Raw genomic sequence first — 63,936 nt, 5'->3', positions numbered from 1 at the left:
CAAAAATACATCTAAATCTCTCTTTATCTGCGCTTGTAGGCGTTGGTGTCGGCGTGGAGACGCTGTCTGGACGCGCGTTTGTGGTCCTGCTGCTGCGGCCGGATCAGCCGAAGTCGATCCGCGGCCGGTACTCCAGAACCATCGGATACGTCTGAGTGGACCGGCAGGAGAGGGGGAGAACATGTTGGAGGAATAAAAATGAAAACACATCAGAAGAAAATCACTGCTGGAGTTTGTGGTCAGGAAGTCATTTTTTTTATTTTACTAAAAAAGGAAACATTTGAAATGATTAATACTCGTATTCAGAGCTGTAGCATCATGGAGTCAAACCTTTAGTCCCTCAGTGGGGAAACTCAGATGTCAGCATAGCGTGTCAGCATTAGCTTCCGCTAAGTAGCATGTTCCGATCGTGCGTTAGCGTTAGCTTCCGCTAAGTAGCATGTTCCGATCGTGCGTTAGCATTAGCTTCTGCTAAGTAGCATGTTCCGATCGTGCGTTAGCGTTAGCTTCCGCTAAGTAGCATGTTCCGATCGTGCGTTAGCGTTAGCTTCCGCTAAGTAGCATGTTCCGATCGTGCGTTAGCATTAGCTTCTGCTAAGTAGCATGTTCGTATAGTGCGTTAGCATTAGCTTCTGCTAAGTAGCATGTTCGTATAGTGCATTAGCATTAGCTTCTGCTAAGTAGCATGTTCGTATAGTGCGTTAGCATTAGCTTCTGCTAAATGCCACGTTAGCCTAGCGCAGACGATGAGGATCTGCCTCCATGTTTCAGTGCAGAGTCTCTGCCAGCTGCAGCACCGTCCTGCGTTCTGCTGCCTCATTCCTCCCAGGAAACAGAACCGAGTCTGATCCGGGTCTGAACCGGGTCTCACCGAGCCTCCGGGTCTCTGACCCTCATTCTCCATAAACCTCAGAGTCCATAAGACTTCAGATCTGACACACAGACAGAACTGAAACTGAACGACTTCATGACAGAGAAAAACCAGAAATCAGAACCAGATCCGATGGATCAGAACCAGAGTTGATGGATCAGAACCAGATCTGATGAATCAGAACCAGAGCTGATGGATCAGAACCAGATCTGATGGATCAGAACTAGATCTGATGGATCAGAACCTGAGCTGATGGATCAGAACCAGAGCTGATGGATCAGAACCAGAGCTGATGGATATTTGATAACAGATCTTCACCGTCTCAGACCTGGAGAACTTTAATCCTGGTTTTACCAAGTCGAGAATTGGGATAAAAGAAGACTGGACCACCGTCTGGTTCTGGTTCTGGTTCTGGTTCTGGTTTTAGTGAGTGAAAAGTTAAGCAAGCAGATATTTAAACTTTTCTCATGTTTTCCCTCCATTATGTTGAAACTGGTTGTTTCTCAGCTCTCAGTGTAAAAACATTCCAGATATTAAATGTTGCTTCTTCAACAGAGGTTTGACTGCAGCTAGTGATACTTCATACTGGATGTTTATGGAAATCTGCAGCAGCATCTTCTGGTAAAACAACGATGAGCCCTGATTGGATCTGACTGAAATGGTTTTTAATAAATTTTACAGATTTTACATGAATTTTCTGCTCTAATGTTACAATCAGATTAATTTAGGCAGAAATAACCGGATCTTCTTCTCGTCTCTGTCGCTCTCCTTGCATTACCTGCAGCATCAAACCGGAGCTAAATATAATGACCTGCTGCTAATGTTGATGACTCGGCGTTCGGGACGTAAATAAGTCTGGTTCTGGTTCTGGTTCTGCATCAGGGAGCCGGGCAGACGCCACTCAGGGGACGAAGCTTCTGGCTTTTCCCTCATGGATTAAAATCATTTCATCATATTTACTCTAATCAGCCAAACTAACCCTGATCCACTGGACCGGTGAGGATTGGGCTTCTTGTTCTGGCAGAACCGGGTCAAACCCAGAACATGTTCCTTCAAATGGACAGTTATTGATTTGTGTTTATCCCGTATTGATTCCGGACCCAAAGAAAGAAACCAGAATTTATTTAGGGTTGTTCTGACTGAGAAGCTGAAACTAAACCTGTAAGAACACAGGAAGTGGATCCAGTGGATCCAGTGGATCCAGTCTGTACTGCACGAACCACTGACACCATCCAGAACCTCACTTCAGATCAGGAGAGTTAGTTTTCACAGACTTTCTGAGTTAATCGGCCGTTTATTTCCAGCTATTCACACATTTTCTGTAGAGCTCATCTGAAATATGAATCTCCTACAGCTGTTGGTGACAAAGCAGCCAATCCAGGAGCGCCATTCATTTTCCTTGGCACTGATTGGCTGAACCTCTAACAGTGGAGACCATGTGGATGGTTTCTACAGAGGACATTAATGCATATAAAGATATATTTGGTCTATAAATATCATTATTATTAGTGTTTCTGGAGCTTTTTAGAGCACATAGAAACAGTAGTTGTGGTTTTTCCTCTGTCGCCCCCTGCTGGTCCAGGAGGACTGGATGCTGCAGCGCAATAACCCAATACTCCTTTACATTAATACGAATAATTAACTGAATGTCTGTTTCAGAACCAGGATGAATGTCTGATTGGGATTTACGTGACTTTTTTCTGGTAAAGTTCTTCCAGACGGCTTTTGTTGTAAATCAGAGCTGAAAACGATTTTATATGTCCGCAGGAAGCTGTTGTCTCTGATAACTGAGATAACTGTGGTTTCTGACATGTTTTCACATGGTTACATCATCACACGCTCTCAGCATTTTAACCTTTACTGAGGTCCAGTCGGGTCGGTCAGAGTCCAAACTGGATCCAGTTGACTGATTAATCAGGTGGAGCATCTTTCTCTGGATCTGAGGAAGGGATCAGTTATGCAACATCCGTGAGGTCAAAGGTCACAGCTGTCTGCACGCCGTAGTCACCCTCAACCTGCAGGCTTCATTCATAACGCAGACCTGAGCAAAAGTTTTAAACCATCTCCTTCCAGGCAGGAAGCTTTTATCCAACTTGGACCTGATCCAGAGTTGAATCAGCTTCATTTTTAGCTTGTTTTAAGGCCCTGAAGCTGACAGATACTTTGATTTCAGAGCAATATGGATGGTCCTGTTGACACACAGTTACCTATTATTATTATTCTCAGAGGAGGGAGGAGTAAAAAATATACTCAAATTAGAGTAAAACAACTTAACAGATTTTTACTCAAGTAAAACGTAACCATCCATAATACATAACTGATCAAATTATCAATCATTTAATATTTAAAAATTACATAATCAAAATATAAAGTTAGGTGGAAATTTTGGTATTTTAAGGACCAAAATTATAATAATTCATGTAAGTAACAAAAAATCAGGACAAAAACAAACAATTTTCCAAATCAGTTTCAATATAAAACTTATGAAACTCGTATAAAACCTGCAGGTTTGTGTCTGTGTCTGGTGAAAAACATGTCTGCTTTTCATTTAGTGGGTAGAAAATCTGAATTGGACTTGAGTAAATCCATAATGACAATCATTTCTTTCAACACGGTTTCTTAAATAAATGAAACTGAGTAAGTGTAACTACCGTACAGAGTTTGGTAGCTGCTGGTTGTTCTTATGTTTTGCTCCTGTGAGAAAACTAAAACTCCTCCTTTGTGATAAATGGGTTCCAGTTTCTGTAATATCTGTAGTATGACTGAACGTACAGTCAGAATCAAACTGTAGTTCCTGCTAAAACAGAGAAATCAGTCAGTCAGTCAGTCAGTCAGCATCTGTTCGCGCTCCACTCAAACCCAAACCCACAACCATCCGGTATCCAAGCCGTCACTTAGCGCCTCGAACTCAGACCGAACGAAGTGAACTCAGATCAAACTCCTGCAGCCTCCGGCTCCTCGCTGCACAGATAAACGCCTTCCTGATAATTGATGCGTTTGCACGTGCATGCAGACGCGGGCGGCTGAACAGGAAGTGAAGGAGACTGGCTTACGTTCTCCCCATGCAGCCGCCACCGGGTCATGTAGATGAACTCCAGGGTGTGATCTCGGCCCATGATTTCGCCGTTGCAGAGCACATCCAGCTGGAAGAACAGAGATCAGTGAGAGTCTGAGTCAAAGGCCGGCTGGAGGGTTAATCACGACAAAGACGAGGAGAGGGGAAGTTTGTTGAGGTCGTGAGTGGGAGGCTGCTCTGAATATGTTAACCAGTGAGGGTGTCTGGTTTCTGATCAGTCAGCAGGAAGGAGCCGTTTTATCCTGGAAACAATGACTCACATCAGACCTACATTTAAATATTACTGGTTCTTAAATATTACTGTTAGTTTCCAGGTAGCTTATAGGAGCTCAAAGCGCTACAGGTTACCATCAGGGACTGAGCTGGACCAGGAGGTAACCTCTTACTGCTCTGGACCTTAAAGTTTTACCTGGAGGTTAATGTAACCTGTGAAACCCGGAAAGTTGCTCTGTAAGTTTCAGGAAAGGAAACCTGGAGGCTCCAGAAAGTATCCAGACACGGTTCACCAGCTTCTAACTGATGGTCCCTGAATGCACCGTGGAGCTGCTGAAAATACGCAAGAGGTTCCAGAAACCTGGCCTGAACCTGGTTATTGTTCTCAAACCGTTTGAAACAACAAACTTACAGACCTTTCTGTTACAAACACCCAAAACTTTCTGCACTACAACGTCCACATTTCAGATTCTTAATCTTTCTTTCCCTTGTGATTTAATGAGGTTTAAACAAGGTGCAGAAGAAGAAACCTGGAGCTGACCTCGTAAGAGCTCGGCAGCTTGAGTTTAAGACTGAGGAACTTCTTGATGGTTCCCACGGTAACCCTGCTGGAGCAGCGGATGAACCTCTTCATCAGGTCCTGGTTGACGGGAGCAGAGCGGTGGGTTAGAGGTCCGTCAGGTTAAAGGTCAGGCGCTCCGGCGTCAGGCTCACCGTCACGCTGCTCTCCCCGGACTGACCCGCGTTGTGCAGGCAGTCCAGGCAGATGGCGATCTGAGGGTCGCTCCTGTGGTAGTCTCCATCTTCACCGCCCTCACCATCGTCATCGGCGCCCCCACCGGCGCCGCCGTCAGGAAGACACTGCAGGCTCTCTGGACACAAAGACGGGTCAGGGGTGAGGATGAGGAGGAGCTCTGCCTCGTCGGGGAAACGGACCCGGCTTACCTTGGCCGTTCTCCTTCGGCTGGTTCTTCTTCCAGAACTCCAGTTCCTGCTGTTCCTCTTCTGGCTCACAGCAACGAAACAAACATTTACAGGACAACATCAGACTAAACGCCTCAACGGATAAAAACAGAGAAGCACCTGACAGAAATACCAAAAATAAAAACGACTTTCAGATCTTTTTATAGCTTTAGCAGTTTTAGTTTCAGTTCAACCAGCAGCAGCAGAAGAAAGTCGACATGTTGCTTTAAATTATCCTCAGTCAGAAACGGGAAGCTCAGAGGAGAAACTCCTACTGAAGCCGATGGATGAAGGACTTCAGGGACGATGTCCTCCAGACTTTGTCTCTGATCAGAACTGATAGAGTGATGGTTCATGAATCTCTCTAACTTCCTCATCTAGTCCCGTTATCCCAAACAAACTGCAGAGACAGACGGAAACATCTGGCAGACTCACTTTCTCTGAGTCCAGGCACCAGCTTGAAGATGATCTCCTCCAGGGTGTTGTCCAGCCTGAGACCAGAGGGACAAACGTTACAGAGCCAGGTCCGGCAGACAGAACAGAGAAATACCGGGCCAGAGGAGAACCCCACCTCAGCATCTCCAGGGGGTTGGTCTCATGGACCTGGATGCCACATTTAGGACAGTCGTTGCTCTCCTCAAAGTGCTGCACGATGCAGCTCTTACAGACTGCGAGACACAACGGTTCACACAGGGTCAGAAGAATCAGCAGCAGCTGAGATCAGCTGAGACACGGCGTCCAATCACACGACGCCACGTCTCCAGGACAAACCCGGAGCTGTGAGGTTTACTGACAAAAAGGCAGCTTTAACAACCCACCATCTCTAAAAGGGCCTAGTCAAAGACCAGTCATTACGCTTCCAACTTGTAAATACATCGTCAAACCTCTAATGAACAGATGATGAAGGATCACAAGCGACTCAACAGTTTCATGTGATCCAGACTTTCCTAAAGTCTCAAACTTCAGAATGTGGTTTAGATGAATCTATGTATAACTTTAAGGATCTATTCTCCTCCCTACTTCAGCTGCCAGCTGGGTTCTGACTTTATGAACCATAAACATGTGACCTGAGGGAACAGGAAGCTGAGGGAACAGGAAGCTGAGGGAACATGTGACCTGAGGGAACAGGAAGCTGAGGGAACATGTGACCTGAGGGAACAGGAAGCTGAGGGAACATGTGACCTGAGGGAACATGTGACCTGAGGGAACAGGAAGCTGAGAGAACATGTGACCTGAGGGAACAGGAAGCTGAGGGAACAGGAAGCTGAGGGAACATGTGACCTGAGGGAACAGGAAGCTGAGGGAACAGGAAGCTGAGGGAACATGTGACCTGAGGGAACAGGAAGCTGAGGGAACAGGAAGCTGAGGGAATATGTGACCTGAGGGAACAGGAAGCTGAGGGAACAGGAAGCTGAGGGAACAGGAAGCTGAGGGAACAGAAAGCTGAGGGAACAGGAAGCTGAGGCAACAGGAAGCTGAGGGAACAGGAAGCTGAGGGAACATGTGACCTGAGGGAACAGGAAGCTGAGGGAACAGGAAGCTGAGGGAATATGTGACCTGAGGGAACAGGAAGCTGAGGGAACAGGAAGCTGAGGGAACAGGAAGCTGAGGGAACAGAAAGCTGAGGGAACAGGAAGCTGAGGGAACAGGAAGCTGAGGGAACAGGAAGCTGAGGGAACATGTGACCTGAGGGAACAGGAAGCTGAGGGAACAGGAAGCTGAGGGAACAGGAAGCTGAGGGAACATGTGACCTGAGGGAACAGGAAGCTGAGGGAACATGTGACCTGAGGGAACATGTGACCTGAGGGAACAGGAAGCTGAGGGAACAGGAAGCTGAGAGAACATGTGACCTGAGGGAACAGGAAGCTGAGGGAACAGGAAGCTGAGGGAACATGTGACCTGAGGGAACAGGAAGCTGAGGGAACAGGAAGCTGAGGGAATATGTGACCTGAGGGAACAGGAAGCTGAGGGAACAGGAAGCTGAGGGAACAGGAAGCTGAGGGAACAGAAGCTGAGGGAACAGGAAGCTGAGGGAACAGGAAGCTGAGGGAACAGAAAGCTGAGGGAACAGGAAGCTGAGGGAACAGGAAGCTGAGGGAACAGGAAGCTGAGGGAACAGGAAGCTGAGGGAACATGTGACCTGAGGGAACAGGAAGCTGAGGGAACAGGAAGCTGAGGGAACAGGAAGCTGAGGGAACATGTGACCTGAGGGAACAGGAAGCTGAGGGAACAGGAAGCTGAGGGAGCAGGAAGCTGAGGGAGCAGGAAGCTGAGGGAACAGGAAGCTGAGGGAACAGGAAGCTGAGGGAACAGGATGTTTACTCACAGGTGTGCAGGCACTCAGTGACTGTGGTCGGTTTGATCAGGTAACCTCGGCAGAGGTAACAGGTGATGAAATGGTTGAAGTCTTTTACCAAGTGCTTCCGTCCCGTGGCGGCCATGTTTGTAGTTTTCTGTGTGTCTGGAGTCTCCCCCGAGCGTTAGGAGACTCGCAGGTCCATTCACAGCAGCAGAGTCAGAAATGAAAGCGTAACGAGCGGCAGAGCGGGTCGAAGGTCCTACTGTATGAAGTCCTGCTCCATAATGAGCCTGAAGTTCAGCAAACGGCACAATCCACTCAGACGTTATTCCATCGTCACCAAACCACCGAGAAAATTCCTCTGGCGTCTCTGTCCGTCACTCAAACTCATTCCACAGATCCTCAGCGGGGAAAACGACGACTCGGCGAGCTTCACCTCCCAGCCAGGAGGCCATTTTTAATCCGTCAGGGGTCAGAGGTGAGCTAATGAGGGGCTGATGCTGCTGACCTTTAACCTCTCACTGATCTCACCTGAGGAGACGAAAACAAGCGTTTAGAAAACAGGAAATAAAGTCGGGAATGTTGACCCGTTTCCCATCTGATGAGTCGTCAGTTCGACCAGCTGCAAATTCAGATTAATCATCTTTAAATATTCAAATCCGGCCTATAAAGACAAATAAACATCTATCGATCATTCTGATGAATAATTGATTAATTGGACAGAAATGCAGATTTTTCCTTTACAGAATTCGTACAAAATTTTTTAAATATTAACTGCAAAATATGTTGCATTAAATTATTGTTTTAGTTTTGACCTAATTGCTTACTGTGCTGTTCTTGTCAGTCTGTATACTCAAGTTAACCATTAATAAATTACAATTTCAATAACTGATTAATCCAATTAACCGTTTCAGTCGTGATGTATTTCAGTTAGAAATAAAAATATCCAGACAACAAAATTATGTTTGTCATATTCAAAGTTTTATCAAAAATAAAGTTTACTTATGGAAGTAGCAGGATTACTGCGTGACTCGCTCCCAGCTCATCCCCACTTTGACGAATTAGAGGAAGTTTTGGATTTTTAAAAACATTCTGGATTCTGCTGAGCGTCCCAGCTGCAGACACACACACACACACACACACACACACACACACACACACACACACCTTAACCCGGGTCGTGACCCGTTCATCTGGACCGGATGGTTCTGTTGCACCTAACTGTGAGTGAATGCGAAGGAGCAGAACGTCATAATAAAATCGCCTGCTGACTTTATTTTCCTCGTCCTGGTGAATCATCTCCATTTCTGCTCTGAGCTTTGCTGTAAATTAAAGTGAAGAGCAATTAATGTCAGAGACTGAAGGAGTTTCACCACAGACTGATTTATTCCGCCAGTCTAAATCATAGGAAGAGACAAGAAGAAGATCCAGAGCCAGAAGGGAACAGAATGAGTCCGGCTGGGAATCTGCTGGAAAAACTCGAATATGAAGGATACATTTTGACAAATTTACAAAATTCTCCAGGTGGATAAAAACTGGATTTCAGTGACAGGAAGAGGAAACTGAACTTGGCTGACTGCAGCGCAGAAACAGAGTTCAAAGTTCAACGGCTCACAGGAAGCTGGACATAAGAAGAAACTTTTTTATTTCATCTCCATATGAATACTTTATAAGGCTGCACAGTGGTGCAGTTGGTAGAGCTGTTGCCTTGCAGCAAGAAGGTTCTGGGTTTGATTCCCGGTCTTTCTGCATGGAGTCTCCATGTTCTCCCTGTGCATGGTGGGTTTTCTCCAGGTACTCCGGTTTCCTCCCACAGTCCAAAAACATGACTGTCAGGTTAATTGGCCTCTCTAAATTGTCCCTAGGTGTGAATGTGTGTGTGCATGGTTGTGTGTCCTGTGTGTCTCTGTGTTGCCCTGCGACAGGCTGGCGACCTGTCCAGGTGACCCTGCCTCTCACCTGGTACGCTAGCTGGAGAGGCACCAGCACCTCCAGACCCCTCTGAGGGACAAGGGTGAAAGAAAATGGATGGATGAATACTTTATGATTAAAAACGTTGGTGTGTTTGCAGTTTTTGGTCAAATCAGGCCAGAGAGCAGAGATGCACCCAGAACCCATCACTCCCGGTCCGTTCCACCCAGGACGGTTCTGTAACCCGTCAGATCCCCAACAGAGCATGGTTTGATATGTTTGATCATTTTCACACACGCGCTGCTGGTTTAGCTGTTTTTGTTTGTAATGTGGGATTCAGATAGCAGTGCTTTGGGCGCTCAGCCTTTTCTCTTACATTACTCGGCAGAATCCATCATGGCTGCCACTATCCATCCATCCATCCATTTTCTTTCACCCTTGTCCCTCAGTGGGGTCGGGAGGGGTGCTGGTGCCCATCTCCAGCTAGCGTTCCGGGCGAGGGGCGGGGTCACCCTGGACAGGTCGCCAGTCTGTCGCAGGGCAACACAGAGACACACAGGACACACAACCATGCACACACACACTCACACCTAGGGGCAATTTGGCCAATTAACCTGACAGTCATGTTTTTGGACTGTGGGAGGAAACCGGAGTACCCGGAGAAAACCCACGCATGCACAGGGAGAACATGCAAACTCCATGCAGAAAGACCAGGCCGGGAATCGAACCCAGAACCTTCGTGCTGCAAGGCAACAGCTCTACCAACTGCGCCACTGTGCAGCCCTGGCTGCCACTAAAGAAGCTTTAATCTGCAGGATGAAGTAAATTTTGGTGATAACATTTTGCAGTATTATGGTTGTAACAGTAAAAGTGACAATAAAAACAACTTATTTCATATTTTTTAGGTAGCTGCATGACTGTAACTGGAAGGTGAAATGCATTGTGGGCCTTTTAGGCTCCTTCCTGCAAACTCCTAGCAGCACCATGGCAACACGCTCATCCTGGTTGGGATTAACAGAGCTGCTAATCTTTCAGATTTATTTCTGACATGTTCTAGTTTGGTTCTGTTGAGTGGAAACTGGAGAAATATGACCAGAACCAGAACTGAGACCAGCTACTGGTTAACGGACCTCATGGACGGATAAACGGATTTAATTGTTTAAAAATCGTCAGTTTCATGAATTTGCTAATGAAGTGAATCTAATTGGTTTCTTGTTAACTACAGCAACACAAATGCCCACAATTTCGGAACCGAACCGCTCAGAAACTTTTCACCTGTTCATTGATGACGTCAGCCTGCGTCATGGTGAAACTGTCCAATCAGGAGCGCTCTGGGTCAGAGTACCTCAGCACATCTGAGCCTCCGATACTGTCAGGTCAGATTGAAGCGGAGTTCTACTTTCCTGTCAGGTGCATCTGCCGTGCGCGCGCGGCAGCTGCGTGTCGCTCAGGTGTGCGTGTGCGCGCGCGCGGCGCTGGTCCTCCCGCAGAGCTGGATCCAGCCAGTTTGACTCTGCTGCAACCAGAACCAGAACCTACCCTGAATCCTTTCTCCAGCCCAGAATCCTCCTCGGTGTCCGTCACAAATAACCAGCGACGCGCGCGCGTGCGCCTGCCTGCTCCGTCGTGCATGCACGCACGCACGCACGCGGAGTGGAACTGCTTATCTCATCGTTCAGGCGCGTCACGTTCTACGTCATCTGTGTCAAAACAACATCAGCAAGCGCCGCGCTGCGCCGTGACACACATGCGACACGTGCACGCGCCGCGCTGACCCTTCGCTAGGTCCGCCGCCGCCGTACACGCGCGCAGATTCGTGCGCGCCGCTCGTATACGGACGGTAAAAGTTACAGAGGGTGACGTCACAGCCTTTAAACGGAACCAAGCAGCTCGATTTGCGTGAACGCATCGCGATCCCGCATGTGCGCGTGCGCGGCAACGCACTTTGCATTTCGGTGGGCATGGTGGGGGGGCAGAGGAGGAGGAGGAGGAGGAAGAGGAGGAGGTCCAGCCTGCCAGGCAGCGTCAAAGTTTGTCCGGAACGCGGCGACGTCAGAGGATGAATAAGATGAGAAATAATCAGGAAATAAAAACACGCGGCTCACCTCCGCCGGGACGTCCACCATGGCGCCGCCTGCGCGTCCCGCTCACTTCAGCCCGGCCCGTGTGCGCCGTGGGAGGACAGAACACGGAACTGGTCGGCTCGGTTCTGCCCCAGTCCGCCCAGCAGTCAGTCAGGCAGTCAGGCAGGCAGAGAGCAGCGGTGGGCGGGGAGCCACCAGGCAGGCAGGGCGAGGAAACTGAAAGCGATTGTGTAACAGTGACTATCGGCCACAACACACACATACACACGCACGCACACACACACACACACACACACACACAGGTACACGCGCGCACACACACAGAGCTGTGACTGCCGTGAGGAGATGAAGAGCAGCTCATCTTCCTCTGATGCTGCAGTTTGTTTTATTCTGATGTTGAATTCATCCAAATCAAAGATCGTCTAATGAACAGAAAACCATTAAAGATCTGATATTATTAGAAACTTCTTTATAAATGTTCCTCCCACTTCCTTCTAACTTCATTCCAACCTGGAACCGGATCAGGAATCCTGTGGATCGGATTTCAGCACCGGGTTTGTGAAGTTCCCCACATGGAGCATTAAATCAGACTGAGGTGTGAATGTGGGTCCGTTTGGTGCTTCGTTACTGTGAAACCATCACTCAGGCTGTTAACGGGTCAAACAGAGTAAGGCTTCTCTCTGCAGCTCCTCCAGAGGCTCCAGGGGCCTCTTGTCTGCGCTCCTTGCTGATGGTTTTGGTGAGCGGACATGTTCTGAGCTCTCGTGTCCAGATCTTAATCATCCCTCCAGAACTTCCTCGTCTCAGTTGGTCACTGAGTCATCATCCTGATCCAGATCCTCTTCTGCCTCCACATCTTTCCAAGCATCCCGGTTGCTCTCAGCACCGTGATTCCTTATTGAATCCTGCTTCCTCAGATCTGCACCATGTGAGCTGAGGTCTTCTCTGCCCCCTCCCACCTGACCTTACCTTGACCTTACCTTGACCTTACCTTGACCTTACCTTGACCTTACCTGCACAGGTTCTTGTTCCTGTGAGTCGTCAATGAAAAGTTTTTGCCTTTAAAACTTACTGTAAAAAAACGAGACGTCTGAATGAAACGAAGCATCTTCTGTATTAAATGGGTTCAGGGTTGCATCTTGTCTGAAATGTCTCTGCTGACTCAGCTCTGGTTCTGGTGTCAGCCTCCTGGGTCGGTCAGAATGAAGCCTCTGGCTCCGTGACTCCACCAGAACCAGAACCAGAACCAGCCTGCGTTCGCTGCTCTGCTGGCCCAGAACCGCCTCTTTAAGAGGGAACAACTGGAGGGAAGACAGTCTTCAGGGACATCACTCTGTGGGACATGACCCCTTGTCCTGGGGAGGTGGAATGTGTCGCCATGGTAACCACGGTCCTACTGTGGGAACTAAAATATCCACGATGTTCAGTTTGATTCTCTGATAACTTTAGATGTGAAACGATGATCAACAGAAACAACAACAGGTGAGTCTGAAGTTTGGATCCAGACAGGGAGGGGACACATGGACAGACACATGGACAGAGACACATGGACAGACACATGGACAGAGACACATGGACAGAGACATGGACAGACACATGGACAGACACATGGACAGAGAGGACACGTCCAGCTGTGAGACGAGGACACTGTATTTTTATCTGTTTATTTCAATCACATGCTGGATGTATTGTGTAATGCTCCACATAGATATGCTCCACGTAGATCTGCTCCACATAGATCTGCTCCATGTAGATCTGCTCCACATAGATCTGCTCCACATAGATCTGCTCCACATAGATCTGCTCCACATAGATCTGCTCCACATAGATCTGCTCCACATAGATCTGCTCCACATAGATCTGCTCCACATAGATCTGCTCCACATAGATCTGCTCAACATAGATCTGCTCCACATAGATCTGCTCCACATAGATCTGCTCCACGTAGATCTGCTCCACGTAGATCTGCTCCACAAAGATCTGCTCCACATAGATCTGCTCTACATAGATCTGCTCCACATAGATCTGCTCCACATAGATCTGCTCCACATAGATCTGCTCTACATAGATCTGCTCCACATAGATCTGCTCCACATAGATCTGCTCTACATAGATCTGCTCCGGTCTGGATCGTGTTATTTATATAATCAGAGCTGGAAAACGTTTCTGTCTCCTTGCAGATTCACTCTCTCACAAATAAAAGTTTCCCATCATCAGGCAAACATTATGAAAACATGATTAACTTCTTATTGAACTGGTTCTGCCACCAGTTCCTGCCAACTAAGCTTTTACTGATACGGAGGAATGTAAACAGACGTTTTCACATCATTCCACAGTATCCCATACTTTGACTATAAAATCATGACTTAATGAATTTTTCGCGCTTGCTTTGGAGGTTTTCCAATCTGCTGCGAATCCCAAACATGCTAAAGTCACATCACATGCAGGAGAGTTCAACAGCCAGAACATCCTGAAAGAAAAACATTAAACTATCAGAGCCTGGAAACAGGAGGAGTGAAATCTGGCATGAAGACAGATTCCTCTGACGGATTGACAAAGTTTCTCACTCTTTATTCTCACCCTGTTTCCTCAAGGCGACGTCTAAAACTCCCAGGAGGTGAGAAACAGGTTTCTGTTTTACAGTTTCTTACTCGGAGGAGAAGATATTTTGGTTTCCATGACTCATTTTGTTAATGAATCCCGTTAAATCGATAAACTTCTGAGTTTATTTCAGGCTCTGGCAGTTCAACTGTTCGGTTCAACTTAACTTCCTGCTTCAGGATCTCCAGGCAGGGAGCAGAGCTACTGGTTCCACTGGTTCCAGCAAGCGGACCAGTAAGCCCAGATCATCATGCTGCCACCACCAGGAGCAGAAGCCCTGGTTGTGTTTTACACCAGATGTAACAGAACCAACACCTTCCGGGGAGTGTTGGGTCATCAGGACGGTTTTGGTGGTTCTGGTTGTAGAGCTCCACCATGGCGGCCATTTTTCCAGCGTTTGCTGATACTGTGCATTAAAGAGCAGGTCTGATTTCCTCCAGAGACGCAGCAGAGCCGTGCGGACTGCGCCTGGCCTACACTGTTCTGTTTTCTCACTCTGCAGGAATGTGGATCAACTTTTGAACCCCCCAATTACTGACCGCTGCTTCTTGAATTCCCCTCCTCAAGCCCTCTTCTCTTCCCTCACATCTGATCCGCTGCAGTCTCTCTCTCTGCTCTTCTAACTCGCCCGTCTCTCTCCGTCTCTCGTCTTCCATTTTGAACCTTTTGACAGCCCTCCTCTCTTCCCTGCATCATAATTTCTGGTTGCCACTCTTCGGTCCGTCTGACTCATCCTCAGCTGTACTTTCACATCAGATGACTCATTGTTATCTGTGTTCGAGTTTCGCTGCTCGTCCTGAGTGGAGCTGTTTCACTGCAGTGAGGGTTTCCTACCTGTTTTGCACCGTTTTGTTCCCTCCTCTTCCTCCCAGAGCTGAGGAGGAAGGCCGGTCCCTGGGGACGAAGCGAGCGGCAGCTGAGCGGCGGCTCATACCAAACTGGGATCGTTTTCAGGGTGTGATCAGATCAGAAACTCATTCATCACCGCAGTAGTTTGGAGCGAAGATGTGAAAACATGCAGGCTGCTTTAAGATCCAAAACCAACAGATTAATCCACTTCGGCCATCATTTTCAGCTTTCTACTCATCCGACATCACTGAAAACACCTTCAGCTCAGACAACATGTTAGTACGTTGACCTTTAATAAACAGGAATCATGCACAGCTTTGGAAACGAGAAGAAAGGTCCAGCAAACCTGGACGTAATAATATGATTTAAAACAGCAGAAAGCAGATTATTTTAGAGCTCAGCCGCACTTTACAGCAAGGTTTGTTAAAACTGTCATCACGTTGTGGCAGTTTGTTATGAGACAGATAATCTGAAAAGATCCTCCACCTCCCCAGGCTGGTCAAAAACAACCAATCACAGCCAGGAGGAGGACGGTCTTAGTGCTGTCAATCAAGCTCACGTACTCTCCGCTAAATGAGGGGAAAATAACTGTTATAGGAAAACCAATTATCTGCGTTCGTGGCAGGCTGTGTTGTGGTGAATTAGCTGTAGCAGAATGTGCAACTTTGTAGCAAAGAGGAGGGGCAGGAGCACCAGAGTGATTGACAGCACTAAAGCCCTCCCCCTGGCTCTGATTGGCTGTTTCTGACATCGTTGTATTTCTGCAGTTAGGAGCTCATTTTCTTCATACATTATCTGCCTTATATCGTCACAACATGATCATTTTAACAGAAAAGTAAAGATATTTTAATAACAGTGACATAGTGCAGCTTTAAACGAGGCAGAAAGTTGGACTTTATCCAGCTGAACTGGCTTTCTGACGCCTTCTTTCATCTTTATAAAATCACAGTTTCAGGTTTCCTCCCTGAACTTCCAGCTCAGCCAGATGAGTCTGACAGAAACTTCTGGAACTTTCAAACTAATCTTCAGCCTGTTTCTCCAGACGGTGAGTAGAGACTGAGCTCAGAACCAGCAGCTCACCGCCTGCTTTCTGTCACATGATGAGGCTTAAAGCTGATCTCTGCTGTCAGAACCAGCAGAACCTGCTGCCGGTCCGTCCTCCAGGAACGCAGCACCATGTCTGCTCCTGAGAACGGGTCGGCCAGTGGCCGCTATCGGCCTGCAGCTGGACGAACAGCTGACCATTCCCTGCATTGTCTGCTGGTGTCACATGAGAAGCCTTTTCCTCCTCCGCCGTCCCCCTGTGGTCGCCGTGGCGACCAGCTGTCGCCTCCTGTCTTTAAACTTGAACCCGGGGATGGATGGCGACCTGAGCTGGTTCTGCCGTTGAGGAGAACTCAACGGCAGAACCAGATCCGGATCAACCGGCTCCACCTGCTGAACCGGCAGCTGGAGGAGGATCACAGAACCACAGAGAGCATGCAGTCTGGATCTCATTCAGCCCCGGTGTGTGTGTGTGTGTGTGGGTGTAGGTGTGTGTGTGTGTGTGCGTGTGTAGGTGTGTGTGTGTGTGTGGGTGTGTGCGTGTGTGTGTGTGTGTGGGTGTGTGTGCGTGTGCGTGTGTGCGTGTGTGTGTGTGTGTGTGTAGGTGTGTGTGTGGGTGTGTGCGTGTGTGTGTGTGTGTGGGTGTGTGTGCGTGTGCGTGTGTGCGTGTGTGTGTGCGTGTGTGCGTGTGCGTGTGTGTGTGTGTGGGTGTGTGCGTGTGTGTGTGTGTGTGGGTGTGTGTGTGTGTGTGTGTGTGCGTGTGTGTGTGTGTGTGTGTAGGTGTGTGTGTGTGTGTGTGTGTGTGTGTGTGTGTGTGGGTGTGTGTGTGTGTGTGTGTGTGTGTGTGCGTGTGTGTGTGTGTGTGTAGGGGTGTGTGTGTGTGTGTGTGTGTTTACAGCAGGTGTTGTCTCTGCTCTTGACCTTTGCCCCTGTGAGGATGATGATGGCATGTGAACACGTGATCTTCATCAGTTTCTCTGACATTGAACAGACTGACTCTTGATAGATAAAAGCTTTCGTCTCGTTCTGCCACAGACTCACCAGCTCCATGATGATGATGATGATGGTGATCATCATCATCATCATCATCATCATCATCATCATCATCATCATCATCATCATCATCATCATCATCATCGTGATCTGTGGCTGTTACAGGAACCAAATTCAGACAGTTTGTGTTACTCCTTTGTTTTATTTGTATTACATCTCCACCCACTAGGGGCGCTGTTATGCCAGGAGCATATGTAATGGGTTTGTGTTCTTCTTCGTTCCTCTCTGCATGTCTGTGCGTGGGATGCACATGGCGGAATAAAGCTGAGTAAAGAAACTAGTTGTTTCTTTTATTTAACAGTTTGAGTTTAATGATGGAGTTTCTGAATAAATAAACTTGTCAGTAATATTCTAATTAATTGAACCATAAAGCAACACAGGTCATTCTCAAGATTTAGATCTGCTGTCTCAAAAGTCCACCAATAAGATTTATGAAAATGCAGAACTTTGAAGAAAACAGAAAATGATTCTGTTAACATAATTAGAAAGTCGCTTTTGTAAAATCTAAAGAACACACATCAGACAGGAAACAAAACCCACAAGCTTCTTGTTTTTAATAATATGCATCATGAGTACAAAATGAGGAGACTGATAAGAAACATTTCTCCAGAATACAAACGGCGTCATACAATTATTTATTTAGTTATTATATGAATTATCCAAGTTTCTCTCCTCTAAAGCTCCAACATTCCTGAAGTAAATCTAAGCTTGGTTATCCTCTCTGGTTCTGCACCTGGTGCTCCGGTTCTGCCAAAAGAACCAAACAACGAGACTGAACAGAACCAGGAGAGCCACAGATCTCATCACAACACCCAGAACCTCAGAGATGAAGCTGCAGCGTGGAGGGAAGAGGGGGTTCTGCAGAGGTCCGCTCTCCCTCTCACTGATCGGGTTCTGAATTTTGCAGATGATCTTTTCAACCGATGACATCTGAATCTTGGTGAACATCCAGTCCTGTCCTGATTCCTTCCAGGCTCCATCTTCTCCCAGCTTCCAGAAGTACTGAACGGGTCCAGAGTCTCTGGTGTCCCCATTGCAGGTCAGGTTGCATGAGTCCAAGTTCTTGAAGCATGTTGTCGGATTTTTCAGAACCACTGCAGGTTCAGGGACAGGCTTGATCCCCACAGCGTTAAAGCTGACAGGAAGGACTCTGTTGTTGATCTCCACCGTGAACAGCCGGTCCTCAGATTTTCCCATGTTCATGACGGTCAACACTCCGGTGGTCAGGTTCACGTTTGCTCGGCCGTTTAAGTCACCCAGATATTCCAGAGGAACCACATCCTTGATGTATTCAGCTACAATGTTCCCGTTATGCTTCCAGGTGATGCTGCTGATGGCCTCAGAGGGATTTGGGTTGAGCTTCAGACTCTCACCGATCATAAAGTAAGTATCCTCCTGAGCAGCAGCCTGCAGCGCCATCAGCAGCAGCACAGCAGCAGATCGAACCTCCATGTTCTCAACTGTAGAAATAATGACAGAAACACCCTGAAAGGACCAACAGCGGCTTAGAGCCACGTCCCCTCCAAGCTTCCTGTTCCGGTTTCTGATGGAGAACTTTACCTTTCTGATGACTACAGAGAGCTGGTAGGAACTACTCACTTTTACTTGAGTAAATTTTTTTTATAAAGGTTTTATTGGCTCTAGTGGCCCCAACTTGACAGTTAATTGACAGGAAAGAGGGAAATGAGAGAAGGGGAAGACATGCAGCAAAGGTCGCAAACAGAAAACTTATTTTAATCAAAAATGCTCAGGATTCTGTCTCAAACTCAGTTTATGTTTAAGTGAGACCTCCTGTTTTTGCACAACCTTTGTTCTTCTACTATTATTTTCTCTCAGCCATTTGGAGATCAGGTGAATAAATAGGCTTTTATTTTAGTCTTGTGTTAAAACAAAAACACAAGCCATTTCTTCCTGCAATGCTAGGCTAGCGCATTTGTTTTGGTTGCATTTACCCAGAATGCCCTGGATTGTAGTCCACTTCCTGCTTTTGGAGCGGTCTCTGGTCCACTTCTGTTCACATATGCATTTGAACCTCGGAGTACAGTTCAGCCGAGCCCAGACGGAGGTTTGTAGTTTGTTTTTTAAGGTGCGTTTCCAGCAGCTCTGTTCAGCCTGCTGTAAACGTAATTTTATTTATGCAGCACATTTTCAGCAGGGCTGTAGTCCAACTCCAGTCGTTTGTCTGGGTGGGGATTCATCATTTAAATCAAAGAGGGATTTCCTCCACACTTTCCAGTCCTGGAGTCAACCGTGAACTCTTTGCAGTCTGATGTGTTGAGGAACACGAAGCAGCAGATCTACAACAGGAAGAAAGAGACTTTATTCCAGATGCTGATGCAAAGTTTGTTGTTTTCCTGTTAAATCAGCGGCTGCTGGAGGTGAAGTGAGGATGTGAACCTTCCTCGCTGTCAGAGCTCCTTCAGACGCGTGGTGGAGGCTTTTTGATGCTGTGAGTTACGATCGGACGGTGTCTCTTAGTGAAGGATTATCTTCACCCTCATAAACAGCTCTGAGACCCTCCATCCGATCCGGCATGGAGCTCCTTCCTCTTCTGCCAAACGGGGATTCTGGGTGAGTGGAGGATTTATGCTGCTAATAATAGAGTAAACTAGATTTATTTCCTGGGAGCGATTCTGCAGGGGCCTATTTATAATTACAGAATCCAATGATACATCCCTCAGGGTTTATCGCCTGACCCGGCTACCGGGACGCAGCTGACCGAGCAGCTCTGACAAACAGACAATGTGTGAAGACGCTGCTGGGCTGACGACAGACATCCCAGGAGGATATGAGGAAGGAGTGGCGGCTCGTTTCTGGTTTGTCTTCTTTATCTGAAATGGTGATAAAAGCTGATGAAGCTGTGGCGCTGTCAGCAGAACATCACACACTTCATCACACACGGAAATAACTGGCTTGTTGTTGCTGATTCTCACGGCTGTTTGCAGGGAGAGGAACCAGACAGCACTAAAGGAGCCGCATGAAGCGAAACATCAGGGTTTTCTGCTTCCATTTGGGTCTGAACTGCTTCTTTAAACAAACAGAAACACCCAGCCGGTTTTTACGTTCATGTATTTTGATGTCTGGAAAAGGAGTCATTTCAAAAACCTTCCAATTATTGTAAAACCAATAACAGACATTACATTTTCATCATTACACATCAACATGTTGGTCAATGTTTCATTTATTATGGTACAAAAGGGGGCTGCACAGTGGTGCAGTTGGTAGAGCTGTTGCCTTGCAGCAAGAAGGTTCTGGGTTCGATTCCCGGTCTTTCTGCATGGAGTCTCCATGTTCTCCCTGTGCATGGTGGGTTTTCTCCAGGTACTCTGGTTTCCTGTCCAAAACCATGACTGTCAGGTTAATTGGCCTCTCCAAATTGCCCCTAGGTGTGAGTGTGTGTGCATGGTTGTGTGTCTCTGTGTTGCCCTGTGACAGACTGGTGACCTGTCCAGGTGACCCCGCCTCTCGCCCGGTACGCCAGCAACCAGCAACCCTCCCAACCCCACTGAGGGACAAGGGTGCAAAGAAAATGGATGGATGGTTCAAAAGCAACCTGGTGGTGTTTAGTCTGGATTCAGAGGAACTCAGTGTTTCAACTGTTTTACAGTTTTCTGGAAGTTTGTTCCAGGTTCGTGATGTATAGAAGCTGAATGCTGCTTCTCCATGTTTGGTTCTGGTTCTGGATGCACAGCAGAACCAGAACCAGAGGGGTCTGGAAGGTTGATCCAACAGCAGCAGATCGTTAAGACGTTCAGTGATTTATAAAATGCCAGCAGCATCTTATTCTCTCAGTGAAGGACGGTAGAACTGGGTGATGAGCTCCATCTTACTGGTTTTAGTCAGAACCACAGCAGCAGCAGCTTCTGGATCAGCTGCAGCTGGAGGATTTTTTTAGTCAAACCTGTGAAGATGCTGCTGCAGCAATCGATGCGACTAAAGATAAACGCATGGATGAGTTTCTTTGATGCTGAGACTTTAGTCCTCTGATCCTGAAGATGTTCTTCAGGTGGCAGAAGGCCGACTTTGTAACTGCCTTTATGTGGCTCTGAAGGTCCAGGTCAGAGGTCAGCCTGATCTCTACTTTCCAGCTGTAATAACTGAAGCTGTGGGTTGACTCTAGATCTCTAGCTCTAGATCAGTGGTTCTTAACCTGGGTTCGATCGAACCCCAGGGGTTCGGCGGAGCCTCTGCCGCGCAGGTAAAGACTCACTTGTGTAAAGTCGAACACAAAGTCGTGATGACGCCCCGCTTTGCCATCACTTGCTGCAGAGGATCACGTTACATTGCTTAGCCAATCAGAGGATCACGTTACATTGCTTAGCCAATCAGAGGATCACGTTACATTGCTTAGCCAATCAGAGGATCACGTTACATTGCTGAGCCAATCAGAGCTGCGGAGGAGCACTGATCGAAGGAGCTCCACTCTCAGCATGAATTTGAACTTTTGTCTTTATTTACTTCAGCAAAACTCACAGTTTTTACCAAATTCTATAGTCTAAATCTGCTCCTTAGTCGCATCTTTTCGGGGTTGCTACTGCCTCTAGTGGCGTGGGGGTGGTAACACAGCTAATATAATTACATTACTAAATCAGAATACCGCAAAGTATTTTGTGTGTCTGGGGGGAGTAGGAATAAGAAGGGTTCGGTGAGTGCGCATATGCAACTGGGAGGTTCGGTACCTCAAAAAAGGTTAAGAACCACTACTTTAGATCGATCCTCTTTAGGTCCAAAGATAACTTCATTCAGTTTTGTGTCTGTTCAGAAAGTTTCGGCACATCCAGCACCGGTCCAGTGGTTGGACGGGGTCAAAGGTCACCTGGTGACATCGTGCTGAGTATCATCTGCGTAGCCCTGGTAGCTAATCTTCATTCCTGTTGTAACCTGAGTTAGTGGATCATATATAAATGTTCCTTCAGATCCAGTGGTTCTGTAAACCTGCAGCAGCTGAATCATGGAGGTTCAGTGGATTCCTGAGCTGTGACGGTTCCCCTCAATCTTGTCTCTGGTCATTCTTTAACTGACTGGTTTTAAACCATTAAGTGATCATCATCATTCCTGACATTGATCCACCTCTGGCCTGTGATTGGTGAGCGATGAGCTCATCCAGAGAGCCTCATGCGTCCCTGTTTGATGTGAAACGTGAAGTCTGACCAGCTGGTCAGGAAGGTGACCGCCCCGCTGACGGACGCCCCGCTGACGGACGGCCCGCTGACGGGCGGCCCGATGGCACCAGCAGCGACCGGCTCTGAGGAGACGTTTGGAAGCGACGCTATTTATTGCTCCAGCATCAGCGACCTGTCTCCTCACGGTGACATCACTGCATTTTCCCTGCATGCTCAGCATGGTGGGATTAATGACGGGGAAACGGATCACTCTGTTTCACATCTGAGTTAAAAACATGAGCCTCCTCTAAACATGGCTGCACGTCTGTTTACAACCACATTTAAAAGATAGTTTGGCTCTCAGTTTCAGTCTGTACGTTTTATACGGTGATGCTGAGCTGTCCTGGTTTTAATCAGCAGCTTGTTTGGAAGCAAACTTACTTTTCCTGATCTGATTTTCCTCGTTTAGATCTTCGTCGTAAAGCAGCTTCTGTTTCACAGACTAATTTTTATTTATATAACTTTGATTAGATAATGTTTTACATGGATACAACACAAAAGGATTTCTATTAATAGTGACTCACATCACAGGTGATGGACAGAATTACACTGTACTAACACAGATGGAAAGTAGGCGAGAGGGCACACTCTGATTCAAATTCCCACATCCAAATTAATTTTCTAGTTAAATATAAACAGCTGAAACTGAGTTTACTTCAGGAAATAAAGGAGAAAATCCACCTGTTGATAATCACTGGAACATTGATCAATATGTTTATTGCTTGTTTCATAACTGGTGACTGTATTTTCACCAGAGCTACACAGGCTTTGTGCTTAATAGTGAATAAAATATAATAATTTACTCTTGAATCTCAACTTCAAGCAAAAATTGACTCATTTGGTAAAAAATAAATACTTCTACAACTAATAGAAAATTATATACATTCCTTATAAAACAATTTTACACGAAATGTATAAGTTGCTTTTCTTGTAACTTTGCCAACAATTAAAATTTAAATGGTGTATTAAAATAAAGTCAAATTTATTTTAAATAAACCCCAACAGATTAAAAAAAGAGTAAAATACAGTCCAAATTAAAATGTTTATGTGCAAAATTAGCTAAAACATCAAATCAAAAGTCAAAATAATACAATAAGATTTATAAATTAATCTTATAACTTAAATTAAATTTGACATTTACAAGTGAAGATGAAATGAAAAGTTTTTCTTTTAAACATTTTCAGGTTCTCAGATGAAACAAAATAAAATGTACAAAAAGAGTTTTCACTTGACATGTCAGCAGAGTGAGACCTCTGTCCTGTCCTCCATCTTTGCATGCTGACACACTGATGTCCAAACTGGGAGGACTGGGGGACGGACGCGACGCGGCGCGGCAGCACGAGGACGGTAACACGACCCGACTGGACGTTTTCCTGCCTGGTATAAAAGAGCCGCAGGCTGCAGAGGGACAGACACTGAGGGACACTGAGGGACACTGAGGGACACCAGAGGACCCAAATCTGTCCCAGAACCTCCGAGCTTCTTCAGGATGGGACTGCTGAGTGTGGAAGAACTGGTAGGTTCTGCTCCGTTAACTGGGAATGATGGTGTGCTGGATGAGAGGCGTGTAAATTAATTTATTAAAATTTAAATATGCAATTAAACATAGGTAAGGTTGCATCTTCAGCATAGATAGATAGATAGATAGATAGATAAGATAGATAAATCTTTATTGTCATTGTCACAAGAACAACGAAATTTAAAAATTGCCGTAAGTCAGTGCATATGCTAAAAAAAAAAAAAAGAAACTTGTGTCACACTTTACATATACTATAAGAAATACATAACAAGTAGGTGATAAAATAAAACTAATAAATAAGAATAACCACATTCTCACACATAGATGATGGTTTTGTCCCTAAAATCAATATTTTTATGTAACTTTTGGACAAACTAATTTAGCATAAATATTTTAACACATATTGCTGAAAAGTCCTAAAAGTGAGAGTATTTTAGACACCATAAGGTTTGTGTGTTTAAACGTTGTGACTCATGGCTCCAGGTCACCGGTAAGAGGTCAGAGGTCAGAGAGCCCAGCGACTTCCAGGGAGGCGAGTACGAGGCGGCCGTCAACCAGGAGAAGCGGGATGACGGTCGGTCGCTCCAGGAGCTGCCGGGCGGAGGCGGAGCTTCGGAGGAGGAGGTCAGCGTGGTGGCTCTGAACGTAAGTCTGCTCTGCTGGATCCAGAACCAGAACCAGAACCAGAACCAGAACCAGAACCAAGCTTCTTTACTCACAAACTAAACACTCGTTTCCGTCACATTCCTGGTTCTAAAGAAAAACTTCTCAGTTATTATTTTAACCAGTTTCCAGGTTTAAATCTTGAGTTGAATTGTCACACACTAAAACGTTAGCAGAGAATCTTTGGTGATATTAAAAGCTGATATTAAATATAACATTACTCAACTTCCACATGTTCATTTTGTGAACACAAGCTTCTTCTCTGCTCTTCTTTCATTCCTTGAACTTAAACTGGGACAAAGTTGAAACTCCGCTTTGATTTCCAGGCTTTCCGCGCAGTTTCACCTGCCTGTGCTGCCCCCTGGAGGCACTGGAGTGCATAACAGCTTTGATTTACCAATTACCTGCTTAGTGAAATATTTGCCAGGCCAAAAGCTAATCCCATCATCTTTAGAAGATATTTGCAGCTGAATATTGATTTAAAACATAATATATAAAATATATAATATTTATAAACGAAAGGCAGCAGCACACATTATACAACCCATCCTTTATGAAAAGGTTAAAAGGTGCCGTTTATTAAGCTACACAATCAAAAAGTAACAGCAGTAATTTGGGTTATTTAGAAAAAAAAACCCTGGGAGTTTATTTTTCATAGTCAAAAGTTAAACAGGAACTTATAAACGCTTTGCTTCAGACCTACTGGGAACTTTCTTAGAACTTCACTAAATGTGTAGTTCTGGTATGAATTTCTACTCCAGATGTTTTCAGTGAAGGGGCTGCACAGTGGTGCAGTTGGTAGAGCTGTTGCCTTGCAGCAAGAAGGTTCTGGGTTCGATTCCCGGTCTTTCTGCATGGAGTCTCCATGTTCTCCCTGTGCATGGTGGGTTTTCTCCGGGTTCTCCGGTTTCCTCCCACAGTCCAAAAACATGACTGTCAGGTTAATTGGCCTCTCTAAATTGCCCCTAGGTGTGAGTGTGTGTGTGGTTGTGTGTCTCTGTGTTGCCCTGCGACAGACTGGCGACCTGTCCAGGCGACCTGTCCAGGTGACCCCGCCTCTCACCTGGTACAGCTGGAGAGGCACCAACACCTCCTGACCCCACTGAGGGACAAGGGTGCAAGAAAATGGATGGATGGATGTTTTCAGTGTCTTCTAGTATTTACTGGGCATCTTCCATTGTGAACATTGTCAATGTCCACAGGGTGCTCTCTGAAACCTGCAGGGCGCTTCCTGCTGTGTGAGGCCTTTTAAAACTTTTCCTTGTCTCTGCTCCGTCAGACGGACAGAAGCGGGAGGCTGAAGCTGGAGACGGTGGACGACCTGTTCAACATCCTGCAGCTGAGGAAGAGGAGGAAGGAGAGGAAGTCTTCTGTGTTCAAGAAAACTGAACCGGAGCCAGAGACGGTGGTAGGACATCGTCAGGCTGTTTTCTCCTGAACCAGAACAGGTTCCAGTTGGACCAGTAGGTCCTGCAGGGTGGACGGCTCTGGACTGGACTGGTTACAGCAGCAAAGCGTTGCTTCAGTTTAAACTCTTTGTGTGTTTTCCAGCCAGAAACGGTGGATGAGCAGCTGTTCCTCACGGCGGTTATGGAGAACAAACTTCCTGTGGTGGAGAAGTACCTGGCCGACGGAGGAAACCCAAACGCAGCTGATAACGTGAGAAGCGAACTGTTGAAAACCATGGAAACGTCTCCAATTTACGGAGTTTATGAATAAAATGCTTTCTATTTTCCAGTTTCAGAGAACTGCTCTGCACAAAGCTTCTTTCAAAGGACATGTGGAGGTGATGAGAAGACTCCTGGAGGCCGGCGCTGCCATAGAGCAGAAAGACAAGGTCCTACTCTCCCTCCTTCTGCCTCACACACCCCCTTACTCACTCAGCCTGACAGTGAGGTGTGTGTTTGCGTTGCAGCTGGAGGCCACAGCCGTCCACTGGGCCTGCAGGGGAGGCAGCCTGCCAGCCCTGCAGCTCCTGCTCCACCAGGGAGCCAAGTTCACCAGCAGAGACAAGGTGAGTTTGACTCCCCTGGTGGCGACACACGGGACTGCATGTGCGGATGTGCAGAGATGATGTTTCCTCCTCCTGATGCGCTCAGCTGCAGAGCACGCCTCTTCACGTCGCTGTGAGGACCGGACACTGCGAGTGCGCCGAGCATCTGATCCACTGTGGAGCCGACGCCAACGCCAGAGACAGAGTGAGCATCCAGACACTCAACATCTCGTCTGATTGTTAGATGCATAAACCTGCAGGTCGCCTCTCATTTCCCAAATGCACTGCAGAAATACAAAAACCTTAGTTTTGTTTCTAGTGCAAATATCTCAGTACACCTGAAATAAGACTAAACTAACTTACAAATAACTTTTCAGCAAGAAAATGATTTAAGTCAATAATTTCATAATGTTGGTGAAAAAGTCCAAGTTCCTCTGCCAGATTATTTCACCTGTAATATGTAAAGAATGTCCTGATCTGAGTGAAATGATCTGCAGTGGAACTGGGACTTTTCCATGAATATTAACGAATTATTGACTCAACTTGCATGTCTTGCTGAACAGTTCCTTGTTTTGTCTTATTTCAAGTGGACCAACTTATTTTGAGCAGAACTAGACCAGAACTACTGGGTAGGGTTTTGTTTTTCAGTGTATTAAACGTTTCTGGTTGTTTTTGTGCCTGCAGGACGGAGACACACCAATGCACGATGCTGTGAGGATAAATCGATTCAAGATGATCAGGCTGCTGATGATGTACGGCGCCAGCCTCAGCACCAAGAACAGCGTAAGTCCCATCGGCGCTGCTGGACCCCAGCACGAGTCCAGGTCCAGTAGAGCTCAGTCTGGTCTGCTCCTTCCCTGCAGGATGGAAAAACTCCAATGGAGACGCTGTATTCCTGGCAGAACGGAGCCAAGAGCCTGCTGTGCAACTTCAACGAGGAGAAGCCCTGATGGCCTGGACTGTCTGCAGGAAGCAGACGATTCAGGGATCTGATCCGGCAACCCGCCGGCTCGTCAGAACTCTGGTCTCCATCAGGGAACGCTCACCGACAATGTGAAGTCCAGGCAGGAAGAGCTTCATCTCCTCAGAGTCAGCTGGACGCTGCTGGTCGGCGTCCAGCTGACAGAAAATGATTTCTTGGGTTTTTCTTTATTTAATATTGAGCTGGGTTGAGTTCAGTGACGATGCACCAGAAGGTGATTAATTTATGGATGAATGAGACGTTTATTTATTGCCAGATGTGATTTATCTAACAGTGAGCGGCTGGTTGCGTTGATCTGCACCTGAAGCAAACCGTCTGCTTCTGTGCTGTTTAAGGGAATTAAGTCAGAACGAAGTAAGTTTGATCTCCAGGTTGGACAGAATCTCTCCTTTCCTTCTGTTTTTATTCATTCTGATGATCAGTAAATGGAAAGTAAAGCCGTCCAGAAGGTTCTCCTATTAGGATATTCACCTCTAATGACGATGAACAGAGAGACAGAGCTGGAACGCTGCTGATGGTTCAGAGGAAGTTTGACATGTAAAGTTACTGAAACAAATGGATTTTGTAAGATGTCTGTAACTGTTGGTTTTTATTGACTGAAATATGAATATTTAATAAACTCGTCTTTGATTTGAACTTGTTTTATTCTTGTTTGTCTTCAGCAGACATGGGTAGAGCAGTTAGCGGCTAACAGCTGTTAACTTTTCAGTCTAAAGTAAAAAAAATAGCTGTGTGTTTAGTTTTTAAAAAAAGTCAGAGATGAACTTTGATGCATCATAATTCAGAAATAACAGCGTGTGAAGTTAACAGGCAGCTGAAGGAACTGGTTCATAACCCTCACAGCCAGTCCAATGCCTCAACTAAACCTTTAGCTTAATCCGTCTTCACTGTCACTGGTGGAAAAAGATCCTTATTTAGTATCACTAAACACATAGTCTGCTGTGGGGGAAACAAAGCCTCTGACGGCTCCTAGGATCTCTGGGACTCTCATCTATCCACCACGATACGGTGGCAGCACAGGGAGGGGGAACATAAAACCACAAACTGGTGTTGACCCATCTGGATAGAGGCCTCAAGGTGGCGCTCTGGTGTTAGACCATCCATCCATTTTCTTTCACCCTTGTCCCTTAGAGGGTCAGGAGGTGCTGGTGCCTCTCCAGCTAGAGTACCAGGCGAGAGGCGGGGTCACCTGGACAGGTCGCCAGTCTGTCACAGGGCAACACAGAGACACACAACCATGCACACACACACTCACACCTAGGGGCAATTTGGAGAGGCCAATTAACCTGACAGTCATGTTTTTGGACTGTGGGAGGAAACCGGAGTACCTGGAGAAAACCCACCATGCACAGGGAGAACATGGAGACTCCATGCAGAAAGACTGGGGCCGGGAATTGAACCCAGAACCTTCTTGCTGCAAGGCAACAGCTCTACCAACTGCACCACTGTGCAGCCCTGGTGTTAGACCAAGGATGGTAAAGGAAGACCTGACAGTATTAACTGATGTAAAATGGATGCCTTTAATCAGCTTGGTTCTGTTGGGTTCTTTCAACATTTCTTTACCGGCTCACATTGTGTAATCTGGATTGGGTTTTCTGTTATTTATTTTGTCAACAAAAGAAAAGAATAATGTATTTTGTATGACTATAACTTATTGAAAGTCATTTTGTATTCTTGAAGATGAAAATCACTTTTTACCTTTCATACTTAAGTACATTTTAAAACTTTTTTAAGCAGTTCAGCCTGTTTTTACTTTTACTTTTACTAGAATATTTGCTCATACAAGAGTCTCTACTTCTACTTAAGTAGAGAATGTGAATAGTTTTGACACCTCTGCTTAAAATTACTGCCTTCCTGTCTGTTTGTTGCTTTCCGGTGAGTAAGTTCGCATTCCGAGCTCATATATGGTTCATGAACGCCACACAGCTACGGCGCATGCGCAGCTTTTGTTTCGCCCTGATTGGACTCTTTCAAACGCAGACCCGCGACTGTTTATTGTGATTTAGCTCGACGCCAGTTAGCATGTCAATTTAAAAGGAAGAAAACGTATTATTTTTGGTTGTGTGTAAATGCTCTGAATGTAAAGCTGCTATGTGAGTACTTTTTCTGTTCTGGGCGTAGTTGTAATATGGAAGCTGGGTTGTTTTTTTCTTTAAATTTACCGAACTTTAGCAAAGTTTTAGCCGTGTCCAGCTAGCCATGATAGCCGTTGACAGGTGACAGCGTTTCATGTCGTCAGGGGGAAAAAAAAAACAAAAACAAATTTAGGTTAAATTTTTGAAAGATAACAAACATGAAAACAATTGTTTGACGGGATGTTGTATTATATTTTGAGCGCAGGCATTGTTATCTAGCATTGAAACGTAGAAGGGATTTTCCCTCTGTTTATCGATAAGCTTCCGGTTTTCTTCGAGAAAAAAAAGAAAACAAGAAATTCTGGTCAGTTTTTAACATCATGGAGGCAGTGGGCTCTTCTCCATATATCCTGCCCTGATTTGTCAGTTCGATGAAACCTTTCATTTAATTGCCATGAAGAAGTTTCTGCCTTTAGATAATTTGGATGTTTTTTGTGTCTCCGTAGAAAAATGACTGACTCCTGCCTGAACCAGACTGACCTACAAAGACTCGCTGAAGATGGGAAAAGTAAACTCTCAGCAGAGTTCATCCCCTCAGCAGATTTACCGGTCAGACCCAGCTGTTTGGTGGTTAACAGAAGTTATTTCAAAGTATTGAATCTCAACATGCCACCTGTTGGGATCTGCCTTCTTTGGCCTGCTGTGCTTTCTGTTTGTAACTGTTTTATTTTGTTTTGTTTTGTTCTGCAGCATTCCTGCGTGGAGGATAAAGAACACCTGCAGGTTTACCTCAGAATCCGACCCTTTACCTCATCAGAAAGAGGCAACGGAGAGTCACAGGTAGAAACGCTTCTGATTAATCTGGAAGACGGCCTGCAGCAGATCACATGGTTCATATTTGTTTTTGTTGCAGGACTGTGTTGCCTTAGAAACCCCTGATACGGTTCTCCTGAAGCCTCCCAGTTTGTCCCTTTTGGCCCGGCTCAGCAGTGATAAATCCCTTCCTCAGACCGGCCAGCGCTTCCAGTTCTCCAGGGTGAGACTTTGACTGGGCCATAAACAGGACGTCCATCTGATTGTTGTTAAATGGAGCCACGATTAGTTTAATGTGTTTCTCTACATATGTTATTGTACATACGTTATTGTTTGTTATGCGTAAAAAGACATATCTTTATTATATTTTCCACGTATTTAGGTTGCAACTTTCTCAGCTGTGTAATGCCTGCTGGGCCGACGATGCGTTTAGGTCATAGTGAATTCAAACAAAACAAAACGTAAACAACATATCTGTGTGACAGTGTTAACTTTTAAACGAATAAAAACGTATCGGCTTTTAGTGTTTTTACTGAATGTTTCTCAGATGAAATGTGTTCTTGCTAATGGAGGATTGATTTAAAGGTTTACGGCCCGGAAACGACACAAAGTGAGCTGTTTGAAGGCACCGTCAAAGATCTGGTCAAAGATGTCCTGGAAGGAGAAAACTCTCTGGTTTTCACCTACGGAGTCACCAACTCCGGGAAGACCTTCACGTTCCTCGGTACAGCAACCCGCAGTGTGGAAGCTGCCTGTAGGCGGCGCTCAGAGCTGACTGTGCTGCTGTTTGTGCCGCTGAAGGTCCCGACTCTGAAGCTGAAGCTGGAATCCTGCCCCGGGCACTGCGCCTCATCTTCAGCAGCATCGGTGACGACGTGTTCCAGGGCCTGAGCGTCAAGCCGCACCGCTGCAGGGAGTTCCTGGCTCTCAGCCGCCAGCAGCAGGCCGACGAGGCGCAGTTCAAGAACAGCCTGCTCAAACAACTCAGAGAGGTGAGCGGCTCCTCCTGGACCCGGACGGGCCCGACACCAGCTGAACTGACCCAGTTACCATGTCAACAACACATTTCCTTGGCATAAATTTCTATGTTTTTAGGCAGATATTTCTGTGAGAAATTCAAATGAGTATTGTTAAAACTGAATTCATACTCAGGAGTTCAGACTGAGTTACCATGGTGACAGAATCAGGATCAGTAAGGTTCACTTTTAAGAGGAAAGCTCGACTTTCTGCTGAGCGTTGCTAGGAAACCTGTTGACCTCTGGAGGTCACCTGATGCTAGATGTAATCCGTTTGTTTCTGTTCAGAATGAGAAGAGCAGCAGCCTGCAGAACACGACCAACCAGACCTGGTTTGGAGGTGAGTCTGATATCAACCAGCAGCTTTTCTCATTATTTTACTGATTAAAGCTGCAGTAGGCAACTTTTATAAAAATGTGTTTTACATACGTGTTGAAACTGTCACTATGTCCTGACAGAATAACATGAGACAGATAATTAAACTCGTCCCATTGGTCCTACTGCCATCTGCAGAAATACACGCTACAATCAGAGATCAGAGCCAGCCTATACACCAGAATGATTGACAGCGTTAAGACCCTCCCCCTGGCTCTAATTGGTTGTTTTTGACCAAGCGATGTATTTCTGCAGATGGCCGAGGAGATTAGATTTCATTTGATCAAATTAACTGTTTTACATTTTACTGTCGGGACATAAAAATAATTTTTTTGTGAATGTTTGGAGCTGTAGCTTTAAGCCAGCGTGTTTCTCTGCAGCTGTCTGTAGGGTTTTAGAAGGTCTGTTGTCTGCAGGCTCCACGGCGCCGCGGCCCAGTACTGCAGCCCAAGACAGAATCATCCTGGACGTCAAACCCAACACCAAGTTCTCCGTCTGGGTCTCCTTCTGTGAGATCTACAACGAGAACATCCACGACCTCCTGGAGGTGGCGCCGAGCGGGGTGCCGCGCAGGCCGGCGCTGCGGCTGGCGCAGGACGCCAACAGCAACGCCTACGTCAAAGGTCGGGGCGCTGAGCTGCAGCTGAAAGGTTTCTGATGTCGGACAGGAAGTGACTGATGGCTGCTGTGTGTCCAGATCTGCGCTGGGTCCAGGTGAGCAGCGCTGAGGAGGCGTTCAGAGTGGTGAAGCTGGGCCGGAGGAACCAGAGCTTCTCCTCCACCCGCCTCAACCAGCTCTCCAGCAGGAGGTGAGCAGCGCCGCCGTTGTTCCTCACGCCCAGCTGCTTCCTGCTGCTCTCTAACCGCCGACTGTCTGCTTCCAGTCACAGCATCTTCTCCATCCGGATTCTGAGCGTAGAGGACGGCGACCCGCCCAGAGTCCAGACCATCAGCGAGTGAGTGGAGGGGAACCTCACCCGGTCCAGCGTGTGCAGGTTAAACATGGCCGCTCTGCCCTGCAGGTTGTGTCTGTGTGACCTGGCCGGCTCCGAGCGATGCGCCAAGACTCAGAACAAAGGAGAGCGCCTGAAGGAGGCAGGAAACATCAACGCCTCGCTGCTCATCCTGGGGAAGTGCATCAAAGCTCTGCGCTACAACCAGCAGGCCAAGTGAGTCGCCTCCAGGTCCAGTTCCCCCCGCTGGTTCTGACCCGCTCACAGGAAAAGAAGTTAAAGCCTTAAAATGTCTGAAATTCATCTGCAAGTACTATTTGGCCTTAAATATGTTGTCCAGGTCAATTTATCCTCATGTTATAGTTTTTTAAATTTCAATTTGTTTTACATAAAAAAAATTTAGAATGCAAACAATTAGCTGAATTATGATTGTCGATGTTTAGATTAAAATTAGTTAATAATAATAATAATAATAATAATAATAATATCTGCTTGGACCTTCTGTCAGTGTTGTAGTACTTCCTCCATCCAGCAGAGGGCGCAGCTGGTCGTCTTAAACTGAGCCAGTTGATACAGAAACAAAGATGGCGGAGTCATACCAGTTCAAACAGAGTGTGGGATTAAAAAAATGCATTTTATCCAGTTTTGTTTTGAAATATAAAAACTTAACACACTTCTTTTTATTTACTACAGCGATCCCTCGTTTTCCGCGGGTTTGCGTTCCGAAAATAACCCGCGATCAGTGAAATCCGCGAAGTTACCTTTAGTTTTTATAATTATTACACAGCATAATTAAATACTCTTCATTGAAACCAAAGAACAAAGCCTGTTTTCAGGTCAGTGGATGTGCGTGTTCATCAATCGGGCCTTAATGTGATCCGGAGTCGTGTCATTAAAGCGTCTCCTCCAACCTGCCCCCAGAGATTCACAGCTGGATCTACGGCAGAGCGATGGATCTCGTCAACTGAACCTCTGGTCGGGTTTTGCGCTGATTCTGGCTAGTTTTTTCCAGCAGGCATTCAAAGTTTTCAGCTTTCATCTCCTGACGGGCCAATCAGCACGCAGAACACAATGCACTGTGAAAAAAAAACTGCACAAAAAGATGCGCGAAACCGCGAAAGGTGGACCGCGTTATAGCGAGGGATCACTGTATATTTTTAAAAATGATTGCGATACAGGTCTTAAAGTTTGGGTTGAGTCCTGTTTCCACCAGCATCCTGTCGTCTCCTGCCTCCAGGCTGCTGCAGCACATCCCCTTCAGGGAGAGCAAGCTCACACACTACCTGCAGGGCTTCTTCTGCGGCCGGGGCAAAGCCTGCATGATCGTCAACATCAACCAGTGCGCCTCCATGTACGACGAGACCCTCAACGTCCTCAAGTTCTCCGCCGTGGCCCAGAAGGTCCGTACAGTCCTCCTCACTGTCCCTGCAGAGGGTTAAATGCTTCTGACTGAGGAGGAGTGGTGCTGTGGGCTCCCCCTGCCCTCCAGCACAGGCAGGAATCATCACCATGGCAACCATGCACTTATTATATTAATATTTTTTTTAATTAAAAATTTGTTGGTTCTGCACCGTTTTTTAGCCAGATGGTCCAGAGCCATTTCTTCTCCAGAGCTGCAGGTTACAGACGGCTGTCGTGAACGTCGGGTGTCACTGATGGAGGTTTGTTGTTCCCGCGGTTCCAGGTGGTCGTCCTGATCTCCAGGCCGCTCCCTGCCATCCCGTCCTGCAGCGACGCCGCCTCCTCCAGAGCCTCAGGGCGGAGGAGCGCCGGCTGGGAGACCAGCCTGGAGGACGTTCCGGAGGACGAGGAGGAAGAGGACGACGAGGAGGACGAGGAGGAAGAAGACAGTGTCATGGAGGACACTACGGATCAGACGACCGACGAAGGAGAAGAGAAAGTCGTCATCAGCAAAGTGATGCATGAGGTAGGATGGGCACAGAACCAAACTGACTGGGTTTCGTAGAAGCGTCCCCTGCTGCTGTTACAGCGTCTTCTCTGTCCCTGGTGTCCCTGTAGCAGCAGGTGGCGCTGTTGAGGCAGCTGCAGGTCCAGCTGAAGACGGAGCGCTCGGAGAACCTGCTGCTGGAGGCCCGGGTCAGAGAGGAGATCAGCCGCGAGTTCTCAGAGCTGTTCTCCGACATGCAGAAGGACTACGAGTGAGACGCTGCTTCCCTCCTCTGCTCCAAACTGGTTTAGAACCAGAACCACTAACTGGTGTCTGTGTGTGCGTCAGTGAGCGCCTGGTCAGGGAGAGGGAGATCCTGGAGGAGCGAGCTGAACGGAGGCTGGAGATCTTCAAGAACCTGACCAGGAACATGTCCTCAGCTGGCTGCAGCTCGGATCCAGTCACCATGGTAACGCCCTCTGACCACGGGACGCGCACTGGCTGGGCCTGCGGCCAGATCGCTGACGTTTTTCATGCGTTTTTCCTCTCAGGACAGACTTCTGAGCTGTCAGGCCTCTGAGCTGCCAGGAGCGTCTCACTTCAGCCTCGGATCCGGACCGACTGAAAAGAAACCTGAAGACGATCAGAACCACGAGCACAGAGGTACCAACGACACCTGAAGGCACCAGGAGGAAACGGCCCAGAAGACACTGGAAATGAATACCGTTGTTCTGTTTCTTTGTTTTCCCGCGAAGCTGATGAAGCAGAGGAAAAGAAATGGCTTCTTCTTCAGCTCCAGGAAAAGTCAGTGCAGGTGGCCCAGATGGAGCAGCAGCTGGAGGACCTGCAGAAGAAGACAGAGCTGGGCTCGCAGAACGGCTCCGACCGAGGCAAAGATGAAGATCAGCTGCAGGTAAGAAACACCTGGAGGAAGACTGAACTCAGGTGCCATTTCAAGAAGCATTTGAAGGGAATTTTCTGATATTTTTTGATTCTTCCCTCCAGAGGGACACTGCTGTTCTCTAGTACTGCAGCACTGTAGAAGAAATGCATACTGCCACCTGCACTATTAAATAAATGTCCTCAAAAATGTCAAAATTCGCAAGGAAAAATAAAGATGGAACCAATGAGAACTATTTAGACTATTTATCTCCAAATGAAATGATTTGGTTGGTTAGTTGAGCTTTAATCTTCGTCGTTTTCTCCCATCAGGCCTTGTGCTGTAACTGGGCTGGTGATCAGAGCTAACTGCTCTCTCGGCTAAATGCACAGTTGTGATGCCTAAACCTCAGGGGTTTTTTGGCAGGAATAAAATGAGAATCCAGGGGGACCAATAACAGGTTCCTGAGGAACACCAGAGCTGAGCTGTTCCACTCGGCAACGATTCAGAGTTCTGCCTTAAGACTCCATGAAAATCTCCAGTCTGTCAGAAAGAACCCAGAAAACATTATTTTACGCTCCTGCATCTTTACAGAGTTTTATAGATCAACAACAGGTTTCCATGACGATCCCACGTGCAGATGTTTAGTCCGTCCTGCTGATGCGTCTCCGTGAAGACCTTCAGTCTCTTCTTCATGTGATGGCGGCACCGCGTGTCCAGCAGCATCAGTGTTTTCATTTAAATGTCTTCAGAAATGATGAGTTCTTCTCCTTTCAGGAAGCTCGGGCTGAGCTTCAGAAGGAGCAGAAGAGGAGAGAGGAGCTGATGGCTGCGCTGGAGTACCAGACTCTGGGGAAGGAGGAGGCGCTGGCCTCCCTCCAGGAGGAGCGCAGAGCCAGGGAGGAGGTGCAGTCTGCTCTGGAGGAGAGCCGGCGGCAGCAGCAGGAGCTCCGAGTGGCGGAGCAGGTGGAGGTGCAGACGGCGGTCCACCTGCAGCCTGCTGTGGAGGAGCTGGAGGAGAAGTCCAGGAAGATCCTGGATCAGTCCTACCAAATCCATGTCCTCACAGAGGAGCTGCAGCAGCTGCACACGCCTGCTTTGTCTTCCTCTGACGGCGTCGACATCCAGCTGAGGGAGGAAGTCTCTGAGCTCAGCAAGAGGCTGGAGGAGGAGAAGAAGAGCAGCGAGACGATGCAGAGACTCATCCAGCAGCTGGAGGAGGAGAGGAAACAGAGGGAGGCTGCAGTAGAGCAGCAGGTCAGAGAGCTGCAGAGGAAGCTGGAGGAGCAGGAAGAACTCCGAGTCCAGCTGGAAACCCAACGGGAAGCGTCCAATCAGGAAGCAGAGCAGCTGCAGCTGAAGCTCAGACTGCAGCAGGAAGCAGCAGAGAAACTGAGAGACGACCTGAGAGAAGCTGAGCTCCACAGCAACACCGTCTCATCCAGCGCTGAAGACCTGGACAGGGTGAACTCTGACCTCCAGAGGGAGATCACGTCCCTGAGGGAAGAGGCTTCCTCTGAGATGGAGCAGACAAGACGAGAGAAGGACAGGCAGCTGGAGGAGAAGCTGGCTGAGACGGAGAGGAGGTCTGCTGAGAGAGAAGCAGAGCTGCAGGAGAATCTGGATCAGTCGGAGCAACAGGTCACGACCCTGCTGGAGAAACTGCAAGAAGCAGAGCAAAAGGTCGCGACCCTGCAGGATGCAGCGCAGCAGGTCGCAACCCTGCAGGAGAATCTGCAGGACTCAGAGCGAAAGGTTGCAACCCTGCAGGAAGCAGAGCGGCAGGTCGCGACCCTGCAGGAGAAACTGCAGGAAACAGAGCAACAGGTCGCGACCCTGCAGGAAGCGGAGCGAAAGGTCGCAACCTTGCAGGAGAAGCTGCAGGAAACAGAGCAACAGGTCACGACCCTGCAGGAAGCAGCTCAGCAGGTCGCGACCCTGCAGGAAGCGGAGCAAAAGGTCACGACCTTGCAGGAGAAGCTGCAGGAAACGGAGCAACAGGTCGCGACCCTGCAGGAGAAACTTCAGGAGTCACAACAACAGGCCGTAACGCTGCAAAAAAAATGGCAGGAAGCAGAGCAGCAGGTCGTGACCCTGCAGGAAGCGGAGCAAAAGGTCGCGACCTTGCAGGAGAAGCTTCAGGAAACGGAGCAACAGGTCGCGACCCTGCAGGAAGCGGAGCAAAAGGTCGCGACCTTGCAGGAGAAGCTTCAGGAAACAGAGCAACAAGTTTCGACCCTGCAGGAAGCTGAGCGAAAGGTCGCGACCTTGCAGGAGAAGCTTCAGGAAACGGAGCAACAGGTCGCGACCTTGCAGGAGAAGCTTCAGGAAACAGAGCAACAGGTCGTGACCCTGCAGGAAGCCGAGCGAAAGGTCGCGACCCTGCAGGAGAAGCTGCAGGAAACAGAGCAACAGGTCGTGACCCTGCAGGAAGCCGAGCGAAAGGTCGCGACCTTGCAGAAGAAGCTTCAGGAAACCAAGCAACAGGTTGTGACCCTGCAGGAAGCCGAGCGAAAGGTCGCGACCTTGCAGGAGAAGCTGCAGGAAACAGAGCAACAGGTCGTGACCCTGCAGGAAGCCGAGCGAAAGGTCGCGACCTTGCAGGAGAAGCTTCAGGAAACCAAGCAACAGGTCGTGACCCTGCAGGAAGCCGAGCGAAAGGTCGCGACCTTGCAGGAGAAGCTGCAGGAAGCAGAGCGACGGGAGAAGGAGGAGAACCTTGCTGTCCAGGAAGTGAGGAGGAAGGAGGTGGAGCGGCGGCAGGAGCTGCTGGCTGTGGCTCATGAGGCCTTAGCTGAGAAGGATGCTGAGCTGGAGAAGAAAGCCGGGGAGATCAGCAGGTAACGACGAAGATGAAGCCGCTTCTTCATCACTTCCTGAACCTCCTTCCTGATGTCTCTGGTGTCTCTGTCCCAGGCTGAAGCTGGAGGCTCAGGAGGAGACGCAGCAGGTGAAGAGCCTCCGCCTGGAGCTTCAGAGGAAGGAGGACGACTCGTCAGACCTCAGAGAGAAGCTGGCCGACTACAGGAAGCAGGTCCAGCAAGTCCAGAAGGAGGTCCGTATCAGAACACTGGGGGATACGGGCTCAACACATCCAGCCGGGTTTTAAACGAGGCCGGATTACATTAGAATATCTTAATCTGGAGCACGTGGTTTGTTTTCAGGGTGTCTGCGCATTTTTAAAACGTCTTAAATTCATGGATCTAAAATGCACGAGGCCTTAAAACGTCTTAAATACACAAACAATGCAAGTCGGGTTTAAATACTTCAATCATGGGTTTTATATTTTGTCGTGGCTTGGCGGTTTCATCTCAGTGAATGTAGGCAGCAGCTGGAGTTTCAGGAAGACTTCATTGCTTTCTGTAGCTCCATGCGGTTCAGGCTGCTGCCACCTTCCTGCTACACCTTTGCTAGCTCACTTTTTTCCGTCTCATGGGCGAGCGCAAATTTCTAACCTATTTGGACAACGTTGGTCTTCACCCTTCGCTCACTTCTGTTACCAACTCATTTGATGCTCTGGCTCAGAAAACGGTCTGCGTTGCTGCTGTTGGCGCCAATCTAAGAGCAGCATTTGGTGCGACACAAACTGACGTCAGGAGGTTTAGTGGATTTTAAACACAGCAGTGTGGCAACATTCTGACCTACTGGAGCTCATAAGGGTCTTAAAAACTCTGAAATGTGATTTAGTGAAACCTGCAGAAACTGGTCTTGGTTTCAGGTGTCGGCCATGAGAGCAGAGGAGACGACCCTGAAGCAGAAGCTTTCTGACATGGACAAAACCAGGAAGCAGCTGCAGTCGGACCTGAGCAGCAGAGACAGAACCATCCAGCAGCTCAGAGCCGTAAAACAACCCTGATGTTTCCAGCTGTGTCTGATTCCTCCCAGTCTGCTGGATCCTAACGGCTCCTCATGTTTCTGTCCTTCCAGGAGCAGCAGGACTCTAAGGCGTCCCAGCTCTACCAGGAGGCCTGTAAAGGTAGAGACCTGCTCTGGGATGATGAGTCTCCATCAGGCTGCTTAAATATCCCCCCACTTCAGTCGTTCTGATGCATAATTCTGAGCTTTTTGCACATTTTTCACCATTTTCGTCATTTTTTTCCTTCTATATGTAGATTTTGAAAGAAGTTTGAAGAAAAAATGTTACAAAATTATAAACTATATTAAGTAGCTCCACAAAATCAGGGATTTTTAAACAAAAAAAATCACTTTTAACAGTGTCGCTGTCTGCAGGTGTTTCTGTCTGCAGCCATTTTAATGTGTTTAAAATGTAAACGTTGAGGTTGGGGGCGTGGCCAGCAGCAGCTTATTTGCATAAAAGTGACAGAACACTAAAGCAGCTCATTCTGGAAGAACCTCAAACAGAACAGAGGCGGTGAAATCTCATGATCTGAGAATGATCTTATACGAAACACGTAACATGTTTACAGCCCTAACCTGTACTTATTCAGGGAAGCATGACAGGTCTCCTTAAAATAAACGTGAAGCCATCCAGGGCCAGAGTCCAGCCGAGTCCTCCCTCAGGTTGTTGCTCCCTCAGCCATGTTCCTGTCTGCTCCTCTGCAGAGCTGCAGGCCAAGCAGCAGGTGATGGAGGACATGCGGCTGGCGCTGACTGAGCAGGAGGAGACGCAGCAGCAGATGGAGCAGGTCCTGGACGACAAGATGCGTCTGCTGCAGGAGCTCTCTGCAGGTGAAACACCTGGATAAGAACCAGTCAACACCTTCACTCCGTCATTCAGCACCAGAAACTTCAGATCTGTCCACATAAACTGATGATTTTACTGACAGACTGATGTGACAAGTTGGTTGTTTCAGAGGTGGAGAAGCTGAAGGGGAAGCTGCTGGAGCAGAGCGGCGGGTCCGGCCGACCTTCAGACGACCTCGGGCTGGCCAGAGACGAAGCTTCCCGAGCCCAGCAGAGCTTAAAGGTAGAAGCTGCAGAACTGGAGTCTGTCTGGATGAGGAACGTTGGACACGTGGACAGATGGACGTCTGCTTCTCCTGCAGGTGTTGACGGAGAAACAGCAGGCTGAACGCAGGAAGTGGCAGGAGGAGAAGCTGTCTCTGATTGGCCAGGCCAAAGAGGCGGAGGACAAGAGGAACCAGGAGATGAGGAAGTTTGCAGAGGACCGAGAGCGCTACTGTCGCCAGCAGAGCCTCCTGGTAAGAGCCGGACGGTGAAACGTCTGCAGCTCCACATGTTTTTCCAACACGTCTCCGTCTGCTCCCAGGAGTCCAGGCTGGAGGAGAAGGAGGCGGCCATGGAGAGCTGGAGGGCGGAGCGGGACACGCTGGTCGCTGCTCTGGAGGTGCAGCTGCAGAAGCTGCTGGCCAGCCAGGCGGACAAAGACAAGATCATCAAGGAGCTGCAGCAGCAGAGCCCAGCGTCACCAGCAGGGGTCAGTGCAGCGCCACACTTACCGATAAATCAGACAGGCTGTCCCATCAGACGTTATTAATGATCCAACATGATCGGGTTTGGTGAAAGAAGGATTAAATCAGGAATCTGAACTGAAAGGTTTCATACTTCATCCTCTGCTCTCCGTCTGTCTGACTGGAAGCAGAGTGAAGAAAAATGAAGGTCTGAGGATTATAGTTATAGAGGATTATAGAATAACCAGCTAAATAAAAGTAATTAAGTTGGGACTAAATTATTGGACTGGGATGTTTATGACTGAGGACAGGAAACCAGCATCTTAATGGGAGAATAAAAAGATACAAACTAACACATTTTGAAATGTTTGAACAATGTTAAAGTCGATTGTTAGCATGAGGCTAAAAATTAGCCTGGGCAGCTCAATAACAAAGCTACAAACATTAGCATTTAAAAACAAAACAAAAACAGATCAATGAGTCAACAGAACCAAGTTATTAAGAACATTTATCAAAACTCAACGTCAGTCACATTTCAGAGCAACAAATAGTTTTATAAACCAAGTTTTTGTAGATGCTGTTATTGAGTTGATTAACAGCAACTCAGAGCTGAATATGGAAACTTTTAAATCAGGTTTTCATCAAGTTGAGAGATTCACCAGCCAAACGGCTCCAACCAGAGCAGGAAGTGTCTGCAGGACCAGTTCACCAGCTCATGTGTGTGTTACACACACCTGGAGCTCCACAGCTAATAACTAGCATACAGCTAACCAGAACAATCGGATGGATTCTGTTCTGGACGGGCAGACGGCTGACGTGTTCTGGACTCTGGGCTTGGACTCTATGATGATAAACTGCTGTTTTAGTCGACTCGTTTTTTCATATTGTGGAGCAACGCGTGTCTAATTAGGACAATATTTCTTCCCTGATAACGAGATGACAGCTGAGCTTCAGCTTTGGGAATAATTCCAACATTTTAGTCGTTTAGTTAGTGGATTTGTTTCCATTTGCCTCAGGAGTTTAATGGTGCCTGGAGAGGCTCCTGTAGTTCAGTGGATCTGATATGTGTGTGTGTGTGTGTGTTGCAGGCTAATGGTTGCCGCCGTTCTCTCAGAGTGGCAGAGCTGCAGGCGGCTCTAGCGGAGAAGGAAGCAGAGATTGTGCAGCTGAAGGAAAACAACCAGGGAATCGCAGCAGAGCAGGTCAGAACCGTCGGAGTTTATCTGACAAACAGGAGAGTTCTGACGTTTCACAGGAAAAATGAACCAGTTTAAAATACCAAAGCATTTAAACTGCTGCAGAAGCACTCGTATAGTTTATAAGCTGTAAATACGTAGAGCCTCTTCAGGATCTGACATGTTCCCCACACTTTAAATGAAGATGTGAAAAATGCTCAGATATTAGTGAATATTTCTGGAGACGGATGAAACGTTTAGGTTTTCACTGCAACGTTTCCCACGTCTTCCTGGAAGAAAACACTTCAGATCTTCTTTTATCTGGATGTTTCCTTATAAAGTTGGGTCGAATCACATTTTTAAATCCTTGCATTAAGTCCAGATGATTTACATATAATATATTGTGTTGATTTTAGGTGATTAATGTAGAATAATGTGTTTTTTTTTCCCCTTCAGAGTGAGAGTTCTGCTCTGGCTAAGAAAGCAAAGGCTGAACCTCTGCAGCCTGAGAGGAGGGAGACCAGATCGTCCGCCAGCAGTCGGGTAAGTCCAGTTCACACTGCACGATTTTCAACACCTGACAAAAAAAATCACAGGCATAGCGGATTCAAACGGGTTCGATCGGGTTCAGTCGTGCAGTGTGTCCAGCCACACGAACCGATTCCTCTCACCGACATTCAGATTCCAGACGGAAAGTCCTGTAAAAACCAGCTATATCCATCAAATTCCTTGTTTTTTCTCTGGGTACTCCTTGCATGAAATGTTGAATATGCATTCATGTTGTTCGGTTGTCCATGTCAGCTGTTTGGGATTCTCCTCCCTGCTTTCTGATTGGCTACCGGTCACATTCAACAGGCTGGGAAAACCCCACACTGCAGCGATAAACTGGCCAAGACAATCCAACATGTTGAGTATGACCGACGTTAGATGGGAGCGGTCCGCCGTTCTACCGACTGGACCCGATCAGTCGCAACACAGAAACACGCTGCAGGATGATCGGCTACGATTATCGCAAGCGCCAATCTTAGAATGTCGGCGTCATAAGAGGAAAATCGGGGCAAAGGATCGTGTAGTATGAACCGGGTGTAGGAGAGGAGGAGAAGGGCCTAGTCAAAGCGTCAGGGCCTCTTTGGTGCAGCAGCTGAGTTCAGTGTTGCTGTTTCCCCAGGGTTCGTCCGGCTTCCCCTCGGTGCTGGAGTCCTCCGAGGTTTCCACGGAAACGGGCCGGACGAGCCGCTTCCCCCGGCCGGAGCTGGAGATCTCGTTCAGCCCGCTGCAGCCCGACCGCCTGGCGCTGCGGCGGCAGGGCGACGACAGCGCCGTCACCGTCAAGATCAACCGGACCGGACGCAAGAGGAAGAGCAGCGAGATGGAGAAGGTAGGAGGATTCAGACTGAACTCACCTGGAGGTTTACCTGAGAGAGAGCAGGAGGAGTACAGTCCAACTGTCGCTTAGTAAAACTATAAAACACGATTCTAACTAAGAACGGACCCAACGGGCTCGGCAGCAGATGGAAGCCCGATGGAAACCTGCTGCTGCTCGAAACAAACAGTTTGCTGTTTGTAGCATTTCATCCAGATAATCTGTCGCAGCATCAGCGGTTGGTGAGGAGATTCTGGTTTTAGTTTTTTCGTACTCAATCAGAAAAACTCTGGAAAAAAAACTCCTCAAGTCTTATATTCCTGTATTTAAATTGAGACCTCAAAATGTCCTGTAGTATACGTCGGAGAGCTGGCTAGGCTATTTCCGTCTGCTGTGTGTCACTGGTTTCCTGGGTGGCGTTGCTCTTCTCCGCTGGTTCGCGCCATCCGGACGGGAACCAGACCAGAGTCTGAAGTTTAGGAACATCCGTCTGCAGAGCGGAGGAAGAAGCTTGAAAAGACGGATCTGTTCATCGGTCCAGACCATGTGCCTGATCCCTGCTCAGGTGAAGGAAGTGTTGCTTTCCTTTCCATCTGCTGGATCACCATGGAAACCTGGAGGTCTGTCTGTCCTGCTGAGAGCAGTCCGTCTTCTCGGCGCTAGCGATGGCTCCTCTGAGGCCCAGATCGGCTCCTCCTCAATGTTTCCTCCGGTAAAACCAACAGCCAGCTTGAGGTCATCGGCTATAATCATGTTGGGTCAAAGAGCCAGAACGTTTCTGGTTGTCTTTTGGAAACATACAGCAGTTTTTACCATGTGGATTCAGATCATAACCAGTCAGAAACATGAAATATTCTTTATGAAAAGTCCAGTTATAGTGGAGGAATTTTACTGTCCACCTTTCAGATCAGATATTATTGTTCATAATGCTTTCTGCTGCATTCTGTAGATGGTCAACCCCCAGGCCATGTGGAGGTCGACCTCTGACTCCTGAGGAAAAAGCATTTAAAAGGTTTTTTCTCAGCTCCTGCTGCAGAGGGTTTGTTGTTTGGCAGAGACGGCGAGACGTCCCAGCTCCCATATTTAACTGGGAGCGAGTCAGACCCGCCCTCAGTGGAGCGGGGTGATGCATGGGTCGCCCCGGTGACCCCACGTGACCTCCCACCTCATCCTGCTGTGGATGCATCACCACTGGGCTTCTGTGCTCCTCCTGCAGATGAAGATGGAGGTCTGTGTCGGATCCCAGGGATTTGAAACTAAACGACTCGTTCAGGTTCAGGTTTTCTGAATCTGGACTCCAAGCTGAGCTTCAGAACTGTCTGAATGTTTCTATTTCAGACCCACAGCTTCACATTAAGCTGCTGCTCTCCATTGTTTGGAGCCTCTCAGCTAATTAAAGTTATTCAGCTGCTTTAAAGGAAACTTAAAACTGTAGATTAACATAAAAACCATCAGAAGGATCCAATTTACTGCTTGGCAAACCGGAGCAGCTGGCTGGGAATATCAAGGTAGTATCTGAAATGGAAAACTAATCTCTGTTCAATAATAATAGCTCAAGTTCATTTTAATATTTAAACCCCCTAGAGATGGCAAATGCAGGAAAAAAAGCTGCTTCTTCTTTGTGCTTTACAGCAAATAAAGTAACAAGAGCATCAATAAATATTCTGTATGAATATTTGAGTCCTGGAACGAGGAATATGACCAGAACAGACTTCACTGTAATAATGTTTAGATATTTTATTTATATTTTCAGCAGTTCAGCAGCTGAAGTAAACTCCTTTTTTTTTAGAATTGTTACAGCAATAATAGTTTATAGTCATTTAAAAAGTAAGACTGGGAGCAGAATAAAACTGACCAGTTGGTAAAATTATTTAAATCAAGTACAAAAGCTAAGGACACCTGAACTACTTCAGTCAGAAGCTTCTGCAGAGCTACTGTAACACTGACTGCTACAGCGTTGGAGGAGTCAGCAATGATCTGCCTGATGTTTTTACTGCAGCGCTGGTTTACTGTGATTTATTTAACAAATACCCAAACATCTGAGCATTAAAACATGCTGAAGGATAAATTCTCCTTCTTGTTTGTCTGGCCTTTAACGGCTTTGCTCACATTTAAAAAGCCTAAAAGGCAAATAAATTATTCAACATAAACCTGAAGGTTTGGAAGGAATGGATGAGTTTGTGCCTCCAGTGATGAGCCGGTAATCCCAGCTCTAAGGACTCTGCTCATGTCCTTCAGATCAGATTTCCCAGGAAATACACCTGGAGAAATAAAAATTTAGATTCATTAGCTGGATGAATGAGTTTATCGTTAGAAACGTTCTGATACTGAGACAGAGTTCTCCCCGGACGTTCCACTGGAAAGTCACTTTTACTTTGAAACCTGCCATCCCAACCCATGCTGGTTCAGTCTCTGGTTCAGTGGTTCAGTTGCTGGTTCAGTCTGTGTTTCTATGGTTCAGTCTCTGGTTCAGTGGTTCAGTTGCTGGTTCAGTCTGTGTTTCTATGGTTCAATCTCTGGTTCAGTGGTTCAGTCGCTGGTTCAGTGGTTCAGTCGCTGGTTCAGTGGTTCAGTCGCTGGTTCAGTGGTTCAGTCGCTGGTTCAGTGGTTCAGTCGCTGGTTCAGTGGTTCAGTCTCTGGTTCAGTGGTTCAGTCTGTGTTTCTATGGTTCAATCTCTGGTTCAGTGGTTCAGTCGCTGGTTCAGTCTCTGGTTCAGTGGTTCAGTCGCTGGTTCAGTGGTTCAGTCGCTGGTTCAGTGGTTCAGTCGCTGGTTCAGTGGTTCAGTCGCTGGTTCAGTGGTTCAGTCGCTGGTTCAGTGGTTCAGTCTGTGTTTCTATGGTTCAATCTCTGGTTCAGTGGTTCAGTCGCTGGTTCAGTCTCTGGTTCAGTGGTTCAGTCGCTGATTCAGTGGTTCAATCTGTGTTTCTATGGTTCAGTCTCTGGTTCTGTGGTTCAGTCTGTGTTTCTATGGTTCAGTCTCTGGTTCTGTGGTTCAGTCTCTGGTTCTGTGGTTCAGTCTCTGGTTCAGTGGTTCAGTCGCTGGTTCAGTGGTTCAGTCGCTGATTCAGTGGTTCAGTCGCTGGTTCAGTCTCTGGTTCAGTGGTTCAATCTGTGTTTCTATGGTTCAGTCTCTGGTTCTGTGGTTCAGTCTTTGGTTCTGTGGTTCAGTCTCTGGTTCAGTGGTTCAGTCAATTGTTCAGTCTCTGGTTCTGTGGTTCAGTCTCTGGTTCAGTGGTTCAGTCAATAGTTCAGTCTCTGGTTCTGTGGTTCAGTCTCTGGTTCAGTGGTTCAGTCAATAGTTCAGTCTCTGGTTCAGTCAATTGTTCAGTCTCTGGTTCAGTCAATTGTTCAGTCTCTGGTTCTGTGGTTCAGTCTCTGGTTCAGTGGTTCAGTCAATTGTTCAGTCTCTGGTTCTGTGGTTCAGTCTCTGGTTCAGTGGTTCAGTCAATAGTTCAGTCTCTGGTTCAGTCAATTGTTCAGTCTCTGGTTCAGTCAATTGTTCAGTCTCTGGTTCTGTGGTTCAGTTTCTGGTTCAGTGGTTCAGTCTCTGGTTCAGTCTGTGTTTCTCTGGTTCAGTGGTTCAGTCGCTGGTTCAGTGGTTCAGTCAATAGTTCAGTCTCTGGTTCTGTGGTTCAGTTTCTGGTTCAGTCTCTGGTTCAGTCTGTGGTTCTTCCAGCGCCATCCTGGCCCATCTTCCCCCAGCTGTGCAGACTGACGGCAGGTTTCCTCCAGATTAATGGGACAGAACTTCATGGACCCTCAGCAGGTCACAGAGGGACCAGAGCTGGACAAGCAGCCTGAAACTCTTCCTGGTCCTCTGAGCGTTGCACCTGAAATGCACATTTGCATTTCTATTTTTGTTCCCAACGTTGAGCTGAAACCAGCCATCTGTTTGCTTACTGACTCTGTTCTCAGATCTTTATTTATAGAGGTGAAACTTGTTAGTTATCATGTAAAGTCCATGTTTCTCCTGCCAAAAGAGTCCAAAAACAACCACTGTGTGAGACTTTGAGATGAACTTTAATGTTTTAAGCTGTTGTGTTCAGCTCTTTACCCAACAGCACTGTAACCTTCAGTTCTGGACCAGTCAAAGTTTTTGTCTGTCCAACAGGCTCTTCAGAAAGTTTCTGCTCATGTTTTCGTCTTTTGTCTTCAGTTATTAGTTTTTACTGCATTAGATGAAAAATACCCGGTTTATAAGTTAGTCAGCTACTGTTAAACTGCAAAAGTTCACATCAAATTAAAGCTGCTTTTTAACCAAATTCTTGTTTTTGTTTAAGTCTCACATTTTCAGGAGGACTAAGAGACGAACAGCACGAAAGGTACCGTTTGCTTTCCCTCCTTAGAACCGTGTTTCCATCCAGAACCCACAGAACCATTTCACTTCGCATCAACATCCGCCATGTTAGGTTTCCATGGTTCCCATCAACATCCGCCGTGTTGGGTTTCCATGGTTCCCATCAACATCCGCCGTGTTGGGTTTCCATGGTTCCCATCAACATCCGCCGTGTTGGGTTTCCATGGTTCCCATCAACATCCGCCGTGTTGGGTTTCCATGGTTCCCATCAACATCCGCCGTGTTGGGTTTCCATGGTTCCCATCAACATCCGCCATGTTGGGTTTCCATGGTTCCCATCGACATCCGCCGTGTTGGGTTTCCATGGTTCCCATCAACATCCGCCGTGTTGGGTTTCCATGGTTCCCATCAACATCCGCCGTGTTGGGTTTCCATGGTTCCCATCAACATCCGCCGTGTTGGGTTTCCATGGTTCCCATCAACATCCGCCATGTTGGGTTTCCATGGTTCCCATCGACATCCGCCATGTTGGGTTTCCATGGTTCCCATCGACATCCGCCATGTTGGGTTTCCATGGTTCCCATCGACATCCGCCATGTTGGGTTTCCATGGTTCCCATCGACATCCGCCATGTTGGGTTTCCATGGTTCCCATCGACATCCGCCATGTTGGGTTTCCATGGTTCCCGTCTTCATCCGCCATGTTGGGTTTCCATGGTTCCCGTCTTCATCCGCCATCTCCTCCTGACCTGCTCATCATCATTCATTTAGTTTAAAGATAAATTAACATTTTTCTGTGATTCCGTAAAATAAAACATGAAATCTAGAATAAGGTAAAAGCTTTTGGACGCAGTGATCAGGTTCAGGGGGCCGGTGTTGAATCTGTCTGGTTCTTTGGTTCTTGCATTTCAAAAATAAGATGACAAAAAATGTATAATTAGATTTTTTTTGTTTTAAAATTAAATTAGAGAAAACAATTTCAAGACTGAAAATAGGCTACGAACTCCAGGCGCTTTACATTTTCACACACCTCACCGTGAGCTGATGATCTCACTGGGAACAAACTCTTCTTCTGTGGTGACTCCCGTCCTGCCACACATCAGGTTGAACATCATAGTGTGACTTTTACAAAAATCTAAGAGACCAAAGTGGACCGGTCCACTTTGGTCTCTTAGGCTGAACAGAAGTGGATAAACGATCGTATTAATGAACCCGATCTGAAATGAGACGCGCTGTGTCTCTGCATTAGGATCTGTGGATGTTCTGACTCCAGCTCTGACTCCAGGTCATTTATCTTCTAAAGCCGTCTAAATCAACCGATTAATTTGCGTGTAATTGCTGCCTGTCGGAGGAGAAGCTGTAATTTGCGGCTGACATGGTTGAGCGGGTTCTTATCAGGACGGATCCGACTGGTTCAGGTTTCCTTTAGACATGAAGATAAACTGCCTCATCCAGCCCTGCTCACCTCCAGCACTTGTCTCTCTGTAATGATGCTGCTCCCTCCCAGGCAGAGGACCGTCCATCCGTCCGTCTCCTAACGGTTTATTGACAAAGCTTTTACTTTTAGGAGCGGCATCCCTGCTGCTGTCCCAGAAAATCTTTACATCAGCTTCCGGCAGAAATGTTTTCTCTCTCTTCTGGTTCAAAAGGCTGTGATTATTGATATAAATGATAAGTGTGGCTTTGTAAAAGGAGCGTAAATCTGTCTGTAGGACTTCACCGTGTTAAAGGACCTTCATTCTGCTCCAGGTCGTCTTTACTAGATCAGGCCGACGACGAGAACATTAACTCTGACTCTGGATTTACTCTGCTTAAATCTGGCTGGAAAGTTAAATGAAGCAGGAATCTTCACAGATGTACACATGACAAAAATTTTAAATGAAATGACAGAAATGTGCAGGCTGGATGACCTGAAGGCTCCGGTTGGAGTTTGTAGCTTTAACCACGCAGAGACACGAAGGACGAAGAGTTCATGAAGTTGAACTTTGACCTTCTGTGACCCTGAAATGTAATCTCTTTACTTTGGTCTTCTAGCTTTTGGTAAAAGTTCCTGTCAAAAAGGTTTTGAGGAAGAGGAAACGGTACATTTGCGTCCTGAAGTTACTGGTGACGCCCGAGTTGCTGCTTTTAGTCGCCATGTTTCTCATTTTACTGGCAGGAAGTTCTCCTCTGCCTGAACAGAACCAAAGAGCCAAAATGTTCCTAAACAGACGTCGGTAAGAACCGTCACTGATGAGCCAACGGTACAGCGACCTGTCGAGTCCAAAACCACGGAAACCAGACCTTTGGTTCCTGGGAAGATTGGGGAAGATAACTGCTACTTCAGCAGAGTAGGTCCAGTTGGGGCCAGCGGTTCTGTCGGGTCCAGTTGGTCCGGTCCGGTCTCACCCAGTCCTGTAGCTGAAGTAGCAGCAGGTATCTGTCGTTTTGTGTAGGCGAACATCTCCAGCGAGTTTTCTTCTTCAGTCTAAAGTCTTAAATATAACCAGACAGATTGTCACCATGGTAACCATGAAAACTGATCACCGTTCCTCTGGACCGGCTCAGTTAGAGATGATGAAGCTGGTCAGACAGAATCGACCTTCAGGTTCTGATGGGATCACATGGGATCCAGAACAGGAAATAAATCAACCCCAGACAAATTTCACCGTCTCTAGATCACATCTGTTCCTCTGTTTCTCTTCATTCACTCATCCCTCTCTCTTCCTTCTCTCCATCTCTCTTCCTTCTCCATCCCTCTCCTCATTCTCTCCATCACACTCTCTTCCTTCTCTCCATCTCTCTTCCTTCTCCATCCCTCTCCTCATTCTCTCCATCACACTCTCTTCCTTCTCTATCCCTCTCCTCATTCTCTCCCTTCCTTCTCCATCCCTCACTTCCTTTCTTTCCCTCCTCGTTCTCTGGTTCTGCTCCATCCTCTCCATTGTGTTTACTGACTCCATGCCATCCAATCCCAGCTTATCTCCGCTCCTCATCATCTCTCATCCCTCCGCCTCCACAACGTTAACGCCTGCTCCGCCTCTCTCACACACACACACACACACACTCTCACACACAGGCGCTGTGTGAGTGTGCCTCACACACACTCACACAGTGTGTGAGACACACAGCGCCTCACACACTCGGCTCCTCTCTGCTGCCCCACTCCTCCGCTCTCGCTCTGATTATCTCTAAAACCATCCAGTGAGTCATTGATGACTCCACAGGTCGTGACCTTTGTTCCCCCTGATTCCCCGCCCACTCCTCTCCCCCAACCAATCAGCCAATTCGCAGGTCGGCCTCGTCTGCTGCGGCTGCTTGTGATTCACGTTTCTTTGATTTGATAATGTGGCAAAACTCTGCAGGGAAGCAGAAGATTTGATCCCGACTGATCCACTGAGGCTTTAAACTGCTGTAACTTTACAATCCTTTAAAACTCCTTCAGCAGAGAATAAATCTAGAGTTTGGGTAAAATATGAGCCAGCAGCAATAAAACTGTCTGATTTCTCCTTCACATTCCTTCTTTGTTTCCACCAATCAGGCTTTTATTTGATGATTTACTGTTTTCTCTAGACTCTGAGATGCTGATTGCAATTTTCTCTGTAAAAACTGTAATATAACAAATTTAATTTAAATGTAGTTTTGCTTCAGCAGAGGATTGAAAATGACCAGTCAGCTGATGTAGCTAAATAATTCACAGTTTCCAGTTTGAGCTGCGGACGACGAATCTGAATCAACAGAGACCTGATCATTGATTGATTGATCGGACATTAATACATGTTTTCCTCTTTCCTGCTAAAACAGTTTTATTTCTGAAAATTCTCAAATATGATGAAAGGTTGACAATAATGAACATCTTTAGATTATGAACAGTTACAGTTTTACAGTTTAAATAATCCAACTGAATCACGCTGCAGTAAACATGCCAAGAAGTGGAGAGCAGACGATGCGTTCGATGGCCGTTTGGGATGTGAAGACTGGACCGGACATGTTTGGTGTGTTTAAGCCGAGTGTCTGGATCTGAAATGCGTTGAACCTGGTTGGGTTTGTGCTTGGCGCTGACGGCAGGTTCTCCTCCAGGCTCAGTGGAAGCCAAACACTCGTGTCTGAGTTTGTGATTCCAGCTCCTCCGCCTGGCCTCTAACGATAAATTACAGCTTGTTTCTCCTCTTAAATGACGTGTGATTTCACCGCGGCTGCTCCGCACTGTGTTGAATTAGAACCGCCTCCATCTGCTCCAACCTGTCATTATGAAACATGTTGTTTTTCGCTCCTTGTTAAAGATGAGTCATGTCTGGGTTTTCAGGAGGAAGTGGAGACGGAGAACCGGAGGAACACCAGAACCAAACTCGCACCGAAGCTGAGCCCGCAGACAGAGGAGGTACCACCCAGAACCAAACGGTCACTGTTAAACTGGACGCTGTGAGACAAACTGCTGACCGCCTTTACCTCCCTGTGGCCAGAGCGCTACCTCCCAGGTCGGCCTCCGCGGCAGGAAGGACGGCACGCTGCAGAAGATCGGAGACTTCCTGCAGAGGTCCCCGACCGTGCTGGGCTCTGGAGGTCAGAAACACACGACCTTTCAGCCAGAGCAGGGAGCCTGACCTCACCAGAACTAAACACAATTCAACCACAGAGTGAATGGGTGAATGGTGGGCCTGGGCCTGGAGGCTGAACTGGCCTGGTACCAGTAGAGTCCCACTGAGTCAAACATCTTCTGGGTCCTGCTAAAGGCCTGACTGGTGTCGCACTGGGCTTTAACCTCTCATTTAACTGGGAAACGTTAACCAGCCAGAGTTTTACCTGCTTGGAGTAAATGATGTGATCTGGTGACAAAAACCTGAGTATCAGAGCTCGGAAACTTTTACTCTCTGTCTCAGAATGAGGTCTTGTTCTGCCCAAGCCTCGGATCTTTGTGCTGCTGTTTGTTCATGCTGATCAAATCCCTGAAAGCATCCTGATGTGTTGCTGCAGCCAAGAAGATGATGAGCCTGGTCAGCAGCCGTGTGGATGCCCAGGCAGCCTCTTCCTCCTCTTCCTCCTGCTCCCCCCTCCGTTTGACGGCCAAGAGGAGCAGAAAGAAACTCTACAGGCCTGAAATCTCCTGCCCCATGGAAATGCCCCCCCACCCGGTGAGTGGAGCCGCGGGGCTGCGGCTCATATCTTCATCTGATTTATTAATGCTCTGAATGCTGGGAAATGAGATGTTGGGGTTGTTTTTCATCTTTATCCCGTGTTGATAACCTCACAGTAAATCTGGATATGCAGGTTTGTTTGCCTTATGGAGAAAATGAATGTTTTTATTTGTTCACTTCTCAGTGGAGCATTTGGTGTCACTACATTAAAACTACCATTTTCTATTGAAAGAATATTTTAATTATGCTGCATATTTTTTAAAGGCCTTGTTCTGCACTCAGGTCGTATGTTTTTCATATTTCCCATCAGCCACTTGGATTTCAAGACGGCAGACATTTTTGAGCCTTTTGAACCAATTATTGCCATAAAATGTTAGGCATTTATATGACCTGGATAAACTTTGTCACATCGCTTGTTTTCATGCAACTTCAAAGTAAAACCCAACAGGAAACTGAACGATTCAGGAATCTCACCAGTTGTGAACTGGAAGGATATTTAGCTGTGAAACGGACTGAGAGACTTTATTTGGTGGTTCAGCGTTGACTTCTGCTAACGTTGCTCAGCTGTCCCGTCTGCTTATTTTTTACGTTTAGCATTAACTTAATTTTTATATTTAGTGGCTTGGCATCAGCTTCTGGTTACATCTGTGTGTTTAACGCTGGCGCAGCTAAGATTGTTGCTTGTTGAATGAGTGGTTAGTGACCCAAACCTTTGGTTAGCTGTGTCGACCACTGGCAACAACTGCTGCCGGTTTCAGCATAAACATTTAATCCAACACAACTATAGTGGCCATTTTGAAAACCGCCAACCAGAAAAGTCAAACACAAGATGAAGAAAATATGATTTTTACAGTTCAAAAGATGTGGGCTCTGATTTGACACCAAGCATATTCATGTTCTTGGTGAGTTTATTGCAAAAGTTTATATTCCATGACGACAATGGTGGCCATCTTGAAAAATAAATGTAAAAAAATCAGTGAATATCATTTCTATGAGTTCTCTTCATGTTTTCTTTTGTGTTAACTATTGTTAGATTTAGTGCAAAGGTAATTTCACCTTGGTGACCCTAGTGGCCATCTTGAATTCATAAGTGGCTAACATTTATTTTTTTTTAATTAACGCCTGTTCCTGGTTTTGTTGGTTACCTGCTCTGCTACGCCCCCCCTGCTACGCCCGCCCTCCTCTGCCATGTTTTCTCCTGTCTGTGTTTTCAGATTATTAACCAGGAGACGAAGGACGGCGACGGCGGCCAACAGATCAAGCTGCGCCTCCGCTCCAGAGTGGCTAAATGCTAACGCCGTGTCCAGTTAGCTTTCATATTACTGTCTTAATGAAGCCGCTTATGATCGAGCATATCTTTCTGTCTGAGACGCTTTTATTTAACCTTTAGGCTGAAGGTCAGCCGGAGGATTAGCAGTAATCTGGTTACCACTAAAACCCTCCTGCAGCATGCTGCCTGTAGGCACTAATACGTTTATTTCACCAAGTATTTTTATGTTCATGTTACACTTTGTGTTCGTTTATGATCAAATGACTCCGCCCTCATGACACTAGAAGCACTCAAGCCCTTCCTGGTTATTTTAATGTGCAATCTGTTCAGTTCCCTCATCTGTCCTAAAATAGTTTATTTAATGTTTTCTCCACAGAGAGCTGCTATAAAGTCTCACATTATCTTCTACCATAGTTTGAACTTTCTGAACCATCTGGACTTCACATAATCTTGGATCTCTGAGTTATCATGTTCTGGGGAATCATTTGTTGCATCCATAACAAAATTATTTTCAGCCGTGTTGAAGGCATTTAGTATAATAAACAATCTGTAATAAAGACCAGTGGTGGCTGCAGCCTGAGAGCCCAGAAGAACCGTCTCCCTCCTTCCTGCTCATGCCGTCTCCTCCGGATCTCCTGGTGTCGCATGTCGTCTCCGAACCGCCAACGTGGCCGTCGGACCGCCAACGTGGCCGTCGGACCGCCAACATGGCCGTCGGACGCTGCCTCCTCCCAAAACCAACAACAACAGATTAAACCAAACGGTGTCCGTCACACACTGCGCCCCTAAACGACAGGAAATCCTGTAAGACCTGCAACAAAACCAACAAAATAAAATGAAAACTATTTGATATTAGTATTTTAAAGCAGTTAATTTAATGATCCGTTCAAATGAACCTTCAGGCTGAAGATTCCTGCAGATCTGAAGGACAGAAATGATTCTACGATGTAGATCTGAACCCAGAAGAACCAAGAGGTTCTGGAGCTCTGATGAGTTTAACTGGCTACTGGTCTGGTCCTGGTCCTGCTCTGGACCCGGTTCGGCTCTGGACCTGGTTCGGTTCTGGACCCGGTCCGGTTCTGGACCCGGTCCGGCTCTGGACCCGGTCCTGCTGCACTTTATCTCCTTCCAGAATCAACGTTAAGCTGACGAACATCACAGCCGACTCTGCTGTCAGAAAATGCATCTTTTCTCATCTAAAATATATTTAACGCATCATAAAAGTTTAATATTTCCTGCTGGTTGTCTCGCACAGCAATATTTTAATTTGTAATTTTGATGATTATGGGTAACTATAGATGATTTTCAGAAACCTGACTTTAGAGCTTAAACATCAATTTTTGATCAGTTTGTGATGCTCTTATTTTGTAAGACACTCCGGGTTTTCTTAAATTGTGAACCATAATCATTAAAACTAACAAAATAAAAGCTTGATATATGTGTAATAATCTTGAATAAAATAAAAATATTGACTGACTTTCTGAGACGACTGGCTGGACATGTTGCACTTTAACACAATATTTTAATTTCTACGTCTGAGATGTACTGGTGCTCGACTCCAGTTCACCTTAGTGGGTAAACTGGAGTTGGGTCTTTGGGTTCCTTGGTTCTCCTTTTGGAGGTTCCAATACTTTTTATTGTGGATGTTTATCATGTTTATTCTCCCTGTTTGAGAAACTGATTTAAAATAAACCTTGATTCAGAAAGCATCTTTTTAAATGTTTCTTCTTTCCCGTTGATGTTTCTTGTTTAATTATTCACGGTTCTGCAGTTGTGCTAAAGAATATTCCCCTCCTGTAAATGAGCTGATCGGTCACTCTGCACAGAAACGGGCAGTAAATCAATCATGGAGGCGTTCTGACTGGATTCCAGCACTCAGATGTCAGAAAGCTGCTTTTCCCTCTAATTATGTTCAGCACAGGAAAACATGAACCTGAAAGCTGCGTGACGGGAACCGTCCTCACCTCTGAGCCTGGCGACGGGATTCATGAACATCTACGGCTGCGTTCACACTGCAGCCTGAAGTGACTCAATTCCTGTCTGTCATAGGGCAACACAGAGACACACAGGACACACAACCATGCACACACACACACACACTCACACCTAGGGGCAATTTGGACAACAGTCATGTCTTTGGACTGTGGGAGGAAACCGGAGTACCCAGAGAAAACCCACCATGCACAGGGAGAACATGGAGACTCCATGCAGAAAGACCGGGAATCGAACCCAGAACCTTCTTGCTGCAAGGCAACAGCTCTACCAACTGCGCCACTGTGCAGCCCTTTTAAAATAACATGAGTTTATCTAACTTTTGATGGCTACAGATCTACCTGCAGGATATTGATGGAATGGGAGCTTTTAATTCAGAAATCTGCTGAGTTTGTCTGAAACTTGTTTGTATTGAACCAGAAATCAGAAAACATGGATCTGTTTCATGACAGTTTACTGCTCTGATGTAATGAGTTTCAAATGTTTTCTATGTGTTGCTTTTCTTCTCTGAAAAACACCAGCAATAAATCTCAGGCTCTGAAAGGAGTGAAGAGTTATTGAAATCCATAAGGGGACGTCCGTATTGATTCAGTCTAATGTTGAAAACGTGATAGTTGCACACAGAAAATGTACATTTTAACAGTATTTGTGGTTTAAGATGGTATCAAAATGTAATAATCTCTTTCTTGCTTATATTCTGTATTGTTCAATGGACTGAGCTGATTGTCTGGAGTCATTGCTTGCAACATTCACTCCTCCTGACCAGCAGGGGGCGACAGCAAATCACTTGTGTTGAGTGGTTGACTTTACAGCAGTCCCTCACCCAGTGCTTGCATGTAGTGACGGTGGAGAGGAAGAACTGCCCTCTAACAGGAAGAAACCTCCAGCAGAACCAGAACCGGGCCCAGTACCAGCAGCCATCTGCCACGACCGACTGGAGCTGAGAGACGACGGAGCAGAGACACAACAGGTCAACTGATCAGGAGAACTTTCCATGTTCATGGAAGTGAAAAGGTGAACGGTTAGGTAATGGCAGCATCATGTCAGCCAATGTCGTCCTCCAGGAAGAGACCACAGCCAATCAGAACGGCAGGCCAGGTGTAGAATCTATAGAGAGAAAAATAGATGCTACGGTCGATCTACGTTCCCACCCTCATCTATGGTCATGAGCTTTGGGTCATGACCGAAAGAACGAGATCACGGGTACAAGCGGCCGAAATGGGTTTCCTCCTCCGCAGGGTGGCTGGGCTCTCCCTTAGAGAGAGAAGCTCGGTCATCCGGGAGGGACTCAGAGTAGAGCCGCTGCTCCTCCACGTCGAGAGGAGCCAGTTGAGGCTCGGGCATCTGGTCAGGATGCCTCCTGGACGCCTCCCTGGTGAGGAGTTCAGGTCCCACCGGGAGGAGGGAAGACCCAGGACACGCTGGAGGGACGATGTCTCTGGGAACGCCTTGGGGTTCCTGGAGGAGCTGGAAGAGGCTGGGGAGAGAAGTCTGGGCCTCCCTTCTGAAGCTGCTGCCCCCGAGACCCGACCCCGGATAAGCGGAAGAAAATGGATGGATGGATGGATGTAAACAAAATTGTTCTTTTAAAAAGGTTTGGTTGAGACCAGAGACTTTATAATTCCTTTTAATTTGTAGTTTTTTATTTAGGATATTTAAAATGTCTTCCTGTTACAGTGTTAAATGTTCATTAGAATTTAAAGTTTGAGAATGAAGAGGAGGTCCTTCACTCAGCAGCTTCTTTCTTCTCAGTTGGATTTTTATTATGCATCATAACAAATGTTGATAAAAATAATTCAGCTGAGTTCCTGTTTCTCCTTTTATTTGTGAGAGTTTCACCAGGTGTCCCTCAGCAGCTTGATGGAGTTTGTAACCCGCAATTGGTCGAGACTTTTATTTTTGCGGGCTCACTTCCTGTTTTGCCCCAAACGTGCCAACGTATTTAAAGCCCCGCCTCCAGCGCAGTTTGAACTACATCACCTGGTTCACTGTGATTGGCTGTTTGGCGTCTTCCTGGCAAATTCACCCAAATCTCTGCATCCACTGATTTGATCCTTTGAGTTTGTTTGTTTGTGTGACAGCATTATTGGTTTAACATGACATTTCTGCTCATTGGAGCGTTTTATTGGAACTGTTGGCGTTTGTTACCTGGACCGTCACTGGGACTGTCACAGCTGATCGCAGTCTAGTGGCCTTCACTCTCTGCCCAAAGGTAACATGATCGCTGGTTTTGTTCTGGCACTTTTTATATTGATATGATCAAAATAGGATGTAGCTACAGTTAAGTTGATAATGCGCAATATATTTATTTACTTATTTTTTATTTTCCTCACTCTGCTCAAGTATTTGAGTTAATTTTTCTTGATTGATATTTTGAAAGTGAACTTTGATTTCAACTTTTCAACTTTAAATTGATTAGTTTGAAATATGATTGATATTCTTTTTATTTAAAATATGGTTAATTTAACCTGATTGAAATGTTTAGTTTAATTATTAGACATTTAATAATGGCATTTGAATCAATATTTATTGCATTTGTATGTTTGTTCATGATTGTTTAAAACACTTAATGGGTTTTCTGGCCTTTTAGGTCAGTTTATTATTCCTGATGGATCAGATCCTCTTCTGGAATGAGGACAAGAACTTTACGATCTTGGAATTAATTTATTTTGAGTTAATTTGTAATTTGTGCATTTGTAATTGTCTTTTTTTTCCCACAAAATCACCAAATATACACTCAAACTAAAACCATTGCTTCGTGTCTTCATTCACACCTCAGGCTCCTTAAAGAACCATCCTCTGATGCTGCTCTTGTAGCTGCACAGCCCATAACTGTTACAAGTTGGACTCCGGTACCGTCAGTAATGAGCCAAATGGGTCGCCGGTGTGTAAATTGTTCCAATGATATGCCAAATATAACTCCTAAGCTTCAGTGTCACCAGTCAAGGAATGTAATCCAATGATATTAACATTAACACATTGGTTTGTAAACATGACTAGAAGATTTAGACGGGTAGCACGGACTGACATGGCTATCTATCCACCACAAGGCAGGAAAATCTGACGAGGTAGCACAAATGGTCAGAACACCGGGTCAGACTCTTGGTTCTGGTTGACGTTCCCAATTCTAATTTGGACTCGTTTTAAATGAGACAACTGGCACACATGTTACCCAGAATGCACTGCTCAGTGGTTCTCTTCCTCCTTTTGGCTCCGTCTCTGATCCGCTTGGTGTTCATATGCACCAGAGTTCAGTTCAGACCTCGGTTTGTAGGACCAGAGTCCACGGCTCCCCGACCGAACCGGACTTTCTAGGCAGACGGACCGGAGTTGGATCAAAGCGAGTTAAACTGGACCGGTGAGAACGGACTTGGATGTTTAGGACTCTGCCTCCTCTGAGCCTTTTCGGATGCATCATTCGGAGTGACGTTCTCCGGGCTGCACTCTGTGCTGGTTTCCATGGCAACACGGAGGCTGTTTTTGGTTTCATCTCGGCCTCGGTTCAGCAGAAGGCCCTCGCCACCCGATAATTAAGCATCTCTGAAGGAAAGAAAGCAAGCAGTGTCTGTTCCACTCCAGCAGGAGCTTTGTGTCTTTTCACAGCGCTCGGTGTCAAACTTTGTTCCCAGCTGCTTCCACCGGAGCCGTGATGTTCAGACGGACCAACTCTCTGCTCCCCTCATTTATTTTATGTGGATTACAAACCGGACTGGACCCCACTGACCCCTCGGCCGCCGTCGCTCCCCGGACTCATTAATGCGCCGTTGGCATGTGGGAAGGACTGAACTGTTGTCCACACATACGAGTGTGAACAGTGTCTGACGTCAGAGACGGTCGGCCCAAACGCTGGAGGTGTTACAGCTGACACCCAGGCAGTGGGCCGGAACCGGAGATGGACCGGGTTCTGAAAGCTTCCAGCAGCTGATCAGATCTGTTCTAGTTCTGCAGTGATGTAATCATCTCCCAACAGGTCGTTCTGGCCCACCTCACACGGCTCTGTTGTTTTTCTCATCTTTGTTTTCCCCAGAAATTCAAACCCGGATGAAGTAATTAGGAAGTTTTAATGTTTCCTTCTGCCTTGCTGTCTTCTTCAGATGAAGATAAAGGAGGTTGGCGCCTCCTGTGATACTTTCTCAGCAGGAATAGATTGAACGAGGGAAGCCAGAACTTTCCATTAACGTTCCCATGGTTTCTAATAAAACTGGATATTGAGCCTCTTCAGAGTTTTTCTCTCTGCAGAGCAGCTGCAGCCGTAAACACGACGACGACGACCAGCTCTGCTGGGGCCGAGGAGGCTAAGTATGCATCCCACAGGGCCGGCCTCGTCCGCTGCTACCTGCAGGCGGACGAGGATTTAAATGAGCCATTAAAATGGAGACCAACATGGTGGAAACCCACTGATCAGCTGCAATTAGCGTCAGCTCAGCCCTGAAACGCTTTTCTCCTGAGAAACGCTGCAACTGCCTCAGCTGGGAAAACAGAAATATTCAGAACGAAAAGCCTCACTTTGCCATGAAGTCGCTGAAAACGGAGCATTCTGACTGAGATTATTGAACTTGGTTTAAACCAGTTTACATTAGTAGGTTTGAAGTGTGTGAAGATTCCTTTGGACTGAAGTCAGAAGCTGGTGCTGCAAAAATAACCTGAATTAAAGCTGAAAAAGTGAAACTCAACCATCCTGCTGATTATTGTTGTGCATTAGTTATGATTTTATCCTTCATTTTTCCACTAATTGACTTTCTTTGTATAAATATTTATTAAAAGCAGAAATTAATGCAGATTCAGCCACTAATCAAAAGTAAAACTTGTTTTGTGCCAGGAGATCTTATAGAAACTGAGGTTCATTTGGTCCTCAAAAAAATCCTGAATATTATTGAAAAGTTCAATTATTTCAGTAAATCGTCAAATGAAACACTATAGTTGGACAATGTTTTACGTCTTTGCTTCTTCTAATTGTGTAACATGGCATTATTTTATTACACATGAAAAATAAAATTCTTATTGAACAGCATGTTTAAAATAATTTCAGAAGCTGACAAGAGACACATTGTGACATATTCTAATTTATTGAATGTGACTGGAAAAAAACCAACTCATTTATTTTGAAAAGTTGTTTATTATTAACCAGAATAAACCAGTTAACATGTATATCTATTTATAAATTGAAATAAAGTTGATCCATGTTTGTGAAGGGGCCATATTCTGGTTCTGGTTTCTTTTCCTGGTCGTTTCCTGGTCGGACTGGATCTGTTGAAGTTATTCGTAATTGTAATAAACCTCCAGCGGGTCGTGAACGATCAGTTCAACAAGTGGAAACGGACATTCAGGACTCTGCTCCTCAGATGTGATGAGCCGTTAAATATGGATGAAATGGAAATATGTTAATAATCCTAACTGAATGTGCTGCAGTCTGGTTCCTGTTCAGACTGGAGCCTGAAGGCATCGTTAGGATAAAGCGCCATAATCACCGCAGAAAAGAAAAGGTGAAGTGAGCGCAGAGTAAACGGACAGACGTTTGGAGAGATCCCAGAGGAGAAGAAGAGGAGAGAGGAAGGGCGGCAGCGAAGGTGAGGATTTGAATAATCCATCTGCAGCTGGGTGGTTTTTTTTTTTCTGTTTGCAGGAAGGAAGAGCCGTGATGCGTTCGCTGAATGATGGAGAGTCACTTCCCACAGCTGGGCCTCCGTGTGTCTTCCTCACAATCTGCACATCAATGTTTGTGGAATCTGTTATTAATTTCCTTCTGAATAAAAGCTGCTGTCCACGAACGACCGAGTCGATTTCATCCAGTTTGTTCTCAGTCCAGTGAGTTCATGTTTTATTTCTTCTCTTTGGATGAATTTTGGCTCCTGCAACTGTTCCAGGAAATGATTCAGATTAATAAACCATGACCATTTCTGCAGCGTAATCAGATTAAACTCATTAATCTGTTTGATTCTTGCTAGTTCTTCTACTTTTAGTTGAGATTTTATTGTATAAATCAGGTTTAAAGATTTTTATTTTTTGCGATTCAGAAAAGAAAACGTGTGAACATCTTAGTTTTAAATCTGCTTCTGAATGAAACTCGAGACGTTTCACTCAGAAACGTTTTAATCTGATTAAATCTGAGACTTGTCCCCATGACAACCAGCCTCCCCTGCTGCTTGAGAACCAGGTAGTTTCTAATAAATCTGAGAGATGGGTCACCTCCGGCGCTGTATTAGGCCCGTTACAAAAGGGGCAAAAAGAGAAAACTTCTGCTGAAAAACTCAGACATTTTGAGATTAATCTCATTGATTTTCTAAAAAACTAAAAAGAAAAAAAAGTGAAAATTTCTGAGTTTGAAAAGTCAGATGTTTGATTTTTGGAAAAGTTCTGAGTTTTTGTCTAGAAAATTTCTAAAATTAACCTAAAAATTTCTTTTTGTTTCTAACAAATTTTTTAAATTTTCAGACTAAAATTTCCAAGTATTTTGTAGGAAATTTCAGAGATTCTTTGAGGGAAATGTACTTTTTTTCTCCCTCTACAACGTTCTTAATATTCATGTCCAACATGCTGGTTGATCAGTCATTTTGTGTGGGAACCAGAGCACCGCTCCAGTGGCTGGTTGACCTTTGACTTCCTGGCCTCCATCTGAAGTCGTTCCGGCTCGTGTGACTGAAACCAAACTTCCACATCGGCTTCTGGACACGACAGGAAACAAACCAAATGTTTTCTATCTGAGCTGGGAGTCAAAACTCATCTGTTCCTCAATTCTTCTCGCTTACGACAGAAACCAGCATAATTTTTCCATTTCAGTCCGTCAGAGACTCAACCTGACGTCCAGGCTCACTTTTACGCTTTCGAGTCGTTTTGCTGCGTGGGAAAACAAAGCGATCAGTGAGAGCGGCTCATTTAGCGACACGCCGGCGTTATCTCGACCTTTGGGGGAAACAAAAAGCCGCCTCTGTGTTTGGAGAAGCTGTGGCGGCGGACCGGGCTTGTTGTGTAATTAGCCGCCTCTCAGTCTGAGGAGAGGACAAACAGTTTGGGTCCAATCAGGCCGCTGACTGTTCTCCACTGACGCATTAAAACCCAATTATTCCTGACATTTTTAAGCAAACTGAAGCCGTGCTTGTTGTTTCCTCTCAGCTGGAATCAGACAAACTCAACGTTGCCATCCAACATGAAGCTGCTCAGCCGTCGACTCGTTCACCGGATGAAGCGATCCTGACTGAATGGTTTATTGATTAGACGGCAGAGTGGCTCGGTGTCTTTCACTCCTAGCTTTAAGAGAAGCGTTTGATTGGTTGATCGATGGAGCGTCTGCGCCTTTGGACTCACTCCAACCGCTGCATTAAAACCAGCAGCTGCTTTATTTCATCTGTTTTGGAAATCGATCTCTGCAGCCTGTCGGCTTCCTGCTCCCTCCTCCTCTGCAGCCGCTGATGGCAGAAACACAAGATTCATGAAGAAGTTCAGCAGCGACAAGAACCAACAGTTCAGATGAGACGATGTGGACTCGGTACCAGAGGAGAGAAGTAACGATGGCAGTCAGAACACAGACTGGAGGTCAGAGGATCCTTCAGAAGAACCAGACTGTAGAAATAACATCTAATCAATACTTTAGTTTCAGATTCCCTCCTGAAATTTTAATGAAACAAGTCAAATTGTTTTTTTTTGTGGCCTTAATTCTCTTCTGTAAATCTGGCAGTGCAACTAAAACTTTATCAAGATGTTACTGACTCAAATCAACTGTTATATTGTCTCCTGTGAGTTTATTCAGATGTTTGTTCCTCAGTCTGGTCATCGTCTCTTCCTTCCTCTGGATGCTGATGATCCTGATGATCATTTCTCTGCACACAAGGTCGAGCTTTCTGTTTCCTCCAGGGATGCTCACAGCATCACCTCCACCTCCCCTGAGATGAACGCAGCTCCTCACAGTGAACGCCGCCTCCATCAGGCTGAACTCCTTCGTTTGGCTTCTGAACGCGACTGATGAGAAAAACACAAAGTCTAATAAAATTCAGCTTTATTTATCTGATCTGATCTCTGCTCCTGATTGGTTTGACGTTTTCACCACCAGCAGCCTGCAGGTGTAAATCACTGACT

The 63,936-nt window shown here is 46.5% G+C and overlaps 3 protein-coding genes across 13 annotated transcripts in view; 2 read left to right on the top strand and 1 right to left on the bottom strand.

Moving 5' to 3' along the window:
• The window catches only part of pcgf5a (polycomb group ring finger 5a), an 11,838-nt gene extending 185 nt beyond the window's left edge, over positions 1-11,653 (bottom strand). Inside the window, exons 1-10 of one of the 4 annotated variants that reach the window (XM_081616291.1) lie at positions 11,439-11,653; positions 8,590-8,744; positions 7,450-7,953; positions 5,695-5,791; positions 5,559-5,614; positions 5,106-5,165; positions 4,875-5,032; positions 4,702-4,800; positions 3,925-4,014; positions 1-151 (exon numbers count right to left, since the gene is read on the bottom strand). The exon at positions 1-151 is cut by the window's left edge and continues 185 nt beyond it. In XM_081616291.1, coding sequence (XP_081472417.1) covers positions 104-151; positions 3,925-4,014; positions 4,702-4,800; positions 4,875-5,032; positions 5,106-5,165; positions 5,559-5,614; positions 5,695-5,791; positions 7,450-7,564 — 723 coding nt within the window. In that variant the 5' untranslated portion in view covers positions 7,565-7,953; positions 8,590-8,744; positions 11,439-11,653 and the 3' untranslated portion in view covers positions 1-103. The other 3 variants (XM_081616290.1, XM_081616293.1, XM_081616292.1) reach the window with 3 other exon arrangements.
• Positions 11,654-23,381: 11,728 nt separating this feature from the next.
• Positions 23,382-27,919, top strand: ankrd1a (ankyrin repeat domain 1a (cardiac muscle)). 2 transcript variants are annotated; one of them, XM_081616288.1, is made up of 9 exons: positions 23,382-23,642; positions 24,129-24,290; positions 25,588-25,716; positions 25,860-25,967; positions 26,047-26,145; positions 26,224-26,322; positions 26,414-26,506; positions 26,986-27,084; positions 27,165-27,919. In XM_081616288.1, the coding sequence occupies exons 1-9, from the start codon at positions 23,616-23,618 to the stop codon at positions 27,249-27,251; spliced, it is 903 nt and encodes a 300-aa protein (XP_081472414.1). In that variant the 5' UTR covers positions 23,382-23,615; the 3' UTR covers positions 27,252-27,919. The 2 variants fall into 2 exon arrangements, with proteins under 2 accessions (XP_081472414.1, XP_008428346.1); XM_008430124.3 differs by having other exon boundaries at positions 23,384-23,642; positions 26,408-26,506.
• Positions 27,920-29,233: 1,314 nt separating this feature from the next.
• kif20ba (kinesin family member 20Ba) lies at positions 29,234-53,959 on the top strand. 7 transcript variants are annotated; one of them, XM_081616285.1, is made up of 34 exons: positions 29,234-29,376; positions 29,865-29,967; positions 30,109-30,198; positions 30,272-30,394; positions 30,757-30,895; positions 30,973-31,163; positions 31,476-31,527; positions 31,943-32,185; positions 32,260-32,371; positions 32,447-32,518; positions 32,585-32,731; positions 33,753-33,915; positions 34,200-34,442; positions 34,535-34,674; positions 34,752-34,872; positions 34,955-35,066; positions 35,159-35,316; positions 36,061-37,212; positions 37,285-38,123; positions 38,200-38,338; positions 39,002-39,124; positions 39,211-39,259; positions 39,847-39,972; positions 40,098-40,210; positions 40,290-40,445; positions 40,514-40,681; positions 41,744-41,857; positions 42,287-42,373; positions 42,999-43,208; positions 47,475-47,516; positions 51,776-51,850; positions 51,933-52,032; positions 52,444-52,601; positions 53,819-53,959. In XM_081616285.1, exons 2-34 carry the CDS (start codon positions 29,869-29,871, stop codon positions 53,897-53,899), a joined length of 5,937 nt encoding a protein of 1,978 aa, XP_081472411.1. In that variant the 5' UTR covers positions 29,234-29,376; positions 29,865-29,868; the 3' UTR covers positions 53,900-53,959. The 7 variants fall into 7 exon arrangements, with proteins under 7 accessions (XP_081472411.1, XP_081472408.1, XP_081472409.1 ...); XM_081616282.1 differs by having other exon boundaries at positions 36,061-37,440; positions 37,471-38,123; XM_081616283.1 differs by having other exon boundaries at positions 31,979-32,185; positions 36,061-38,123.
• The last annotated feature ends 9,977 nt before the right edge of the window (positions 53,960-63,936 follow it).

Source organism: Poecilia reticulata, chromosome 15 (genome assembly GCF_904066995.2).
Source record: "Poecilia reticulata chromosome 15, P_reticulata-male-v2, whole genome shotgun sequence".
NCBI classification, from domain to species: domain Eukaryota; kingdom Metazoa; phylum Chordata; class Actinopteri; order Cyprinodontiformes; family Poeciliidae; genus Poecilia; species Poecilia reticulata.
Note: the sequence above shows the minus strand (reverse complement) of the source record. Positions and strands in the feature narration are given on the sequence as shown.

Excerpts from the sequence above, each read along its gene's own strand:
- ankrd1a (XM_008430124.3), top strand. The coding sequence starts at position 23,616 with ATGGGACTGCTGAGTGTGGAAGAACTG. Across the intron at positions 26,323-26,407 it reads AGTTCACCAGCAGAGACAAG|CTGCAGAGCACGCCTCTTCA; the intron begins GTGAGTTTGACT and ends TGATGCGCTCAG. Across the intron at positions 26,507-26,985 it reads ACGCCAACGCCAGAGACAGA|GACGGAGACACACCAATGCA; the intron begins GTGAGCATCCAG and ends TTGTGCCTGCAG.
- kif20ba (XM_081616279.1), top strand. The coding sequence starts at position 29,869 with ATGACTGACTCCTGCCTGAACCAGACTGACCTACAAAGACTCGCTGAA. Across the intron at positions 30,395-30,756 it reads AGCGCTTCCAGTTCTCCAGG|GTTTACGGCCCGGAAACGAC; the intron begins GTGAGACTTTGA and ends ATTGATTTAAAG. Across the intron at positions 43,209-47,474 it reads AGAGCAGCGAGATGGAGAAG|TCTCACATTTTCAGGAGGAC; the intron begins GTAGGAGGATTC and ends TTTTTGTTTAAG.